The following is a 60251-nucleotide window of genomic DNA, read 5'->3' as shown; positions in this document are numbered from 1 at the left end:
ATTTTCATTTACGGATCAGTCTGACCCGATCCATTTATAATGGACCAAAAATAGATCGCGTCAAAACGGGCCCGTGGCCAGTCCTACAAAGAACAACAATAAGCCTCATGAAATAATATAATGATAGGAGGCAATTTCTTATTGCCCCTCCGTATGTTTTCTTCCCCCTTCATATAAAAAACTTTACATTTTATCTTTTTTGAATTGTATAATTAGAAGTCAGAAATAGTTTCTAAAAATTGAAAGCTATTTTTAACTTATGGATTATATAATTCAAAAGGGTAAAATGGGAATTTTCTTAAGGAGATGTCTTTTTGCACCAGGTATTTTCCTTGTACACTGCACCAGGTATTTTCCTTGTACACTCCATAAATATATAATTTTTCACTTTGTTCTTAGAACAGATAACTTTTGATTTTACAATTCCGAAGATATTTTTTTAAAATATTTTCTTTTTCTAAGTTAGATAATTCAAAAAAAATTATTATTCAATGTTTCTACGTACTTTTGACTTCTAGACTTTATAATCTAAAAATTAACTTTTTGTATGAAAAAAACTTATGGATTATAAAATCTAGAAGTTTTTTTATGAAGAATAATAATTTTGGATTGTATTGTTCAAAAATAAATTTTTATAGCAAAAAAACTTTCAAATTATGTAATTTGAAATTGTATTCTATATTTTGCACAATTTAAAAATCATTATTTTACTTCTTAATCAAGAATCCAAAAGTGTCTTGCATATTACACAATATACAAGTTTTTTTTTATGTAAAAAAATAATTTTTGAATTATACACTTCAACATGTTTTCTTCCTTAAGTTCATCCAAAACATAACACACAAATAAATAAGGCTGACGTGACAGTGACGATAAAGGAAGAATAATTAAAAGTGGGTGGTGAAGGCAAGGGAGCGATAATGACAGTGGTTCGAAGTTTGGTCTCTTAACCATTCTCACGAGATGCACATGAAACTATGGGGTGCAGAAAGAAATGGCTCCGACTCAACTATCTTATTGGGTTAAAAATATGGGCTTAACTGAGTTTTGAGAGCTGGGTATAAAAATATTCAAGTCCATAACTAATACTAAGTCGGAGTTGCTTTTTGCACCCTCAAATTTTCTTTTTCCTTCAGTTTGTTTTTTTTTTATCATTCATATTGGCCATTCCGAAGTAGAATTTTAATGGAACAAATAAATTCCAAAGATAACAAATTCTTCATTAACGTGAGGAGAATTTTATTAAATATAAAAGACAACTACCTACTACATGTCAATTTAAAAAAATAAAAAAACATTTGATTGTGATCGTATTTTTCCAATACAATAACTAAGTTATCCATAAAAGTAACACTGTATCATAATCTCTTTTTACAAACTACTTATTAGGGTTTTCAAAGATACATGGTGGAACAGGACTTCCAATGCAAATTTATTCTAACTTTTATCCTTTTGCATTATCACGTTAAATAGTTATGAACATCACTTAATAATGCTGCATGCGAAGTTTAGTAATACTAGAGGAGATGAGTGAAATAAACAGAGCATAGAAAACCAATAGAAAAGCGTGACTAGAGTTTAGATTTTGTGGATGAATGGAATGAGAAAGAGGAGAAAAAAAATTCAAATAAAATCATGTTATATATTGTTATGAAGTTTGACATCTTAATTATCGTGTCATTATAAAATTCATCGATTACTTGTCATCATGTAAAAAATTATTAATAAAAAATAATAATATAATATAAAATATGAGATATCACATCAAATTCATAATAAGAATTATATTTCTCAAAACATAAATAAATTATACATATTATAAAAAAAGTCAATTAAAAAAATCAGTTCCTCATTTATTTATTAAAAGGGAGACGAAAAAAATAAATGAAATGTAAAAAGGGAAAATGTTATTTTTATAAGACAAAAAATCCTTTACGTGTACATTGATTTCATACTTAGTTATAGTTTTCTTTAATGCTATTTTATATTGATTTTTTTCCTTTGACTTTATTTCAAAATCAAACATAAAGAAAAAAAACTTTTTTATTTTTTTATTTCCTTTCTTATCAAACAGTTTACAGAATTATATATCATTTTCTAACTTCTTTTTTATTTTTTTTCTTTTCACTTACATTTATTTATTTATTTTTAAATACCATTCAGATTTTAGACATTAATCTTGTAAAACAAAAAAATATATGAAGGGACAAATTGTATATTATTGTTTGTCTAGAAAATGTTACAAAAGATGTGTTATAACACACAAATCTTGAAGTCACAAGTAAATGAACCTAAAATATGAATCTATGCTAACACCTCTCAAACTAACAATGTTACAATTAGATGCATTGAGAATTTGTCAAGTAAAAAAATGAAAACTTGAAATGGAGTGCAGCTTATATGCAATGGCGAACCATTGTTGTGACAGAGGGAGTCGTGGCTCTCCCAAAAAAAATTTTTTTTTTTATATATGTTATATATATTTTAAAATTATATTATATATTATGATTTTATTTATATTAAATTTAATAAAAACATTTATTATATCACTTATTTTATTTATATATTAATATATATATATATATATATATATTTATTGTTTAAAAAATAAAATAAAAACCAACTTGATGGACATTGGTTAATAAAACTTAGTACGATTTTGTCACAAGATAGGGTTCTTTTACAATAAATCATTAAGAAGTAATGAGAGTAGAAAAAAGGTAAAGAGATAGATTAGGAAACAAAAGATTGAAAAAACACAATATTTCTCATGAATCGAGGTTAGTATCTCATTATGAGTGTGTTTATGATTCTCTTATTACGATGTTTTCTCAAATTAAGTTTTTTCCAATCTAGTATGCCTAATTATGATTGTAGGGATTCTTTTATGAAATTGGCACAAACTCTAATTATATTTTTCCCAAAATTAGTATAACCTAAATTATGAAATTTAGAAATTTTTTATTTTTTCGTTGCATATGGTAAGATTTGTAAAATGTTATGGATGTATCTTGGGTTGCACTACAAATTTTGTTGTATATAATGAATTAATTGAATAACCTTGAATTGGAGTAGAAATTAGAATGCGCAGGTTACATTAATTCAATAAATTAGAAAGAATTTCAAGTCATTTTATTTAATTAGAAAAAATAATTTATATATAAAAATCTAATTTGGCACCCCTAAACTTCTTTTGTCCAAGTTTCGTCACCACATATATGCAATTCGTAGACCCGAAGGAACAAATAGTAACCAATGCAGCCAAATAATCTCATAGGTAGTCAAAGTCATGATGCGATACTAAGTTTTTGTGGACGATCCAAATTTAACATCTTGTTTATTACTCTTACAAGGTACAAGTGAATTACCAAGAAAAAATACACCACCTAGTAGTGGATTTCTGATCATTAGGATCACCATTCCAATATGCATCATAATAGACACGCAAGTCTAAAGACGACGTAAAAGAAAAATAAAAGATTGAAACTAAGTGCCCCAAAGATACCTGAGAATATGAAGATATGAACAACATATGCAATATTTGGACGAATTACACTAAAATAAACTAGACTCCCAACAATAGTTCGATATAAAGTAAAACCAATCAAATGAACATCATCTGATAGGAAATATTGTACACTCATCTCAAGAGAAGTATCAACACTCTTATTATCAATAAGTTAAACACGTTTAAATAGGTCAACAATAGTTGGACTGTAACAAAAGATAATCTTTGACAAAAGAAACAACCTCAACCCCAAAAAATAATGCACTATACCTAAATCTTTCATAACAAAATAATGAAATAATGCAGATTTCAAATATACAATTACATCATATTTTATATATATATATATATATATATATATATATATATATATATATATATATATATATATATATATATATATATATATAAAATGAACACTAAGTTCTTTCGGCCTATTCACAACAAAAATATTTTGTACAAATTTATATAATAAATCATTCTACTGCCATCTACATTAGAAAAATTGTTGTTATCGCCACCTGTCTTCTAACTTTTTTCTAATATTTAAACAAACATGCAACTTACACGTTTTAGTTTCATTTAGTTGTCGTAAAACTGTGATAATAAGATTTCGATTTTCTAATATTAAATAACTCATTCTATTTACATTAAGTTAATTCCTATATTTATACTAAGAATGTATTTCTCTTTTTAGCTTTTCAATTTTTTATTGGTTTATAATAGGGACATATGCGACCAGCTTTGACCTTGGATAATAAGTAATTTTTTCCATGCAAAGAAACAAAGTAAGAAATAGACAAAAGGTCCAATGATCATATAACAATCGAATGAAGGGTTAATCAAGTTATTTAACATACTAAAAATGATGAAGCATGAATCAGGTTATTTAAGTACGCGACATTTTTTGAGATTAGAAATTTGAAAGATGGCAAATTAGATATATAATAACATTGACAATACACATACCCAAAACAACATAACTACCATTATTATGAGTGAAGTCATAATCTTGGTTTGTTTTTTATCTTCTTGTTTTAGTCTTATTCTTTCTTATCATTATTATTTGAATTTTCATATGTAATTTTCAAAAATAGTATAAAAATATTATGCCAATTAAAATTTTAAAATAACATTTAAATACTATTATTTTAAAATTTATGTTCCATCGATTATAAATAAGATGAATTTATCATATACAAGTGAATACAAATATTGTTTTAAAAGTCGAATTTGTAAAGTTGAATTAGACTTAAAACTCACCTCTTGATATGTTATACGACTCATTCCAAGATTATCATAACAATATTTGCCGTTTGTTAGGTCTATCATGTTACTTACTATTGGGCCACTATCATACCACCCTTTAATATTTAGTCTCACGCTCAAGATATATATGTTTCGACACAAGAGAAATGTGTTGAACATTTTAATCGATTATATATAAGAAAAAATTATAATATATAAGTTGGTGCAAACTTTACCTTACAATTGAATTTTGTAAGATTGAGAAAACTTAAAAGTTCATTTCTTAAGAATATATAACATTAATAAAGTTAGTGTAAAAATAGAACTTTAAGAATGAGTGGTATTGTATAATGATTCATACAAGTGTAAGGTTGTATTTCCTTTAGGGAGTTGATTTGAGGGAGATCAACCAAATAGATATGAGGGAGAATAGAGAATAAATTGAAGTTGTTTGTTTTAAGGAATTTAAAAGTGAAAGAGAAGATATTTGAAGAAAACATTTGTGAATAATTTAATTGGTGGGACAAATAAAAAAATGTTTTAATAAATTAAGGGTTAAGACTACATATTTTCTCTTATGCTTAAAACTATTAGAAAATGAAATGTAATTAGTTAAAATTATTTTAAAATAAAACTTGGATGATTTGTTTATATAAAAAAAACTTATAGGTGTAATTACTTTAAAATATAAAATAAAATTTGATTGGTTACAAAGAGTTTTAATTAAATGTTAAATTATAAAATAATAGTATTATTAATTAATTATTTTATCATTATAACTTTTATTAGTATTTTATTTATTTGTTGTATTATTTCTACATTAATATTATTCTTAAATGCTTTATACTTCACTATTATTAAATTATTATTTTTTTTGTTATTATGATTATTATTTATCATATATTTATTATTTTTGTTATTATGATTATTATTTATCATATATAAATGACTGTAAATTTCATAAAAAGTCAATGACTAATTTGGTAATTATATTTTTCATCCATTTGAATCATCTCAATATAGATTTGCCTTAAATACTTTTCCTCATTTACCCATTGCTCGAAAGAAACATACATTAAATTCTTACTCATTATCTCAAAAAGAGTAAATCCATGAAAGGAATACACCTTAAAAGATTAAATATGATTAGATAAAGTTAAGTAATTAATTCAAAATTGTTCTAGCCAAAAGGTAAAAAATTTAATCATTTAAAACATTCAAAGTATGATCTTTCTTTTTGTCATTTTCAAGAGTCTCTTTCATTTTCCTATATTCCGACCCTCTAAATTCTTATCATATCTAGTATTCCAAAAACTCCTCATTTATTACAATAAAATACTTTTATGCTATGTTTTTTTGAGATGAAGGATCGGAGGGAGAGGAAGAAATTGGAAGGATTATAGGTGAAGTTGGTGTTGTTTCTTTTAAGGGATTCAGAGATATTTTAGAGAGTAAAGTTTGTGTATGAATTGACTTATGTGACATATTAAAAAAAAATTAATAAAAAAAGTAGATTATCAAAATGTACCTATTGTTATACATAATATAAAATTATATATAAATAATTTGAAATTATTTTATAAATTTTATTGAGTGATTGAAAATATAAAAAAAATATTTATAAAAAAATGAATAATATAATATATTTTGTATGAAAATAAATTTAATATATAAGGTGAAAAATAAATTATGTACATGGAAACTTTTTTTTCTTTTTAATAGTAATTTTGAATTAATAAATTTTTATTATAACCATAATAAATTATTGTTACAGTTAACATAGAATTAAAAAAGTGGATTGAAACCACCTATATTGATTTTAACAACTAAACCACATGCATCAAAAATTAAATAATGAAGGGGTAATTTGGTAAATCCAATTGTATCACCCTCTAATCTCACTATGGATAGTGGGATTGAATTTTCAGTGAATCTCCCTAATCATCTTGTCCCATCACCTTGTATTAGCTCTAAAAGAATATGCTACTCACTCCCTAGTCATTGTTTCCCATTTCTTGTGAATAGTAAATTCACCCAAAAGAACAATATTAATGTATCTCTTCTATTATTTAGTCATTTATCTTATATGTATAACCACCCTACTGATTATAATCTAATCGACATTTTACTTATCATTGACCCAATCTAGGTTTATTGACCCAATCGACATTAGACATAACACCACACAATCTCCTTAGCCAACCCCCTTAGCCTTAGCATCGTAAACTAAAATTTTTTAGGTGAATTACCCAAGAGCCATATTGGATCAACTAGAACAAGAACAATTTGTTCATCAAGCGAATTAAGGCCACCAACTAAAATGTTTGGCTCATCATTAGATTGAATTATTGCATTTATATGCTTCATTCTCCAATTCTTAGTAAGATGATCAATGTGGTGTAGTAGAAGTGTAGTTCGTCTTCTTCCTAATGATATTTTATCATCTTTTTTTTTTTCTGATTAGATGGATCTTTCCGCTTTAGGATGATATTTGGTCATCTTGTTGTTGATCACATGATTTTTAATCACCATTTAGAATGATACTTAATCATTTTTCTCCTTTAGGTTGATACTCAATAATCTTTTTACTAATATGATGTTACTTGTTCATCTTTGTTTTTATCGGACAATTCATAATCGACTTTTGTAGTTTGTAAGTTGAAACTCTTGTAGCTTGTAAGTTGATGTTGTAATTTCCCATTTGTACATGTCTCATTGAAATCCTTTCACAAAAACTTTGTAAGTAAAATAATACATACATGGATATAAACAAAATATTATCAAATATACTAAAATAAAAATTGGTAACATTCCATATTAAAGGTTCTTGGGATGCCTCTTTCATTAGTATCTCTAATTGATAAGTCTCCCTTCCAAAACTTTGCGTTCTCAATAAAAGTTTCTATATTGATGATAACTAGTTGAATCATGAGTCCCTCCAATTTCTATTTGAACTTATTGACTCAATCGACATTATATCCAATATCAAAAAATAAAAATAAAACTAATGCGATTATGATTTAATGTTTGAGCCGCAAATAGTAATTTATTTATCCTATGATTCGTTGACCATGTTGTGTGTACATAAGGAAGGCAACATGTGAAGAAGGAGAGAGGTGTTGATGAATGATTATGACATGATGCTGAATTCAAATGATCCCTACAAATGCTCCTTTGGAATCATTAAAAGGGTAGGTCGGAGTCCATGGACCCAATTAAACTTGCGTATGCAAAAGGGTTTACTTTCTTCTTCATTTAAATATTATTTATTAGTAATTGATTTGGCAAAAGTTGAACCATGCATGACGATGACAGGGATGGTGGGATTCTAGTGGAACAAACAACACACTTCTCTTTGACCAAATCAATAACTCATCTAATATTCCTTGCAATTGGAAGCTAACCTACCAATCAATACCTAAGACTCTTCACTTTATCTCATCATCCTCTAATACCAAATCAAATTTCAATTTCTTTACTTTACATAAAATAATATTAATACATGCTCATACACTCAATAAAAGTTTTAGTTCCCAAAAACCAAAAAAATAATTAAAATTTATAAGAAAGTTAAAATTTAATTGTCTAATATAAAATTTTAAAAAGTCTAAAGTCAACCATCCTGCTTCAGTGAGCAACTTGTTTCCACCTCCCCGTTGATTCCACAACTTGTTTTAACTTTCGCACACTGAATGGCTTCGATGCTGACATGGCCAAATCATAATCTCAGTTTTGGATTCACTAACAAACTTGCTTTTAATAATTAACATTTTCATTTTGTTTTTAGATGTCAATTATATACTGTAAATAAGTATTTTAAGAATCATGTCCGATGATTATAGTAAGAAATTATGCTCTATTTCTTTTTTTCAATTTTCATTTGGTTTCTAAACTTTTTAATTTGGTATACGTTACATAGACATAATAGAAGGTGTCAAAAATTTAAGTGTGAGTCTAAATTTTATATTGGCTAAAAATGAGAAAGTAGAGTATTATACAAAGATAAAGATCCATAAACTCATTATCTTAAGATTTTGGGTTGAGAATGATGTTAATGCCTTATGTGATTAAATTCAGGTATCATTGATATTATATCTCTAAAATAAAATCCCCTAAAGCTGACATAAGCTCACCTAAAAAAAAGAGACCGAAATTTTTATCTTTATAAAGAGTAAATAAAGTTACTAATGAAAGACAAGAAAATATTAGCTTACACAATGAGATGCACTTTCAATAATTTTCTTTCTTTTCTGTATTTCACTTACTAGCCTATCATCAATTCATACTTTCATAAAATATTTTGTTGTTTACTCAATTTTTTGCTATAACTTACTTTTATACTTGAAAACACTATATTTTTTGTATATTAAAATAATACATAAAAAATTTAAAAATAATATGTATAAAAACTAAAAAATGTTTTCGAATTGAAAAAAAAAAACTTTTTGCGGTTATAGTGATCAAATGACTAATAATGTTTTTTTTATATATATGTTTTGAAATTGGATTAATTGTCCTATTTTATAAAAACTTAAGAAAATAGGTTTGACTAATTCACAGCGTAAAAGTAAAAGTGAACAAACAGAAACAAAAACCTGTAAACTTAAATGATACCACCACTACCAACCCTATTTAACTATATATTAATTTTAAATTAACGTAAATTTAAACAAATTAAACGGGGTCGATTTAATCTATCTAAATATTTAAATTAATTGTAAGTAACTTCCGATAAAAATATAAATATATCAAACGTGTGCATATATCTATCTATCTATCTATATATATATATATATATATATATATATATATATATATATATATATATATATATATATATATATATATATAGTAATGATGAAATTAAGTAAAATAGATACATGAGATGAGATGACATTGTAATCAGGTTATAGTTACGATATTTAGTAAATTAATTCATTAAGAAAAAAATATATCTTAATTATAGTGTTGAAAATCGAATAATTCAAAAAATAACTAAAATCATTCCAAAGTATAAACAAATCAGTCAAAATTGATTTTTAGCTTTTCTAGATCAAATAAATAGTTTGAATAAAAATGGAAAACAGAAATAAATAAATAATTTATTACATTTAAATATAATGTTATATATTCAATGTTAATTAACAACTAATTATATATATATATATATATATATATATATATATATATATATATATATATATATATGTATGTATAATATGTATTTGATATTATTTTACAATTTTCTCTTATTTTATTTAAAATATATTTATATTTGTAAAATGATAAATCTGTATCACAATATTTAATTGTATATTATATGATGTATTTATACATGCGATAAAATTAAAACTATTTATATAATAATATCAATCATATAAAAAGATTCATAACATATTTTATTCTACTTGACAAATTTTAATCATAAAATGTTTAATAATTTCTATTAAAAAAAGTTTACAAATTCTTGAAAATGTTTAATAAACGCGAATCATTTTTCTTTATATTTTCTAAAAATGACTATTAAAATAATAATATCAAACTGGGTTGCAAACATATGTAATTGTTCAAATAAAGAAAACTATAAAACTTGCTAACATGACAGTCTTATCTTTAAAATACCATAACAATTTAATTATTGATTAATTCAAAGTAATTTATTATTTACTTTTCAAAGAAAGGTAACTAATTAGTGTTGGTTAAAAAAACTAATTAATTATTCATTAACTAAAAAAATTCATCAATAAAAAAAATTAAAACTAACTCAAAAGTCCAAACATTTATTCCTTTAAAAAAAGTCCAAATATTTATCAATTTGTTCTTAAATACGTCTTCAAATTCATTTCTTGTTTACCCAAAACAAACCACATTTGGTAATAAGAAACCTACATATGTCATTGTCATGTAATTAGCAGACGAAATCCTAAGAATGGCGTGCATTGTGCATCATGCAGTATTTTAAAATATATCTACAAAAAAAAATTGAGATCATTATTCATCAAACAAATCAATAAAGTATTTACATTTTTATTTTTTATTTTTTATAACATTAATTACCATTTCTCGAACATCTAATATATCTTTTCATTCAAAACCTGAAAAAAAAATCTAAAAACCTGATGGATAAGATAGTGCATATATTTGTTTATTTATTTATTCTTACGATATAAAAAAAAAAGTTAAGAAAAAGAATAGTGTTTAACAAAATCCCCTGAGTAATAGTAATTTAATAGGAATAAGAAAAGAGAGAGCGAGTCAACTCAAACAATGATGGACTCTCTCGTGGTTCGAATTCCACTTGCACTCAGACACCTATATATAACACAACCAATCCTCACTCAAACAATGAGTGTAAGAGAAACAAAAACGCCATGGTTGAGGAAGCTGCTACCTCGAACTCGCCGAAGCGCCAAAACCACGGCTTCATCGTAGCCATCTCAGCGATCCTAGCGCTGTTGACGAAGCGCGGCGGCCGCAAGCCCAAGCAGAACAAGGACGATGATTGGAAAATGGATCCAAAGTCGCAGAAATCGAAGCCTAAGAAGCTTCTCAGCAACATAAGCAACAAAGCGCTTTTTCACAACCACAAGAAGTGTAACAACAAGCAAAGCAGCATGGAGGAAGAGAACGACGGAGGGTGGGGAAACGGCGGCGTTTGGCAGAAGGAGATTCTCATGGGTGGCAAGTGCGAGCCGTTAGATTTCTCCGGCGTTATTTACTACGACGGAAACGGGAAACAGCTCAGCGAAATCCCGCTCAGGTCGCCACGCGCCAGCCCCTTGCCCGGTTACCTCACGCGCCTCACCCCGCAACGTACCCGCTGAATTTTCCTTCATCGCCACCACGCGGCGCGTCGCTCTTATTTTAGATTTTTAATTTTCACATCACTGTTTGTTTTGCTAGCGTTGTAGTCGTAGGTGGTTGCTTTGTTTTGGTTGGTGAAAACATTTGTACAGGGTTTTTGCACGCAGCCTCCTTCTGCTTAATCGTGTGAGATATGAAATTACAACTTCTTAGGTTTCATTTTACCATCAAGCTTCACTTAGTACTCAACAGATTTTATTTAAAATTGAAAATATTTCTAAATTTAAAAAGAATTAGTCTCTGCCTATCTTTTTTACAAAATATCTGTTTACTTTGTGCCTAAAGTTCGTATATTTAAAAAAAAAAACAAGTTAAATTATAGTATATATATTCATCTCCTCTGAATTTTATCCTCGATTTTAGTCCTCTAATTTTAGAGAATGATCAAATTCTCAATGTTATATATAGTCATTGTTGATTAAAAAATAGTTTAATTAACAAAGGGAGCGAAAAATACAATTTGGAGAAACGGCGCAGCTTATGAGATGATGATGGGTAAAAAACAAACAGAGAATTTTTGTATGAACTTTATATTTGACAAGGATGGAAGAGGAATTACAAACAATTATTAAGTGTTTATTTGAAAAATAAAATAGAGATAATATAATGAAACATAAGTTTAAGAAAATGAATGGATCAGAGAAGACGGTTTTATTTAATTATAGATTTGGTGATTCCCTTGCGAGTAAGATATGCATAAAAAAAATGCAACAGTGTATTTGATTAAGTCTAATCCGAATTTGGTTTGATCACAGTGACAATGGCATGAAGTGATATTTAAAGATTCAGTAAGAGAAATGGAAGATTTGTCAAATTGGTGTTTGGTCGGGTACAAGTACTACCCATTATGTCATTCAATAATGTCCTTATATGGAAACAAAATAAAGATAGCTAACAAAGTAATAGTATACAATTTATATGGATTAAAAACATTATATTGTATAATTTATTAGTTTTATGTTTTCATTAATTGTTAATAATTGTTATGCCTTTATTCTTTTTTTATTTATTCATATTATGTATCTATTCAACTGTTCTAATTAATATATCCATTCCATATTTGAATCTTCTAAATTGTTAGTTTTCTTTTATTCTGTGAAATCTCTGTTTTTAATTAATTCATTTATTTTCTTAGACCAATAGTTATTACTCCATTCAATTGTTACATAAATGTATGATTTAATATTAATTGACTAATTTTCTATTTTATTAATTGTATCATCCCTGATTAATGAATTTCACCTTTTTATATGTGTCTAAAAGCAACTAATTGTTATAGTTTTGTCGATTGGTCTGTACAGATTTTTAGCTAGTGTTTTCATTGTTGCAAAAGAAAACTATTTTTATTCATTAATTCAGAGTAATATCTATTGTTCTGTTCATTTTTTTTCTCGTATGAAATATTTAAAAGAGTCATTTGATTATAATTATGTTTATTGAATGTAGTAACAGATTTGACTGATAATCTTAAAGATACAAGTCCGCAGATATAATAAGGTATAAAAAAATGATAAACAACATAGAAGAAAAATGTAGTTAACAAATTACGTATATGACAAATGGCATATAAATTTGTGAACGTGATCTACAATCATAAAATAAAAGCATGTAAAGATAAACATTAATAAATATGAATATGAAAAACGATAGTTGACTTCAAATCATGTCTGACCCATTCAGCGATAATACATAAGTCAAATGTTCAAAACTTTGACACTACTGTATGTGTTGTGAATATCGCTTTTAGATTCGGTGAATAATAATAATAATAATAATAATAATAAATAATAATAATAATAATAATAATAATAATAATAATAATAATAATAATAATGATGATAATAATAATAATAATAATAATAATAATATATAACAATATATAAAGAGGACGTCTTTTTTGTGTCTTTTGTCTCTACATTTCAAAATATCAATTTTACCCTTTAAAATATAATTATTTATTGAAATTTTAAAAATTGACCGTTATTTTTAATTTTTTTTTTTTGTTTATCAATAATTATTCTTTTATCTTTTCTTATATATTTCACTTTATTTTTAATAAATATAATTTTATTTTATATATTAACTTAATAATATTATATTATCATCACTTATTAATATAATATCATACATATTTAAAAGATGCGTACACACATGCACAGTGTGTACGAAGTCATATCAGAGTTGAGAGAATTGATCCATCGATAAGAAATTGCAAGGAAAAAATTTACCTTTCACAAGCTAAGCCTTTGTATTATTTTTGAAAAATAGAAAGACATCATCACATTTACAATCAAAGAAATTATGGTAGAAACGTGAGTTTGATCCCATGACTACTACTACTAATAATAATAATAATAATAATAATAATAATAATAATAATAATGTTATTCTTATGACTACGGCTATAAAAAAATAAACATTATCACTTTTAAATATGAAAATAACTGTATCACATTATGTTAATAGGTATTATTATTATTATTCATCTCAAATTGAATAGTTGAATATTTTGATAAAAATTTGATAATTTTTATGTGTTCAAATTTTACTTAATCAACTCATTTAATCCGGTAAGTTTTACGTTATTTTTATACATAAAATATCAATAAAGATACATGATATTTAGATTATTTATAAATAAAATATATTTTTTTACTATTCTTTTAAATAGAATAAATTATTTTTTCATTTAGATAAATTAATTAATTTTCTTTTTAAGATAGAATTTCATTTTTAAAATATGTATTTTAAAATTATAATTTACAAAAATATTATTCAAATAATATTCAATAATTTTTTAATATTTATGTGAGTATAACATATAAAGAAAGAGTGATTAATCGTGAAATATAATTTTTTTAATAGATTCCAAATTTTATTTAAATTAACTCATTTAAAACACACAACCCATCTAATTAAATGTTCATGTCTCATGGGAGTAAATGGTCTCAACACCTTTAAAGCTTATAACTTTAATAAATTAAGTTGACCTGTTTCCACACCGCATTCAAGTTAATAGGACAATGGATCCCGTACTAAAAGGAAAAAAAAAATTATACTTTTTTTTTTATACATTTTTTTTTATTTTCATCTTTTAGATAACTACTTTTAAAATTAAAATAATTATTTTATTCAGTTAAAATAACCGTTTTCTAAAATTTATTCACTTTTTATTTCACTGTTTTAAATTTAAAACAACTATCGATAGTACAACTCTAAAAAATATTTATATTTATTTTTATAATGATAAAAAAAATTTATTGTTTTTATCAACACACATACACAATGGATGTGTTTTCACTATAATTAATATATATATATATATATATATATATATATATATATATATATATATATATATATATATATTCGTTTATATTTTTTAATTTAAAATTTTGTTTTAAAATTTTATTTTTTAGTTTTAATTTTTTTAATACATTATATTAAAAATACTTAAGAAATAAATTAAATTAAAAATACTTAAACTTTATATTAAAAAAATATTAATTCTGTTTTAACTATTTTTAATTTTATTTAAAGTTTATGTTTTCTAAATTTTAAATGTTTTTTTTAGTTTATTTATTTTTTATGTTTTTATATTTTTTAATATATGTTTGAAAAATAAAATAAAATATCAATATCTATATATAAAATTTTATTTTTATTTAATGTATTGAAAAAATAAATATAAATATAAAAATAAATAAAACAAAAATATTATTAAACTTTAAATAAAAAAAATGAAAAATAATTTTTTTTAATTTAATTTTGAGTTGTGGAAGTCAACATATATATTAAATTTTGGAAGTCGATTTCGGGTAATATATATTGAATTTCGGAAGTCAACTTTCGGTAATATGTTTTGACTCTCGAAAGTTGACTTTCAGTAATATATTTTGACTTTCCGAGAGTTAATTTTCGGTTATATATTTTAACTTTCAGAAGTAATTTTCATCCCAAGTCGACATTCAAAAGTAAATTTAGGGTGTGATGTTCGTGACTTAAATGATTAAAATGTATTTTTGTGATTGAAACTTTTGTTTTAAAGGAGTAGAAGATGCGTTGGAGGTGCAGAAAGAAAGAACCCATATTTATTTAGTCAGACCGAATGTTAAGTTAAGGAATGATTTGAATCCCGTTTTTTGTTTCCACCACCCCACAGTATCAGGACAAAAACTTCAACAACCTTCATCATTATCCCCAGAAGGATATTTTAAAATACTTGTTTGGAAAGATATTATATTAAATACACTTAAAAAAAAAGTTAATTTTTGAAATTATATTCTGAAAAATCTTATATCAGAATACAAAAGTATTCTGAATGTTCTGTTCCGAAAATCTCGTTTTAGAAATCTTATTTTAAAAATTTAGAAAAATTTATTTTAGAAAGTTCCCACAACATGTAATTGGAAAGTTACTTTCGTAGAAGATAAAATGGTTATTTTGAAAACTTAGGTGGTGCACGGAGAAATTGTGGGGATATGGAGGTGCGTGAAGTAAAAAAACCTTTCTTAAAAGAATGTACTTTTAAAACTTAAATTATATCAATGATTTTGTTAAAATTTTAAATATAATGATTTTATACATAAATTATAATACATACGTATGATCTAATAAAATATTTTTATAACCAGAAATCAGCTAATCTTATGTTAAAATATCAAATAAAAATAATTTTATTCAATATAAATTATAAGAGTTTTCATCTAACTTAAAACTGTTTTACGAATTATTTTAGTTAATAGACAAACATTTTGACAGTTGTGGTAATTATTGCGATAACTATTTATATTTACGTAATATAATATCTATCAGTGAGAATGAACCACATCAAATATAACCTGACTCATTTAAAGTCTTAATTTTCTTATTTAATAAAAAAGTTCTAGGCTTAGACTATATAAAAATACCTGTTTAATTACACTAAGCCTAAACTTAAAAAATACATATGAATCCAGATGGGGTGATTTGTTTATTTATTTATTGAAATTTATATGCATATTACATTTTGTTAACTTTACGCTTTAGAACTATATTAACCTAGATATGTTGTAATCAGAAAAAGATTTGTACATAAACTAATAAGTCGTCAGATTTTTTAAAATGCCAAATCAGAAAGGAAAAAACATTAACTAATTAATCAAATCAGACATTAAATTTTTATACTATATTTATTTATGTTAAGTCTAAGATATTCTCATACTTGAGCATGTGCTCCACTCTGATGTATGTGTTTTGTGTTAGTTAATAATATTATAACAAGTTTTTTTTTTTTCTGACATTCAAGTTTGGAATGAGAAAATTTAGATGCACTTGTTCGACATATCATCTTTTTTAAATAATATTTTTCTGCACTTTCATTATCTTGCTTCCTCTTTCTATTTCTCAAGTTTTTTATTGAATAATAATTAGCTCGAGCTAACTAATTAATTATTATAAATTCATCGAAATACATAGAATAGAAGTGCCGTTTTATGGTAACCATGGGAAAGAAACTTGTCATCATGCACATTTCTTCCATTTCATTTCTGCATTATTTCACTTTTCATGGTTTTCATGAGTAAAAAAAAAAAAAGCAAACCAAGTTTATATAACTGACAACTACATTTTGCATTGAGAAATCTAAAAAAACATAAGGAGAGGGATAACCGACAGAGACAGACGAAGCAGACACACAGACACGTGGCACGTGATTCTGACTCAGACGAAGCTAAAGATACACGTGGAGGGAATAATTAAGCATATCACAAACAGCATCATAATAACAATAACAGGAAGTTAAGATAATGGAGTTACAGAGTTACATCGGGTGGGTGGTTCAGGCGCCGGGCGCTGCATCCTTGACCTTGCTCTGCAAATAGCCACCGTATTCTCTGGCGTAGTCTTTGACGTGGCTGGCGGTGTCGTATATGCGGCTGCGGGCATAGTCGACCCGGTCGGAACCGGGTGGGTGGAGGCCTCTGAAGTAGCGGTACATCCAGGACAAGGCGGCGACGAGGGAAACCGCGAATCCACAGACGGAGAAGAAGCCCGCGGTGACGACGAACAAGATGATGGTGGCTGGGACCCAGACGGGGCTTGAGACGATGATGAGAGGCGTGAAAAAGATGAGGCCGAGAATGGCGCCTGTGAGGGTGAGGCCCGCGAGGAGGAGAAAGACGGAGGCGGTTACGAGAAGGGTGAGGATGCCGCCGAGGTGGGCAGAGTTGGGGGCCCGGTCTTGGAGCTTTTGGAGGAACGCCGCGGAGAGGGAGGGTGTCTGGGCCTGGGCTTGGGCCGGGGTTGGATATTGGTCCGCCATGGGTGAAGGTTTGAACGTGTTGTGTTGTGTTGTGTGTGTGGATGCGTGAGAGAGAGAGAAGGAAGAGTGATTGAGGGAAAAGAGAGGTAATGAAGGAGAGTTGTGGTGTGAGATTGAGAGGGTTATTATGGTGACATGCAAGAGGATACGTGTTGGATCACTGCATTACATTCAGACTTTTTCTTTTCTACTTTTTCTCCTACATCCATCTTCGCTTCCTCCCTCTTCCCTCTTTCTAATACTACTATATTCATTTTTAGATGACATGACAAACAATTTTAAATTCCTACACATTACAAGGAATTAATTCCCAACTTATATATGCTCTAATTAATTCCTACTCATATGTACTAATTAATTCCTACATATGGATATGCAACTAATTAATTTTTTTTATTCAACCACTTCAGACATAGTTAAGGTAACATCCCTCAAAATAGTACATATGCATGTAATATTCGTACTAATATATATGTTCAAGATTTTTTTTCCCTCTGCTGACTTTATTTGTTTTCATATCATATGCTCGTATTATATAAATTACTATAAAATGTAATTTATCTCCTGAACTAAATGTATAAAATATACCATTGTATATCAAATATACAATTAAGTATATATATATACATATATATATATATATATATATATATATATATATATATATATATATATATATTGTTGTAAATTTTATATTAATTGAATAGGTAAATTTTCAATATATAAATAGGGTAATTTTTATCTTAAAAAATGTATTCTAAAGAGTTCATTTGTAAGGTTCAATTCAATTTAAATTCATACCAATTATGCTTACTATAAGACTTAGGGATGGCAACGGGTCGGGTCAGGCACAGATAGTATGATACCCGTACCCGACCCGCTAAAAAAAAATCCGCCTGTTACCCGTCCGTTTATCCGTCGGGTATCCGTTTAAAAAATACTCGCGGATATTTTTAAAACCCGCGGGTACCCGTGGATATCCGATACCCGCAAATATTTAAAAAAATATGAATTTTATAAATTTTTTAATATAAAATTATAAAAATAAAATATAAATTAAATTAAATTATAATTATAATTATAATTATAATTAAATTTGACATAATAAAATATACTGTTACTTCTAATTTTAATTAAATTTAACTTAATAAAATATAAATTAAATATTAATTTTAATTTTTTGCGTGTAACGGGTATCCGCGGGTACAGATAGTATGATACCCGTACCCAACCCGTTTATAACCGGGTATTAAAATACCCGTTACCCGCTACCCGTGGGTAATAAATACCCGCGGGTAGTAACTATCCGTCGCGGATTTTATCCGCGGATATCTGCGGACACGGGTATTTTTGCCATCCCTAATAAGACTTAAACTTATTTTGATTTCTAATAATTTCTTTTCAAATCTCACATATTCTTTACAATTATAATAGAAAATTATACTTAAATATGAGACTTAAAATTATAATTGAATTTTTAACAAGCAAAAAGACAAATATTTCCCTTCAAACAAAAATACTTTTAATCAAAACTTTTGATACATGGACCATCGACTCCAATATTATCGATAAGTCTTTTCTAATGGAAGAATCATGATGAAAATTACAAATGAGACACAAATCAAATTCATACATGAAATTGACAATATTTTCAATTCAATTCTTAAGTAATTCCTAAGTATAATGAATCTGTAAATTCTTTTGCATATTACTCAATTTTATCATTTGTATTTTTAATGTGAAACTTATACTTATTCAAATTTTTGGATTATATATATATATATATATATATATATATATATATATATATATATATATATATATATATATATTCAGTGTGTTATTAATCCTGTTGTGACATATGGTACGAGTGAACCAGGACAACGAAACCATTAGTATTTTATTCTACTTACTATAAAGCTTATGCTCAAGACTCACATATCTTAGGTTTTTTTATAGAAGATATTTTGTAGAATCATTATATATATTTTTTTAACATTTATCATCAACTCCAGCTCTAAGAAGCTTAATATGTTTTATTTCTTATTTTCATTTTTATTTTAGTTTGGTGTATTAATGATTAGAATTTGCAACCAACTTTGTTATGTATCTTTCTTTAAACTATTATAATTTATAATATTTAAATATTTGAAAGAATATTATTTGGTTGGTTTGTATTTTTAAAACTTATCTTCCCATTTTAGGTGAGAAAGAGTTGAATATACAATACTAAGAGAGCAAAACATAAAGAAACATTTGGTATGGAATATTGCCTTTTTTGTGTAATTTGTCAACAGTAGATGTGTTTGGCAAAATTGGCTGAAAACAGAGACCTAGTCATTTTGGGAATTCAATCAAATAATGAAATAGATTGAAAAATTTAATGAAAACAAATACTTAAGACCTTCTCTGATTGAGAAATTTATGGAAACAGATACTTAGTACTTTTTGACAGTTTATAATGGTAAAGAAATGATATATTTTGATGTGATTTTTATTGTCTGTAATATATTTTGTGATAGTTTTTAATTATTAAAATATAATATATTTTGTGATGATCTTTATTTGTTAAAATATAATAAAATATTATTAAATTAAAGTATATTCTGTAACAGTTTTTTATTGTTATTATATATTTTTTCTGACGATGATTAAAATATTTTTGTCAAACATTTTTTATATGTGTAATTATGATCGTTATTTTAATAGTAGAAAATTTTATTAATGATCGCTAAATTTATAATTTTAACTTTCATAAATATAAATATTATTTTAAATAATTTATTTCTCTTTAATATTATAATAATATTATTATTATTATTATTATAAGAAATTAATAATGTAATTAGAAACATGTAATGTAAGACCCACTTTAATTTTGTCCTAAAATTTAAGGACCTCTCTTAGTCAGTTGGGCCTAAGGTTGGCCCATAAGGCATCCCAAAACCCCTAAACCAGCCTAACCCTCTCATGTTCTGCCCATTTTGCAAAAATCAGTCATTTTACTCCTCTTTTCCCCTCAAACAGTGCTCTGCTAGGGCTCGAAGCTCATTCAGATTCAAGTAAGCTCAATCTCATTCTCTGATCCACCTCTTGAGTATGCTCCTAAAGCTGTTGGGTTCGTTGTCGTAGGTGCCTGTGCTTTCCACTAGCATCTATCCAGGTGAGGGAAGCTAGGATTTTTCATGCTTTTATAAATAATGTGTCTTTTTGTTTCTGTTGGGTGCTCTTGATAATTTGATGTACTTTTGATAGTGTGAAAATAATTTGTGTATTGTTTCTGGATGGATTTTTGGCTTTGCATGCGTGAGAGCAGGTGAGATCTGTTATGCTCGCCTAAGCGAGTTGTTTCTCGCCCAAACGGGAAGCTCTCGCCTAAGCGAGGAGCTCTTACCTAAGCGAGAATGACAGTAACTCGCACCCTTTTATTTTCGAGTGCTCGCCTGAGCGAAGGCCTCTCGCTTGAGCGAGATGAGCTAGCTTGAGCGAGAACTCGAAGTACTCTTTGTTTTCAATCTCGCTCAAGCGAAACTCGCTTGAGCGAGAGACCTTGTATGCTCCCATAATTGATTTGTTTACTCTTTTAAAGCATGAAATATGATGCCAACGTTTTATACAGCGTGATTGTGTTTTCTTAAATTTTTTTTATGTTTGGGATTTTGTGTTTTTACATGTTGAAATCATTAAAAAGCTGTCAGTTTAGCTTAAGCGAGGAATTTTAGCTTAAGCGAGAATTTCTAGCTTAAGCGAGATCAGTCTAGCTTAAGCGAGAATTTCTAGCTTAAGCGAGACCAGTCTAGCTTAAGCGAGACCAGTCTAGCTTAAGCGAGAATTGCTGCAGAATTTTAATTCCTTACTTGAACTTGTGGATTGATTCAATTACTTTTAAAAGCATGAATTGGGCGAATGGGTATGAGTAGAATGGTTTAAGGTCTGTGATTGATAAGTTTAACATGACCTTGGCATGTGACTTGTATGAGATGGTTGGTAATCAAAGTGGCATAGTGTCGGTATGAATTACATTTCTATATTCATGAATTGGGAAGGATGATTTGGAATGGATTCAACATGGAGCATGTATAAGGATGGATTATAAAGGTTGGCATGAGATTTATAAGCATGATAAATATTACTGTTTGTTTGAATATGTATAGTTTGTGGTCAGTACGTAATTCCTTGGAATTTCTAGGTGAGATTTCAGGGTTGTGTTTCAGTGGTCGGGACGTAATTCCATGGCCCCTGTTAGTGGGTGTCCATGGTGGTGCCCCATCTATATAATTTGGTAAGGATTCAAGGTAAGGATTGCATCCTGAGACTCTAAAGAGTCAGTTAGTCTCACTTAGAGCGGACTGACTCTTGTGGTGAGAGTAGCAGGATGCCTGAAACTCATTAAGGGCTAACCTTGTGTGTGGGGGATTGATTCATTGTAACACTTGTAACACATAGCTCGGGGGTGAGCAGAGGTATCCACCACAAGTGCAAGCATCCGTTGAATCCGACCAGGTTATATGTATCCGGATGAGTCAAGTCGAGTCTTAGTGTATTGATTGGAAGGTCATAACATGCTTGGATGATTGTATGCATATTGGACTGTGAAAGTATATCTGATTGCATGATAAAATCTTTTTGGCTCTAGCTTACCCTTGCTTGTTTGATTGCCTTGTATGTTGTTCTTCTACCTTTGCGATGATCATCAATGTATTGATGAGAGCAGATGCGAGAGGTACTCGAGGTCAACAGGAAGGGATGATTCTGCTACACAGTCTACCTGGGCTGGACTTCATGTTTTATTTGGACTTTTCTTTAGGGCTAAGGTCCGTGTATTGTATTACCCCCAAGGCTTTATTTCGAATATCGACTATCTCTTACTCCTTTTGGGTTGTAGGCTTTGTAATGAGCTTTAATATTTCCTTTTAAGTACCTTGGGATGTTACATGTAACATGTTGATATTTTTTATATAAATATTTAATAATAAATATAAGTAGTTTTCATTTCTATATTTATATTAGAAGTGTAAATGTCTCGATGATATTGGATAACACAAAAACAAAATTAGAAAGAGATGTTATATTTTGGTAAAGCAAATATGAATTTTAATTAAGTTGGGAGGTAAGGTTAACAAAACAAAATACTAATATATTTAAAAATAAAAAAGCATCTAAACAAAAACAACAAAGAATTGATATTTCATAATTCATAATTTGAAACTAAAAAATAAATTATTTATTATATAAACTACACTGTCAAATAATAATATTTTTAGAATACTTTTAAAATTATTATATTATAAAGTAACTTTTTTATAAATGATATTTTATTGACATAATTTTTTTATTAAACTGATATAGAATGCACTTTAATTAAATTTAAATTTATTCCATTTTAAAATAATAATATATTTGCTTTATATTTTTTATCTAATTATAAATTATCATGTGCAATTATTCTATTAATTTCAAATGACATCATGTTAATCATAATTATCAACTTTGTCATCATATCTATACTAATACTTCAAAACTCGTCCATCATTTAACATCACAAACAATTTTATTAAAATAAATAAAAATAAAAGAATATAAGTCATGAAAAAATTATATTAAATTCATAATAAAATTTGCACCTCACAATATTATTAAAAAAAATCTATTAATTCATATAATGATTACCTTAAAAATGTACTTGAAAAATTCCTCATTAATTTATACTTTAAAACTATTAAATTCATATTTTATTTTAGTAATTTTGTCCTTCTTGATTTTATGATTGTAGGAAAATGATCTTATTTCAAGAATAAGATAAAAATTATTATATTTCTTATGTCTTGTCTGATAAATTATAATAATAATAATAATAATAATAATTAATAAGTTAAGTAGTTAATATGTAAAATTTGGATTCCCGCCTCTAGGGCAATGGAATAACGGCCAGAAACAGAACGTAATGACAACGCAACTCTAGTGGGAAAAAATCCTTCAATCTCAAATGAACAACACAAACCCTAATTTTCCTTTTCTGTAACAAACTTCAAATCTTCAGTTAACTGAAACACACGTTGCCTCTTTCATCCTCACATGGATTCAACTCGTGTCTCTCATAGTCTTGGGGATCCCAAAATTCGTCAAGTTGGTTTCTTTGTTCCTGAATCCTCCACTACCGATTCCCACAAGATTCTGTCGCCAAGTCATCTTTCTGTTCCGGAGATGCAGAATTCTTCCGTCCATGGCCAAGTGACATCTCGGAGCTACGATTATTCGGAGAATCGAAACCTTGAAACTGACATTGGTACACACGGAATTCTCATTTATTGTTTTATTGTTCAATGTCACTGTTGTTATGCATATATGATTAATGAATTATATCTATTTTTTCTTTCATGTATTAGAAAAGAAGGGAGAGGAAGAGAAAGAGGCTATAAAATCAAGGTCAAAGCCACTGAAAGAAAAAACTACCAAAGCGGAGAGACGAGCCTTGCAAGAAGCACAGAGAGCTGCTAAAGGTTTATTAGGGTTTTTTGTGTTAATTACAATTTGTTTTCTCCCTTGTACTTTGATCATGACTAAATTTGTGACTATAATTGATTAAATCATCGTCTGTAGTTTGAAGTTCAGATGGTATTTGTTGATTGATTACTTATCTGCATACAATTTTTTCTAAACTATACATTTAACGTGTTAGATTGGATTATTCTTGTTTTCTTACTGGAATTTTAGAGTGATGTTGGATTATGAATCCTTTGTTACAATGAAACTCATGTAATTTTAGTTCGTGCCAGAGTGGTTTCTAATTTTGGTTGCACATATTTGAGGTTGTCACCTTTTTTTTTTTTTTTTTTTTATCTCTTTTACTTTGTTTTCTGAAAGTATTTGATGAAATTCTATAAATTTATATTAAGTTTGCATTATGTCCTTTGTTTGGCCTTGGCCATGGAAGAGAGATGGAATTCTGCGTTATATAGTGCAGTTGCAGTACTCAAGAAGAACTTTAATTACTTTGCATCCTTTTATATAGTTTGTGTACTTGTGCTTATGCTTTTGGTCATTTTTCTTACAGCTGAGGGAAGTAAGGCTGTTGCTGGAACTGGTAGGGCTGCCATGGGTAAAAGTACAAAGCAGTCTTCACAAAAGAAAACTGGTCCTTCTTCTCCGGTGGCTGCTGATAAAAACCCAGGAGATCGTCCATTGGATAAAGACAGGAAAAAGGATGCTCCTCATCCACGAAAGCAAGTTGATGATGAAACCCGAATGGAAAAGGCTAGAAGACGTGCAGTAGGCAATCCAACTGAATCTAGAACCAGAGTTGAATTATTTCAGCATTTGCCTCAATATGAACATAGGACTAAGCTTTCTAATCTTGAATCAAAGTTTTTCCACCTTGGTTTAGTGCACCCTTCTGTATTTGAGGTACTCTTTTGGAATTAATTCACATGAGGTCTACTTGTAGACCAGGACAGTTACAATTGTGATCTAAAAAATAAATTCTGACCACTGTTTATTCATTGATAGTTCATTATTTATGGTTGCATATATTTGCTCTGTTGTCCACTTGTCTCTTAATTATTCTCATTTCATATTGAATCTTACTACTTTTAATGCATTGTGGTTTATTTTTAAGACCTTGATGCTATCGAGTGTTTAACTCAAACTGTATGTCCTTTGTTTGCATGCTTCAAATATGTATGTTAACCAATGTAAATATACACGGTGTGCTGGGCATTCACCCTTCTTTCTTTGGATGAAAATTCTCACCAAAATGCTCATTCAAACCATTTAATTTAAATTAATTTATTTTTTGAGTTTCTGTAGCCAGTGGTTTGTATACTATCATGACTTGTTAGTATGTATGAGTCAGATTTGACGTGAAATTGTTTTTGGAGCTTTGAACAGCATAGGTAGTTCTTCAATTTAAATGAGCTTTTTGTACGTATGAAAGTAAAGTCAAAACATAAATAGCAATTCAGGCACGGTGGTCATTTTTGTCTTATTTAATTTTCAGGCAGGACTTCGTTATTCGACAGGAGAAATATCAGGGGGTAATGCTCGTTGTATAGCAATGCTGAGAGCCCTTCAAGATGCCATTAGAGATTACTGCACAGATCATGAAAAGGCCCTTGTTAGGGATTTAACTGCAAAAATCAACAGTTATGTTTCATTCTTTGCTGAATGCAGACCACTTTCAATGAGCATGGGAAATGCAATTAGGTTTGTAAAGAGTCGTATTGTCAAGCTGTCTTTAAATTATTCTGAGTTTGAGGCAAAAACAACCCTGTGTTCAGATATTGACCGGTTTATAAATGAAAAAATAATTCTTGCTGATAAGGTGATTGTGCGACATGCTTTTACAAAGATTAAGGATGGGGATGTGCTTCTCACATATGGATTGTCATGTGTTGTTGAGATGATTCTTTTATATGCCCATGAACTGGGTAAAAAGTTTCGTGTTGTCGTGGTAGATTCCCAGCCAAGGTTAGAAGGTCAGGCCTTGCTTCGTAGGCTAGTGGCCAAGGGTCTGAGATGCACATATACTCATATAAATGCTGTTTCTTATATCATGCATGAGGTCACACGAGTTCTTCTGGGAGCTTCTGCAGTTTTGTCTAATGGAACTGTATATTCAAGGGTTGGGACTTCTTGTGTTGCAATGGTGGCTCATGAACTTCGTGTTCCTGTATTGATCTGTTGTGAAGCATATAAATTTCATGAAAGGGTGCTACTGGATTCAATATGTTCTAACGAACTAGGTATATTTTGTGGTACCAGCTTGTAATATATGTTGCATTTTGACTTTGGTATAAACTGTCTTTATGTTTCAAGAAGGGGGATTAGGATGGACTTTTTCTTTTGCAGCAAGTATTGTTAATGCAAAAAAACAAAAATGGGTAAAGGAGTTGGAAGTTGTCTGTTGATAAACTTCAATTGCTTGCAGGTGATCCAGATGCTATTGCCAGGGTTCCTGGACGAATGGATGTCAATTATCTGGATAATTGGGCCAGTGAAGACAATTTGAGGCTTTTGAATTTGATGTAAGCTTAAGATATTTTCTTTGTATGAACACCCAATCCCCCAAGAAAAGAACGAAAGATTACCACTGATTTATTTTTCCTGACAGGTATGATGCTACTCCTTCAGATTATGTGTCGGTTATTGTAACAGATTATGGCATGGTAAGTTAATTGTTGATGCTAGTGTTGGGTGAGACTGGGTCCATCAGTCGTCACTTGGTACATTATATTTAGCTTTCCAAATCTATTTGCATATTTTGTTAACTGCTTCATACACATATTTTTAAATCAATCAATTTTTAGAATTCTGAGTACTTGTTGGCAAAACTTTAAGAATTATGTTTACTTTTTTATGGATCTTTGGTTTCTATACTTTGTGAACTTAAATTCTGTTATCTTTTCCGTTTGCAAGAACGGGTTGAAAGAGGAATAGAGCCATGCTGGTGTTTTTGAAAAAAAATTAGTTTTCTTCTCCTACATACACTTCAAGACACCTGTATTATGCTTCTTTTCACATGAATAAACTCTTACATCATAAATTTGAGTTCTCATTTTTAAAATGAATTGTCATGCTCACCCTTTTCTTTTCTTTTCACGATGGCTTCGCTATTATATTTATTACTTTTTTATATTTTTAAAAATCCTCAAGTTATTAATTTCTTGCTACGAAAAAGTTAATTGATTTCAATTTTTTCCTTCTAATTTTAGAATTCTCTATTTTTTTCCTCTTAAATTATGCATTAAAGTTTTTTCCTTTTTTGTTTCAATCTCAACCACATGTTGTATCGGATATGAATTTTTTTACCTAAATTAGTTGCTTATACTTTATTTATTTGAATTAATTATACATAATTTTTTATAATTTCAAATATTTTAGAATATTCAGACGATGATACACATGATACTCTTCTTGTTTCTGTTACAGCTTCCTCCTACAAGCGTGCCTGTAATAGTACGTGAATATCGAGAGCATTTACTGATGTAGATATAGAAAAGTCAGAAAGTGGTGTTAACAGCATTCGATTCCGATTAATGGAAATTTTTTATATATAATTTTAGTAAATTGTTAGACTTTCAATTCCTAGCATCAGCAATTTCGGAGATGCATTTATTTTCAATTATATAATTATTTATACTCTGCGTTGTAATCATAATGATGTTCCAAAGAATAACAGGATCTTAGTTAAGGCCATTGTGCATCATCTTGTGCTATTGCGTCATATTTGTACAACCCATTAGTTAGTTTCCTATGTTTTTATAAGCACTTGGCAACATGCCGAAGCTGAGATAATGTATCACAATGTCAAGTCTGAAGACGGACATATGACTCGTGGGATAACTGTTCATTATTATAATAATAAAATATCACTTTCTTACATAAATTTTGTTTTTCTTACTAATTTTACTGTCATTTTCACCGTGTAAAATATATAGTCTTTTCAGTCATGGTTCTGGATCCAAACAAACAACAGAATTGTTTAAGGGTCCCTATTTTTAATTTTTTTTTTGGTGATGTTTAATGATGTTTTCTGTGTGAAGTCAGAACACAAAAGTTGGCAGAAAGCGGTGAGTCGATCTACTTGATGCATATTTGATTTTTCTCTGCGTTAAGTAATTTCCAGAACTGTACATCATAATTATATATTAATATGATTATATGATACATCGAGAAGTACTTTATGAACAAAACACCCACCACTTACTTACCCCTTCTAAGTTGAAGTGGCAACGGGCCAAAGTCAACATATACTCTAACAGTGATGAAGCCCGATTAATTAATCAATTAATCTGTAGCGTTTCCATCTTCTATCACTATTTTGGCTTCTTATCAGAACTTGCAGGACTATTATCTGTTGCAGCGGCTGCAGCTGCCAATTCCATCAACCGCTCATAATCTATCTCAGTTGATTTAAACTTAAACTTGACGCCAACCTGAATCCATGACTTGATACAAAGAATGGCCTGTGTGCTGTCATGTGGCATACAGATTCGTTGTTTGTCAATTTCATCACCCTTGCCACAGAAAAGTTCTTCAGGCACAACTGAAGTTGCCTGCACAGCCAGGAAATCTCTAGCCATAACAGATAGTCGAGGGTAGCGTGTACTGTTGACCTTCCACCACTCTAGAACATCTGTTGGTATTGGAGCTGGAGCCTCTGATAGGTACTGTGTAAGCTCATCAGTAGCAGAGCTCATGGTTGTCCTTCGCTTCTTCCGTGCAATTTCCTCTGCAAAGGAAACACTTCCTCCTTCTTCAATCTCTTGAGCATTGTATCCAGAACTCATGGATGAGAAATGGCTGGTAGAATAATTTCTTATAAAATGGGATCTCGCTTCGTCCAAAAAGGTTTCCGAGTTTAAACTATCAGGGATCAGCTCTCCCTTTATTCGAGGATCTAGAATTGCTGTCATGTAAGTAAATATGTTGCAAACCTGATGGATGTAGTTTCTGGCCTTTTTAGCCATTTCTTCTGCAGCATTTTTTAGCCATTCTGGGCTGTGACGCGATTCTCTGCAGGAATTAATGGTTTCTGATATGTGATCCATGAAGAAAAGCACAAGCCCAACCGTTGGCACCTTACTTGTGCAGATGTTGTTTGTGGTTTTGTAGAATGGTTCAAGATATTGATGCATGATGCTAACCACACTTTTGTCAGAAGATCCCAGCAGCATCCTACTGCCTAGCATTTCTTCGTATTTTCGAATAACAGCATCCACTGATTTACCTGCCTGCACCATAAAATATACACCTTATTTTACTTTTGTTCCATTGTTCTGATTTCGATGGAAATCGCATGCATGAGATACATCACAAGACATCTTAATTCCTATGATTCAATTTACACGAGTGACGTGACATGCTACATTGTTGTTGTAAACAAATCGAAAAATATCAACATCAAGACACATGCTGAATTCATCACCAAACATAGAAAAATTCTTACAGTTATTAGACGGGAAAATATAGACACTTAATGCACGAAAAGCCGTTCCAAATCTATGTTTTGTCTTGAAAAACATTGGTACTAAAATGCAAGAATTTTCTTTTCCTTTTGATTCTTATGCGCAGTAACTGAAAACAGCTGAAAATATAATGGTCTACCTTTCGAACAAGATCAAGCATTTGATAGTTTCCACTCCACCTTGCTGAAATATCAAGAGGAAATTTCCAAATGCCTTCTTGATAAGCAGTGGATATTTGAATAAAATCCTCAGAGATCACTGGTGAGGCATTTAACTCTATTACAAACTCCCGTATCTTAGAAATTACTTGTTTTGCAGATCTCAATCCATCATCTATTATCACATTCAAAGTTCGAGCAGCACAGGGAATATAACAAAAAGGCCCTATTTTCTGGCCATCTAAGTCCTCTTTCAAAGTATGGCAAGCATGCATGGCACTTGTACTATTATCGTGGGTACAGGACAGAATTCTGGTTTCAATATTGTAAAATTTGAGAACTTTTACGAGGGAACGATATATCTCTGTACTCCCACATGGATAGGGTATTCGACAGATATCAAGAAGCAACTTCTGGAAGCACCAGTTTTCGTCGATCCATTGACATGTCACACTCATATAGTAAATCTGTTCAAAGGAGGTCCAGAAATCAAGTGTAATGGACAACTTCGAAGAAACCTGTTCCAACAATGCCCTTACATCTTCCCTCATGCTTCTGAAGACTTCATCAAGTACAGTTCTATACTTGTCACTTGGCCAGAGATGTATGGAAGGATTCAAAAACTTGTAGGAATTCACAAGCCACTTCTCTTCTAGAATTGAAGGAGGGAGAGCAGCTAGAACAAGCCACCTAACGAGCAACCAATTTAGATGATCATAATCCACCTGGTTTGCTTTTCCTTGAGGCTGTGACTTCTTCACCACAGTGATAGTCCTTGCAGCTGAATTGCTGACAGCGTCCCCCGACTTGTCGTAACCTGGATGGCGATTAGCAAGATGCCTTCCCAAATTGCCTTCATGAACAAAGGAACATTAGTGCATATACAAGTAAGAATCGTTTGAAAAAGTTATAGACTAGAAAAATAAAATTCATCACCAATGTTCCAATCTCGAGTTTGTTGCTGTCATTAAGGTCATTGCATTCTGAGAAACTGGTCATTTTGATGCTCAATGGTTCTGTTAAAGTTGGTTTTAAAAAGATGTCCTAGTAAACTAAGGAGAGAGTTTTCATAAATTACTCTTTGACTTCAACTCTCACTGAAACAAGCTCCCAAGCTCTTAGCATGAGTGTGAACGAACTTCAAACTTGGCCTTTTAATCATTTTAGACTTGAACTGGGCTCTAGGTTCAAACTTTACCTTAGTTGTTTTAGGCTCATACTTAGCTTTTGAATTGTTTCAGGCTTGTACTCAACATTTGAATTTCCAATCAACATAATTCTTCTGAATTCAATAAACATGCTTTAATATGTGAAAATTGTCTTCAAATGTTTGCAAAATTCTAAAGATGTGTTTTTGAACCTTTCATGCATATAAAATAACTATACAACCTTATACATTAAATGATGATCAAAATTATAAATTTACGTGTTAGTTATTGCCTAACACACCATATCACAATAAACGATAGAAGAAGTCTTTTTTTTTTGTTTAACTCAGCATATGTTTTGGGTGCTAAAATTTAGATTTGACCGAACTTGAAACACTGAAATAAGAAAAATAAAAGAGAGAAGACGGAACTGTTACCCTCATGAGTTGACAAAATCTTATGTTAATCTTTACATAACAAAGTTCCATTGGTATGCATTATTGTTTAAGGTTTCGTGCCAAATTAACAATAGGTTAGGCTTGATTATTATATGTAAACCTAACCTAACTGATGAAAAGAGATACATGATCCTATTACAAAAGAAAGACACAAAGTAAAATAATGAGTAATGAAAGATAATGCAGAAAGTAACCTGTGGCAGTTGCAATGGAATAGCTCTGTCCACAAAACTTGCATCTGCGAGTCTTGCCATCAACAGCTGTCTCAAAGAACTTCAAATACACTGATGTCATTGTTTTCTTTCTGGGCTTCAGGGAAGTAACGGGACCTGGCTTATCTGAACAAGCCAGCCCAATATTTACAGGATCCATGTTTGAAATGAGTGCCACATCCATCACGGACTTTTGGTCATCCGCTAAAAAACAGAAACACAACTAAGCCACATATGGAATGCTGAAAACCAGGTCTATTTCTTTCAACTTTAATTTTATACCATCATTTAATGAAAAAACAGTTTATATACAGTATAACAAAATCCAATAAATTTATCATCCATAAACGTTAACAGTTGAACGAACAAAGATCCTTCACACTGTTTACTCATTTCTTTGATCACACATTAAGTTCGAAATATAGTTTACAAGTATCACTCGATTGATTCCTTAGTAAAACAAGCACACAATGAAGCAGTACACCAGAACCCCAAACACAGTTAGTCATTTTCAACAATAATATTACATGAACAAGTTCAAATTTTTTTGACAACCCAGTTGGTTATAGGCAGGAAACAGTTGAAATACCTTTGTAAGCAGTTCTGTAGTGGTTGTTAACGCCAGTCCAGTCCATGTAATTAGCATCACCAACCGTCACCTGTCTGATCAGCAAGAAACACAGCATAAGCATGTGATATATAATATTTATTGCTGTGAAAGTGTTAAGAGAGTAGTATCGTGGTGGCGTTAAAATGAAAATAGGGAATTGGGCATACCCGTGTGGGAGAGTTCATGAGACTCATAATTGAATTTTGGCGGAGAATTGAATTGCAATTGAAATCAGAGAGCGATGATTGAAGCTGATGAAGATCGGCGTGGAGTGGATCGGAGCCGAAGAGAGAGAAAGAGAGAGCGGCGTGGCTGAGGGTTCATGAGATCTGCATTTGTTAGCTTTAACACGGCTTCGCTGAAGCCTAAAACTATTTTCGGCAATTATTTATTCATTTATTTATTGTTACCAGAAAAATGAAAGAAAGAGAAAAAAAACACACACATAGCAATAGGAATAGTTATGAACGGAGTTTTGGAGTCGAGTTGGCTTTTTTAGCCATCAGCCAGCTTTCACATAAGCCCAAAGTCACTCGCATTAGTCACTCGGCTTCTTTTTTTGTTTTTTTTTTTAAATTTGGATTTGGACCCTCTTTTTACTTCCTAAGTCGATTTTCTAAATGCACCCCTCAAATTTTAAATTTTGGAAATAACCGCTTTGAAGTTTAGTATTTTTATTTTATTGCATTCTCTTGAAGTCTTTTATATATTGGATAATTTGAAATACTAACTTTGGATTTTATGTTATACGGAATACACTTTTTTAGGAGACAGATGTGTCCTTCTACAAAATGTAATTTGAAGTTATAATGAAAGTATTCCAAAATGCATTTTCTAGAAATAACACGCAATTAAAGTATTTTGGATAGTTTAATATGTACCATACTTCTAAAAGATAATCAATTCATGAGTTTCATATTACGTAGTTCAAAAATTAGATTGATAAATTATGGTTAGGGTAATTTGTAATGTAATTCTATTAGACCTTTAAAACTTAGAATGTTGTTCTAAGGTGATGTCCTCTCCCAAGTTATAAGTAATTATAAGGATTTTAATTTATGAATGTAATTACCATCGTCTTTCCTAAAATTGTAATCATTTATATTGGTTTCAGATTAAAAAAATTGTTATAGCAAAATGTAAAATATTAATACGTGTATAAAGGTTTGACAACATATGATGAATGCCTAGGGAAGAGCCAGATTTTTTTTGGTGCATTTAAAGAATATGATTAAGGTTTTTGTAATTGTTTGTTCATCAAAATTTATGTGTTTAGAAAATATAATAACTAATAAGTAATGTATGTATTATGGTTAATTTGTATGCTAAAATTATTTCTAATTGTATATTTAATTTGAAGGGTGAAAATTGCTTATTGAAACAGAATAATTTCTTAAATAATTTATATAACTGAATTTTGTAAATTCATTTTAATGTATGTGGTTATTTGAGATGGTAAACAAAGATGAAAAGTAAAACTTTCTAAATTTGATTGAGAAAATTATAAATAAGATTATTTGACTTTTTTTCACATTTATTTATTTATTTTCAAATAAACTGTTATAAATGTGGAATATAGAGTACATAGATGTGCAAAATGAAGGACACATACACAAATATATAAATGTTATGAAATAAAGCGAATAACATAGAGAATGATGACATATAATAGAGAAGAGAAGAAACAAGAGAGAATAGATAATGAGAGAATAGGGAACAACTCATCTGTGTATTATTATTGATAGGAAGAGTCTTATTTATAGATACAACATGTAATCCATAAAGGAAACAAATCAACTCAGTTAATACAAATATTTACATAAAGAGTCATACGAGTATCAATCATATGAGTAAATGTATCAAATCAATGGACAATCATTAATTCATAACACTCCCCCTTGAGTGTCCATTGATAAAAGAATGTGCCTCGTTAAAACCTTACTAGGAAAAACCATTTGGGATAAAAAGCCTAGTGAAGGAAAAAGAGTACAACATTCTGTATTCTTTAATACAATATTATTCATCACATATTCTATTTCCCCCCTCATATAAACTTACATCATTAAGGTGAGAGTCCGAACTTGTGAGTCATTTGCTCAAAAGTTCTTCTTGGCAAAAACTTTACAAATAGACCTGTCATATTTTTAGATGAATGAATTTTTGGATATCTATATCATCCTTTCAATTGAACCAATTGAACAATACACTATTGTCTTCATATATGGTTGTTGATTCCATCTTTATCGGGGATAGTCACAAATTTCTTGCACATGTTGAATTATAGATCTTAACCAAACATATTCACAACTTTTCTCGTAATTTTGTATGATTAGACGATGTTGTTACTATGGTTTGTTTCATATACCATCATGAAACCATTATGCTACCACATGTGAACAAACATCTTGTTGTGATCAACCATTGTGACATTGTGAGAATATGTAAAATAACATGCATATACATAACCCATTAGGTTTGATTCTGAATCATTTGGATGAAATAATCTCATATTCGTAGTACCCTTAAGGTAATGAAACATATGTTTTACTCCAAATCATTTTCTTCTTATAGTTGAAGAAATATATCTTGCTTAACAAATTTACAGCAAATGCAATATCATATCAAGTATAATTAGCAAGATACATTAGTGTTTCTATGACACTAAGATATGGTGCTTCTGGACCAAGAAGATCTTCATCATTTTCTTGAGGTCTAAGAAGAGCATTTATCAACATCTAACGACCTCACAACTATTAGAGTGCATAATGAATGTGACTTGTCCATTTAGAACATTTTACACACCTTAATTATACAAGCCTCTTTATGTATAAAAACATCTTTGTTTAAATACTTAATTTGTAATCTCAAAAAAAAAAATTCTTTTTCAATATCCTTCATCTCAAATCCTTTCTTTAAGCAATCAATTGCCTTTGTAAGCTCATTAGGAGTTTCAACGATGTTTATGTCATTTACATAAACAATAATTATGGAAAATTCATTCTCGAATTTTTTCATATAAATACAAGGAGAAATAGGGTCATTTTTATACCCTTCCTTTAACAAGTACTCACTAAGATGATTATACCACATACGTCTTAATTGTTTCAATCCATAAAGGGACTTATTCAATTTTACTGAATAATCCTCTTTAAAATTTGCATTGTTAGGCACATAAAATCCTTCAGGGATTTTCATATAAATATGATTCTCAAAAGAACCGTACGAATAGGTTGTAACATAATCCATTAGATGTAAATGCAAACCTTGTTGTGCAACTAAGATAATCGAATATTGCAATGTTGTTGCATCCAATACTAGTGAATATGTTTTTTCATAAATCAATACAAGGTTTTGTGAACAACCTTGAGCAACCAATTGTGCTTTGTATCTAACAATTTTATCATTCTTAATTTGATTTTTGCGCAAAAATCCATATGTACCCAACGGGTTTCGCAACTTTAGGTGTGCGAACTATACGTCCAAAAACCTTTCATTTAGTAAGCAAATACAATTATGCTTCCTTGCATATTTTCATTTTGGCCAATCTTTTCTTCGCCAACAATCTTCAATGATCATTGCTTATTGATCTTCATTGTCATTCGTAGCATTCATCGCTATGTTATAAGTAAAAGTTTCGTTAATGTTAACTTCATTTTGGTTCCATATTATATGATTGATGACATAATTTATTAAGATCTCATCATTTTCAACCATTTCAGGTACTTGAGGTTCTTCTGGAACCGAACCATTAATTATGTCAAATGAATCTTTTTGGGATTTCAACCTTTTCGATTAGGTCATTTTGCATATTAGCTCCCTTTCTCATTCAAGATTTTTTATCTTTGGAACCAATAGGTCTACCACACTTCAAACGTGTCCACATGAGTTTTTCAACCTTTTTTTTTTTCGCATCATAATAACTGATCATGTCAAACAAGGCAATCATTTTGATTTGTAAACTTCTAGTTTACCATGACATGCATTTCAATTGTACTAATAAACTTGTAGTACAAACTATAAGAGAATGTTGATAATTTCTCCAATACACTTTCTTTTTCAACTCAATCATAGAGATATAAAGATATTTCATATCTTTTTCATTGTTTGTCTCAATTTAATATCCATTTAAACAAATATCATTGAAACTTAATAAGTTTCTATTCAACTTCTTAGTAGAAGTATAATAGCTCTTCTAGAGTCTTCAAATATATTTGTAGTACTATCAATAATACTAACATCGATGTCTCATATTATCAAACAAGAGAAAAATTTATTAGGTTAAAATACTCTCTTGGTTCATGTTTTTGTTGAAAAATCTTAAATAGGTCCTAAGATTTTTTTTAGTCTCAATTAGGTCCATATTTTTGAAAATGTGTAACAATTAGGCTCATTCCGTTAGTATAGCGTTAACAGTGTTAAGGATATGCCACGTGTCAGCTCCACATTTTTTTGAATTTTTTTGAATTTTTTTTAAAATTTTTTAATTTTAATTTTTTTTTTAATTTTTTGAATTATTTTTTTGAAAATTATTCATGTCACGTGTCATGTCAGTATTGTGCCACGTGTCAAGTCAGTAAGGTGACACGTGTCAAATCATTATCTGAATCTCAATTTGGTCCATATATTTGTTATTTTTATTACATTTCAGTCCATTTTTAAAAAAAAAAATTTTAAATATATTTATTTTAACTTTTTACAAAATTATTTTAAAATTTTATATTTAAATTTATAAAATTGTTAATTTTAAACCAACTCTAACATTTGTATATAAATTATTTAAAACAATTTTGTAACAAGTTAAAATAAATATTTTAAAATTTTAAAACAAAATATAAAATAAACTTAATATTATTAAAATGTTTAATAAAAATATCATTATAAAATTTATAGAAAAGTTAAATTTGATCTCAATTTGGAAAGGATGAAATTGAAAATTAAAAAAAAATGGACTGAAATATAATTAAAATAACAAATATATGGACCAAATTGAGATTCAAACAATGACTTGACACGTGTCACCTTACTGACTTGACATGTGACACAATATTGATGTGACACGTGGCATGAATAATTTTCAAAAATAAATTTAAAAAATTCAAAAAAAAATTCAAAAAATTCAAAAAAAAATTCAAAAAAAATTCAAAAAATTCAAAAATTAAAAAAAAAATGAGAAGCTGACATGTGGCATATCCTTAACACCGTTAACTCTATACTAACGGAATGGGCCTAATTGTTACACATTTTCAAAAACATGACCTAATTGAGACTAAAAAAAATCTTAGGACCTATTTGAGATTTTTCAACAAAAACATTGACCAAGGGAGTATTTTAACCAATTTATTACTCTCGAGAATTGTACAAGTTGTTGCACTATCAATAAGACACATATCTTTTGGTACTAGTGCAAACATTCGTAAATATCAATATGAGATTTTTTTTAACACTCTCATAATCAATTAGGTGATCAATGCTTTCATTTGCTTTAGCAAAGAAAATAACAATATCAAAATGAGTAGCATCCATATGGCCATAATCAGAATCACCATCTTCATAAGCAAATTGTGTTTTTATGTTCTTCTCATTATTTGTAGGATGCTTTGGTGTACAATAAGTACAACTCAAATGGCCTTTACCACCGTAATGATAATATATACTTTTATCTTTTTGTTAATATTTTCACATTTTCCTTTTCCTTTTTTTTCACATTATTATGCCACTTATGGTGACAAAACGTGTCTTTGAAATTTTCTTTATAACCATGTCCATAATCAAGATCACGATCACGATCATGAAAATATAAATAAAACGTTGCTGCATTCACTTCTGGGAATGGAGCAGAACCAATTTGGACAGGTTTCATGATTTTCTATCAAAAGCTCATTGTTTTTTTCAGCCATACAAAGTCATGAAATAAATTCATAATATTGATTGTTGCATTCACTTTTGGGAATGAAGCAGATTAGGCGGATCTCATAATTTTTCATCAACCATACATAAGCATGAAATAAATTCATAATATTTGTGAATCCTTTTTCTCAATATTTTTGTCGCATGAGCAAATTAGTTGCTTAGATGCTTATTTTTTTATTTAATGGTATCCAATTATCCATTGCATCTAAATGTATTTCAACATTTAAAATCCAATATAAGGAATTCTTCCTTGCAATATCAAGGGTCACAAATCCAAAATTTGCAACGTTTCGTGTGTTTAGAAGTAACACATAAAATAATAATAATATTAAAAATAATAATCATCATCAAAATAATAATATTAATAATAATCATCGTCATAATAAAAATAAATAATAAGACGGAGATGAAATTGATAAGGTCAAACAATTCTTATCACAAGAGGAAGAATATAAGGTAAAATTATAAATTGAGAAAAAATTAGAAAGAGTCTGGATTGAGAAACGCATAGCACTGTCCTTGGAAAGAAAAAACTTCCACTAGTCCTCAATTGGAGCATCGTGCTGATAACGTATAACGTGTTATGAAATAAAGCGAATAACATAGAGAATGACGACAGATAATAGAGAAGAGAAGAAACAAGAGAGAATAGAGAATGAGAGAATAGGGAGCAACTCATTTGTGTATTATTATTGATAGGAAGAGTCCTATTTATAGATACAACATGTAATCTATAAAAAAAACAAATCAACTTAGTTAGTACAAATATTTACATAAAGAGTAATGAATCATACAAATATCAATCATATGAGTAAATATATCAAATCAATGGACAATCATTAATTCATAACAATAAAAGTTTTTTACTTTAAACAACACAAGGCAGTAGTTGTCCCATATGTAAACATGACAGTAGTTATCTTTAGTTTCTTCTTTCACAAAGAATATTTTATGAAATGGTAATATTTTTTTAAAATTAGAAAATTGATGGTTTAGTATTTTTGAAATAAAATAAAGTGGAATAGAGTTTCGAAAATTTAATTCTATCTAGCTCTTAATTTTACTTATTATTTACAAATATGATTTTATTTTATTTTACATGGACATATTCAGATAAAATTCAAAGCAAACATTTTTAGAAGAAAAGGTTAAATAAATTTATCTGTATAAGTTAACTTGTAAAGAAAAATATATATGGTTTTCTAAATCCGTATAAATATTTAATAAGAAAAAAACTAATCCTAATGGACATTGGAGAATGATGGGTCATCATGGGTCACTTCTTTGGGTTTTTTATCAGTTTTATCTTATATAAATTTCTCAAATTTATTTACATTCCTTTTAGTAGTAATCTTAACTTATCTATACTCCATTTCAATGTCTATTTTGCCCACAAGTTTTCCTCATGGCAGATCAACTGTTTGTAGAATGTTCTATGACAGGTACACAAGCTTGGACTATTGCTTCTTTAATGTCACAGGTTGAGAATTCAAATGATACTATAGTCTCCCTTAGCATTACTTTGCCATTATTTTTTTTGTGGTTTTGTTATTCCAATCAATAAGATGAACATGAAATGGATTAATCAATTCGAATTTGCATTCATTGTCATGTTATGATAGGTTTGCTGAGTCCAAGACAATGTCACATTTTAATTTAACCTTAGACACACAACACTTGTAGTCTCATTATCCTTCTTCTTGCTATACTTCCATTTCACGATAAACTTTCTTCAATATATTACACACAAACTACACAAAAACAAAGCCGTCTAATTATCAAATAAGAAAACTGCACACAAAAGATGCAGTTCAATATGACAACAGCTTCTTGATTCCTGCTTTTTGTTCTGTTGTCAACTTTGCCGGAAATTTGATGTTGAATTTGATTCTAAGATTACCCTTCTTTGAAGGATCTTTTGAAATTGGCATCCCTTCCCTGGGGACAACCTCTTCATAGTTTGGATGAATCACATTGTTAATGGTAATGTTTAAGGCCCTACCATCCAGCGTTGTAAGATGAACAGTGTAACCCGTAAGAGCTTCAACAAGTGACACTTTTTGTGTCACCACCAAATCGTTACCATATCTAGTAAACACTGGGTGAGGTTTCTCATCAATAACAAACACAAGATCCGAAGCAATCATATTTGGCACCTCGTTTCCTTTCTCTGTGAATGTGATCTTTGTCCCCTTCTTCCACCCTGCTTTAATTTCCAAGGTCAATATTTCCTCCACAGGTAAAGTTTTCCTGCAAACAAGAAAAATGTAAAATGTTGGATGCATAACATGATGTTTTGGTTTGATTTCTCTTATTTTTAACTGATCTTGTGGTTAGATTATGATGATCATTACCTTGACTAGCCTTGAGAAGAACACACCCCACACAAATCCCATAACACATTTATCCATTAACTTTTTTAACATATACCAGACAAAATGAATCATATCAGAGATTCGTCACTAATTATTACTGCATTTGCAAATTGGAACAATACGTAAAGAAGAAGATTTACTTACCCACTTGCATCAGCAATCTCCCTTGAGATCTTCATTTTTTTGGTAGTGCCCTTATAGAGCTCTTCAAGGGTGCAAGGCAACCTCTTCTCTATAGGAGGTGCCTTGCGTGGACCCTGATTCATTGCCCTTCCTTCTGCAAATGGACCAAATATACCATCGCCAAAAACTCCACTGAAGGACCCACCCCTCACACCTCCACCACCAAATGGGTTTGGGCTTGGGCTTGAAAACCCGAAAAACTCAGAAAAAATGTCATTTGCATTTCTAGGATTGAACCTGAATGCTGTTGGACCATCCCCAGTTTGGAAGAACGTTGCCCCACCAGCATCTGGAGGTGGCACTTGCCCTTTAAGCCCTTCTTCTCCGTACTCATCATAAATTGCTCTCTTCTGGGGATCACTCAAAACCTTCACCAAACCAATACACCAACTTAGATTCTATATCAGAGAAAACCATTTTGCTGATATAAATATGAAAAGTGCAACTATATCAGACTGTGTTAGCTTATCCCTTAAAAAAAATCAATCCAAGACTGTGGATTTTCATAAACTAAGTTTAAGAATTCTTTTATGAAAGACAAAAATCACATCTAATCTAACACGTTTCAATGAACAATAGGGTAAGAAAAAGATACCTACTTTACAGTACAGAATATTTTTTAACCTAAATAAACAAATTAATCCACAATCCCTGTTTGAATAGGACAGACATCCATGTTCAAAAATTGAACAGAGGAAGTTTAAGGAAGGAAAATATAAGCAACCTCGTAGGCTTCAGATATCTGCTTGAACTTAGTCTCAGCTTCTTTCTTATTGGTTGCATTCTTGTCGGGGTGCCATTTCATGGCAAGCTTTCTGTAAGCTTTCTTCAAATCTTCATCCGTGGCATTCTTGTCCACCTGCAAAATCTTATAGTAGTCCACACCCATATTCCTTCACTCTGGAATTAATGGGGTTTAGGGAATGACCCTCAAGGTTCAAGCTTCTTAACTATCTTGTTAATGGAATCTGTTATAGGTATACTGTGCCAAATTTGGTTACATTGAATACAGTATATGAAGAAGATGAGAATGAAAAAGATTATTCTAGAAAGCACCAACAATACCAGATGAGTGTAGAATCTTCGAGCTTATAATCACGTGCCACCTGTAGTTTATTTTTTATGGGCCTACACCTATACTTGCTTATTTTAGTGGTATTAGCCCACTTTAATATGAATTTAATATCATTTCATAACAATATTTCGTAGTATTAATTAAATCAATAAATCCTATTATTAGTTAAATTTTAAGATTTAAAATAATATGTGATAAGGGATTGGGTTAAAATTAAATCGTCTACACATTACTCCAACTTGTTAAAACATCAAAGATCCAATTTTCTCCAATTCATGAAGTTTAGTTTTAGATCATATTAGTAAAATTGGATGTTTAAATAATATTATTATTAAACTTAAACAATGGTATTAAAGTACAAAACTTTACTTTGTTAATTCTTAATATAATTTTATTCTTAATACTGAGTAGATATTATTATCAGGGATTTAGGTGAATAGGAAGAACATAGTGGATGAATTATTGTAGTTTATATATATATATTCTATTTGTACCTTTAATATTACTTTTTCTTAAATGAATCTATTAAAACTTTATGCAATATATGTTTGAGTTATTTTTGTTTTCAAAATATTGAAGTAAATGTTTTAGGGCCTGTTCGTTTGCAGGGATATTACTGTTAAAATGAATTAGGGAGCGCGGATCGTAAAATATATCGTGTTCCATTGAACGAATTGAAGCTGATTTGAGAGCGACGATTTAAGGGATTTGTGGATTTTTCCATCCACGCTTTGAGGAGAAGATTAGCGAATAAAGATGGTGCTTTACCCATTTTACCCTTCATTTTTCAGTCGCTTTTCGCATGCGCGCATGGCAATATTCGTTTTGCAGAAATGATTCCTAAACCTGAAAAGATTCCTGAAGTTGTTGTTCCTAAAATATTCTTCTCCCAGCACGATTTAAACTGGTGCACACAGCGAAGTCATGGAAGGATGTTTGGTTTGGCTGTTTGGTTTTGTGAAGAAGAGGTTCTGTGAAGCTCAGACAGGTGAGTTATTTGGGGTGTGGTGGTCGCGGGAGGGTGGTCAGCGGGGTGGTGGAGTGAGTGGTGTTGGAGGTGGAGTGAGTGGTGATAATGGAAGACGGTGGTGAGGGAGGCACCGGTGCCCTCGTAGGTTGGAGTTTCTGAATGCACCGGTGTCGGCAGTGTTGGAGCAGCCTTGGGGTGGTGAGTGGATGGCACAGGTGAGGGTGGTGATTGAGGTTTTCTGTGGCGGTGCGGTTTGGTGGTGAGGTGTTCTGGTGTGGGGGTGGCACCGGTGGCACCGGTGTGGTGCTGTGTGCATGGGGTGATGGCACCGGTTACGTAACCGGTGCCTTGTTTCTTAAAGGGCGACACCGGTTACGACACCGGTGTCGAGGGGCATATATAATATTTTTTTTCATGTTTTGTGTTTTGTGCAGGTGGACGTGGTGGTGTTTGAAGTCGCCGGAGGCCGCGCCTGGCGGAGGAGCTGTCAGTGTGGAGGTGAAGGTGGGCGGTCGGACGTCCGTCGAGTTTGTTTGAAGGTGGAGGCGTCGGGAGTTGCGAGTTGCAGTGTGATAGAGGTGTTGGCCGGAGGTGAGGAGGCGCTGCGGGGAGTTCGCGTTCGCCAGTCAGTTTGTTGGTGATACAGTGTTGTTGGCCAGGAGTTGAGACACTGTTGGCCGGAGGTGAGGTGATAATTGTTGGCTGGAAAAATGACATATGATAGGGATTTATAGGGATGTGAAAATATAAGTAATTTTTTAGCCGAAAAAATTACATATTATAGGGATGTGAAAATATAAGTTATTTTTTATTGGTGATGGTTGATTTATATATAATGTTTTATTTGTATAATGTTTCACAGGCTTGGTATTGACTTGTTATTCAGTTACTTGCTCTGAATTGCGGTGTGGTCCTCTTCATTTTCATTGTGTTACCACTTGAGGTTTTGTTGAGGTAATTGTTTTACAATAATGTCAAATATTATCAGCATAGTATTGATAGTATTGATGTTTTAGTTAGTAACATTGATAAGGAAGTAGTATTGATGTTTTACGAAAATTAGTTTAGCTAATTTTTTTTAGTTACGATGGTAGTAATTTAAATTTATTTTTATAATTGGGTAATTTAGATGGATGAAGAATTAGATATGAGTTACTTGGACAGTGAAGATATTGTGGATGATGTAATGGGTGTGGACTTTAATGTAGTTACACATTTACGTCGTCAATTACAACTGCGTTCCGCCTTAGCTGCATTAACAATGCTATGCATTGTTGCACATGCATTGTATATACTAAATATGGCCATAGAAACAAGTAGTATTCATGAGTGCTTGTTAAACAAAGATCGTCGTAGAGAGCAGCTAATGTCATACTTAGTGCATACTAATCGCTGTCGTGACATTATCCGCATGGGACCCGAGGCATTTATTAACTTATGTAATCGTCTAAGATCAACCGGGTTAGTGAACGATGCGGTTAGGTCAACTGTGGAGGAACAAGTTGCCAAATTTCTCCACATTATCGGACATAATGTGAAGAATTGAAGTGTGGGATTCTTTTTCCATCGTTCTGGCTCGACAGTAAGCAGGCATTTTCACAATGTGTTGGATGCAATACTATCTTTGGAGTCTGAATTGTTAATTCAACCAAGTGGCGCTGAGGTTCATCCCCATGTTCAAGGCAGTAGTCGATTTTATCCATACTTTAAGGTAAATCTCTTCAAAGACGCATTCAATTCCAGCAATGAATCCATATTTAAACAATGTCTTAATATTTTGAATTTGTCAAATATTAGGATTGTTTAGGCGCAATTGACGGAACTCATGTTCGAGTCCGAGTCCCAAGAGCTGATGCTCCAAGGTTTCGAGGAAGAAAAGACTGGCCAACACAAAATGTCTTCGCGGCATGTGACTTTGATATGAAGTTCACGTATGTATTGGCTGGCTGGGAAGGAACAGCATCCGATTCAAGGATATTGAAAGATGCTCTCTCTAGAAATGATTCTTTAGTCATACCTGAAGGTTAGTCAATAATTTGTTTATTTTGACATGCAACATATTCAAGTCATAACCTATGTGTGCAAAATAATGTAGGAAAATATTACCTTGGGGATGCTGGGTTTATGGTTAAAAGATCAATTTTGACCCCCTACAGAGGTGTCAGATATCATCTTAAAGAGTATAGTCGGAGAGGACCACAAAATCCCCGAGAATTGTTCAATCATCGTCACTCGTCACTCAGAAATGTTATAGAAAGAACCTTTGGGTTGTTAAAAAAACGTTTCCCAATTATAGCCAGTGGAACCGAACCACATTACTCTCTTGAAATAATGACACATATTGTGTTGGCATGCTGCATCCTACACAACTTTCTGCGATCTGTCGATCATGATGCAAGCTTGCTTGATGAGGTAGATAGAGAGTTGGCTGAAGAACATCAAGATGGTGGCACCACACATCAAAGTGAGGATGATTATCGACTTGGATGTAATTTAAGGGATGAAATAGCTCATCGAATGTGGAATGATTATGACAACAATTAAGTTGATGTACTAATGTATGGTACTGCAATGCAAATATGAATGACTAATGTCTGTTATATAGTAATGGTTAGGTAATCTGTGAACTTAATTTTATGGATTAAATGTTATGTTTTAGTTTCCTTTGCTTGCAATAGGTACTAAATGAACAGGGGTAAAGGACTTGCTGTCTTTGTGGGCCGACGTGAATTCACTAAATGGACAGAGGACATGGACAACCGACTCCTGAATGCCATGTTAGATGAAGCTCGACTCGGTAACAGGGTGGATGGTAGTTGGACAACCCAAGCATACAATAACATGCTAAGCAATCTACATGAAGCAGGGTTTGTGAACCTTAACAAAAACAACGTTAAGAATAGACAAAAAGTGTTGAAGGAAAAGTGGCGTGAGGTGCATGACTTATTTTGTTCACTAAGTGGATTTGCGTGGAACAACATATCAAAGGTCTTTGAGGCTGAAGATGAAGTGTGGGCAGAGTTGTTGCAGGTAATGTGAAACGCTAAAAATATAATGTATGAATATCATGTTAACCGTGTAATGTATGAATATGTTTACATTTTCAGTCAAAGCCGCACGCAGCGAAGTGGCAAAGTACCCCTATAAGGCATTACGACCTGATGGAGGAATTATGTTCATCAGATCGTGCAACTGGTGAGGGGGTGAGAACTGCTTCACAAGCTAGTCGGATTCGCCAACAAAGGCGTTTAGAAGTTGATTTGAATGATGAAATGGAGTACACACCTGAGCCTCCAGGCTATGAACCACGCGAGAATGCTTACCCATCCTCACCACCATCCATGGATGAGTATAGCCCAGGCCCTACCCAAAGTGTTCCTTCTGTACCATCTGGTGGAACCTCATCATCTCGGGGATCTAAAAGAAAAGCACCCATGATTGACATTGTTGATTCTCAATTCGACAAGCTCACAACCAAGCTGGATGGATTCATGGAGGTTATGGGTGCCGGAAACTCACACTTTGAGAAGATGTCAAACATTGTCGAGAGACAAGTCATTGCCATTGAGAAACGTAACGACATTCTAAACGAGCAAGTTGGGATGATGAAGCGGAGCTCGACTTTCCAATATACAGAAAGTGATATTTGGGAAATGCTTGCAGGGATGAATATCCAAGAGGAAAGCCTTATGGAACAGTGCTATGATTACCTCTGCTCAAATCCGACTCATACGAAGCGACTAATGGGAATGCCACAACATCTAAGATTGAATAAGTTATATAGTATGATGGTTGGTCGTAGTGGATAGGGTTTGTACACAATGTGCTTTATGTGTGTATGTTTTATATGACTTGTTACTTTGTTGATTTGCGTGGTTTTAATTATCATGTTTTTGTAATGTTAAGATGTTATGTTCCCTGTATTATAAAGTGTTGTATGAACTGAACCTCTCACTTCCATAAGGCTTAGGCTGACGCACATATTTATGTTGACCATTAGTAATTTGGGAATGCCATTTCTGTGCCTAATGATTTTCATTTTTTTGATACAAGTCTGCTTTCTAATGGCTTCATCATCATCAAAGTATAGACCTAAAGTTCGTAAGGATAAATCAACAGCGATGGAAGATGAAGCACCCCTACAAAAAAGGCCAACCGTGGAAGACGTACTAGATCAAAAACGATACTTCAGCACTGTCAAACAAATGGAAAATTATGGGAATCACTTTTACCATAGACGAATAATAGAGCCAAAGATTATGAACTTGGAGTCATTTATGGATTCTGGGCTTTACTTCCATCAACATCTTTTGTTCCAAGGCCTTTCAAATTACGTCACATTATCGTATTCGTACTTTCCGGAACTAATTAAGGTGTTCTATGCAAATCTACAGATCTCCGGTAATGGTTATTTGATGAGTGAGGTCAACAAGAAGAAAATTAAACTGAAACCATCTGACTGGTTTCAAATATGTGGTCTGAAATATCAAGGTCGAAAGTTATCATTACCAGAGGTGCCACCTAACCTGAACTATAACCGGGACATGGCTTTAGCCTCCATGGTAAGATCAGGTGCCCGTTTTAAAGCAGTGAAGACGGTTGGTGTCCTACAGATAAATGATAGACTATTACAGTATGTTATAGTGTACTTTTTGACACCGAGGATGACTAATATCTCACATGTTTTACAAGACGACATTTTCATGATATGGGCTTTAAAGAATGACATCTTAATTAATTGGCCACATGTCATCATGCAAAACATGCTTAAGTGCAAGAGTACTGAGACAGGTCTTCCATATGGAATTTTGATAACTGCAATCATGCAATATGCTGGAGTGGATCTTTCGGTTGATACAACGACGACTGTATCTTTAAGACACCGCTTTTCAGTGCAGAATTTGAGGAAGATGAATATTGTTCATGTAAACGGTGAATGGCAACAACTTCGTGGCCGTTCTGATGATGCACCACAACGAAGAGAAGAAAGTCCCATGGATGAAGACAGTGATGACGGAGATAACGACCGTGAAGAAAATATGTTGGAACCTCCAACCCCAACAACAGAACAACTATTAACTCAAATATGGGGAGGAGTACAATCCATAGAAGCCAGGTTACAAACATTGACCATTGATGTTGACAGACGTTTCAATGAAGTCAATTCCACTGTCAACCAGATTTATGACCTTCTTAACGGGGATGAAGACTCAGATGAGTGACTTGTATTCTCCTATTCTTTCATGGAATTAAATTAATTCATTTATTTACTATTTAATATTTTATACAATAATTGTTATTCTTCACTGCTAACTCCAATTCATTATTGTGTGCTTAAGTAGATGGAACAGAGAATAATGGACCTCCTAGAGGAATCAAGTCAGCTTAATAGAAGAATGAATGTTGCAATAGATCGTCAAAGAGTTGCACTTCAAGCAAGAAACAACCTCATAACGGAATATAATCGTCTTACTCGTTGTCAGCCTGAATTTAAAGAAGACATATTTCAGATGTTATCAGCTATGAACATTGAAGATGTCAACCTATTCACACGGTGCTATGAATACCTTTGTTCCCACCCATTACATACAAGATGTATTATGGGCATGCCCATACATTTTCGGATGAATAGGTTACTTCGTTATATGAATGAAGGGGTTTGAACATAATGTTTATTCTGTGATGTATTTTCTTGTTATGTATGAACTTCATTACATGTGACACTTTTTTCATGTAACTTTATTTCGATGTCATTTGCCATGGACTAAATCGAATTTCCGTTATCACAATTTCTACTTTTTTACCGAATTTGGAAATTGATTTCGTAACTTCAATGCTTTACGGTATTTGGTATTGTCAATATCAAATTAATTTATTTAAAAAAATAAATCTAACAAATAATTTCAATTTTGTTGTACTATTTTTTGACATAAATCAAAATTCTTTTTTTCTAAGCTTTAAAAAAATTGATTTATTTATTATGACAAAAGATAACTCATTTCAAAATTTATTCAACAACATCATTTCAAAAATTAATCTTTTTTTACAAAAGGGTATTATGGTAAAGTAATAAATATATCAATTTTAACATATAATTTTATCTATCACATCAATCAAATCTTTCACTAACTTTCATAAAAATTATCTCCAAATCCACTCACTTTACCCTCCAAATCCACTCAAAAAAACACAAATATCCATCTTCTTAAATCTACACAAATCCATCTTCACACTCTCCCCACATTCATCCATAAAAAGAAACACACCCTTAGGAGGCTATGAGTATGATGAATATTGCATGGCTATAAAAGAATAATTTATTAAAGCAACTTCAACTTATTGCTGATTTCATGGCGAGATCAACTCAAGTGGAGCCCACATGCGCCGAGGTTTGACCAAACTCCGAAGCTCATTGTCAACATCATGCTCATTTCAGGTCCCACAAGTCGCATGTTGCAGAGTGATTCCAGCAAGAATAAAATGACTATAATTCCAGAACTAGAATCCTTTTCCACGTGATAACTGAACAAGTTGTTGAAGACCGAAATCACCGATACATATCAGGTAGAAGATTATGACCTTTGATCACAACATTCAACTACACCAAGCTGAATTTAATGACAGATATATCCAACTTCAATGACAGATATTCAATTTTCTAAGCTTTAGTATCAGAACTATACGAGATCATACTAGTTTAAATGATCTTATCCAATTTGCAGATGGACAACAAAGAAGTAAATATTTGCATTCTTACATCATTACTATTGCAATCGTTTACTAGATTTTAGATTCAGAACGTTCAAGTTCACATTCATTGCCATAGGTTAGCAATGCGACACAAATATGCAGATACAAGGTGCCTTAAGCATCGGTCCAGGAAGATAGAAATTGGAAAAAAAAAAATATATTCAGAAATCAAATATGAGAAGTAAAGATGTATATCAAAATTTTCAAAATCATTTTTGTTTTCATCTCAACCAAGCTGATCAACGTAACTTCAAGAAACTGGACGTGAACTATACTAATGACAAACTCATTTAAACTAAATAAAAAAAATGAGCAAGGACATCGATAACTATCAATGACAGGTGAATCAAGGAAATCGATTTCATTTAGTGTACACAACAGCACTACAAAAAATGGCACTGCATTATTTTTCTTCAGAGCCCTTAGGCAACATACGCCTCTCTGTTACATTGTGGAGATTTTCTTCATGTTTAAATACTTGCTGTCGGTAGAAACCATGCATACGATCAAAAAGCCGCTTCTTCAATGACTCAAAGGCCAGATCGAATCTTTCTAGTTGCTCCATGGCATTTGCATTATACAAGAACAATCCATAGTACAGATCAAAACTATCTCCAGCAGTATTTTCCACCAAACTCAACAATGTCTCGTAACCCTTTGTGTCAATCGGCGTTGCCTCCAACTTTAGTTTTTCTAAAAATCTTCCAGTAGTATGAGTGATAAATTGTGATCCAGCAGCATGCCAATCATGTTCTGCACATGACATTTCAACCATTCGGCACCCTTCACCAGAAAAAATGTCCAGAAACCGATCACATCGTGAAGTTCTTGATTCATCTGTTCCTATTCTAACCTTATCATAAACAAAAGCAAGACCGTTCCACCCGTTTTTTCCACTCTCTGGCCCAAACATAGGATGCGTGCAGAGAATATCAAAATCATGTGACAAATGTTGAAGAAACAAATTTCTAGGAAATTCTTTGACAGAAAGCACATCCACAAATAAAGTATTTCTCTTCAATCTCTGCACAGGTAATGACTTAAGAACTTTCTCCGTGGAAAGGATTGAAGTGCAAAGTAAAATCACTTCTGGATGTTGTTCAAAAAGATCATCAACACTATTAAAATATGAAGCCCCCATTTCCTCAGCCACATGAGAGTAGTCCGATCTGGAGTATGCCAAAACTTGATGACCATGACGCACAATAGCTTTTGCAAGAAACTGACCAAAATTGCCGAAACCAATAATTGCAATCTTGAGCTTGGTGCTGCCTTCAGATTGGCTTGAAATATTTGGCTTGAATTTGCTGAGTTCGGTAACATCACCGGATCTGATGATGGCATAAAACATACATATAAATTAGACTTGATAGACTAACCCCAAATAAAACAAAATAGTGACAACTTCAATCTTTCCAACAAATGGTCATTATTTATTATCAATTGCTTTGCAAAAACATTCTTTAACCCTGTTCCATCACGTAAACATTAAGCCAATTCATAACCAAAAAGAACAAAAAGCAAAGAAAGCAAAATTCCACTTACATCCCCAAAAATACAATTACAAAATCCAAATTAAAGTCCCCTTAATGTCCTAAACAATATCGAGATTTGGGTAAAATAGTTTATGCACTGTGTCATATGATCACACTACCATTCAATAAAAAATGATCATATATAGTATGTTTGTTAGCTTTTTTTCGAACCATCATAAAAGCCAACCATGATTTTTACTGGTAGACAACACAAAACATTTTAGCCTAGCAATGCATAAACATTAAAAACGAGGTTACAATAAACCTTTAAACAAATACACACCTAAGTTCTTTGGTGAATCGTGATAGTACAGGTGCAAATCCATTTAGAGCAATCATGAGCTTTGAGTTGTCTGCAGACTGACTTGAATCATTTGTCTGGTATTTGTCAAGTTTAGCAACATCATCGGATCTGAAGATTTGCATAGGATTTAGTTATAAATTAGACTTGATCGGAAAGACCAAATATAGCAACACTCTCAATCCTCCCTACAAATGGTCATTATTTATTATCAATTTCAAAACAAAAAAAAATAGCAGAAATCATAACAACAAAGCTAACCTGCCCTTAGATTCCCCCTAAAAAAGAACCAACTCATATCCCAATAATGTACTAAACAACACCATGATTCAATCACACATTATCATATTTGTTAACTTTTAAACTTTTAGCATAACCATCTTAAAAGTCAAGTCATATATATCATGATCATCTTAAACTTAGCATGATCTGTTATTGCAAAGCATTACAAACTAACGAGGCAAATAAATTATTGTATATATTTGAAAAACAAACGAACACCTGTGTTCTTTGGAGGGGAGTGACAGCACAGGTGCCGATCCATTTTGACCCTTCTTGAGCAGTTTATACCCATAGTCATCTGGTAAACTCTGCCCCTTTCCAATCCCAGCATTATGAAACAGCTGCTCCCTCACAACACCATGCAACCGGCCCATGAGCTGTTTCCGCAAATCCTCGAACGCGAAATCTAACCGCTCCAACATCTCCAGCGAATTCTTATTGAACATAAACAACCCGTAGTAGAGATCAAAACTATCCCCATAAGTGTTCTCCACCAAATTGATCAAAGACTCGTAACCTTTGGTGTTAATCGGAGTGGACTCCAGCATCAGCATCTCCAAAACCCTCCCAACGGTGTGCGTGATGAACTGCGACCCCGCGGCGAACATATCGTGATCGGCGCAACACATTTCCACCATTCGGCACCCTTCCCTCTCGAAGATGTTGAGGAACTTCTCGCACCGCTCGATTCGGCGGTCGTCGTCGCCGATTCGAACCTTCTCGAAGACGAAGGGGAGACTGGTCCACGCGCGAGGCGCGCTTTGTGGACCGAACATCGGGTGCGTGCATAGGATATCGAAATCGGAAGGGAGCGCGTGAAGCAATAGGTTTTTGGGGAACTCCTTGACGGAGAGAACATCGACGAATAGTGTACTGCGTTTGAGGCTGTGGAGAGGGAGAGTTTGGAGCACGTGCTGGGTTGAGATGATGGAGGAGCATAGGATGATGACTTCGGGGTGCTCCTCGCAGAGGTCGTGGGGGTTGTGGAAAAACGTGACGCCGAGTTTGCGGGCCTCGTCGGTGTAATCGGAGCGGGAATGGGCCAGGACGGTGTGGCCCTGTCGGACGAGGGTTTGGGCCAGGAACTGGCCGAAGTTGCCGAAGCCCACGATGGCGATCTTCAGCCTCTGGGCGTCGTGGAACTGTTGGGCCACTCTGGACTCGTAGTCAAAGGGCTGGGCCGCATCGATGGCGCGAATGCGGAGGGGCCTGTAGGCGTGAACGCGTGCAGAGAACGCATTGGAAGAGGAGAATGGAAGAGCGTTAGGTTTGATATTTCGGCGAGTGGTTGTTGAAGGCAATGAAGTTGACGGCTTCAGTGATGTCGGCGCCAGAAAGGTTGAAAAAGCCACCATTGCTGATGGCATCGAATTCACGGGAAGAGACACTAACCTTAAAATTTAGCGGCGACGATGTTTGAAGTTAAGTGGCTCTCAGCCACCTTAAAATTTTATTATTGTTTAATGTTATGCACATGGTGCACTTTTATTGGCTTATGAGAAGCAAACTTTTATTGTGTGCAAAATCTTGAAAGAACGTATCTAGTCTAATTAAAATGTATAATTATGTTAAATATTTATGTGAAGAGACACTTCTACAACTATTTTTCCTTAATATGACCTTAATGGAAAAAAATGTTTCAATTTTTACTTCTTAATTGAAAGATTTCTCATCTTTTAAATTCTTAATAAATACTCATTTTTTTCTTGTAATTTTGATAAAGCGCATTTAACTTTCTTTACTTTATTTAATAATTACTAGATTGACTTAAATTTTAATAAAATATATTTGTGTATATATAATATTAATGATGTATATTTTAAAAACAAAACCTGAGAAAACTATACAAAATGAGAATCAAAGTTAACTTCTAAAATATTGTACATTAATAGATACTTTAATAATTAAATATCATGTGAATAGTAACATTACATTTTATTATTTAAAAAATAATAATAAATTAATTTACATTAGACTTAGGCTCACTTTGCATGAAGTCTAATAAATAAATAATATATATACAATAATGAATTATATATATATATATAATTATTGATATATATATATATATAGTAAATAATAATAATATATAAATATGTATAATAATAATAATAATTAAAATTTAATATTTTCAACACATTTGAAAAATATTTAATTATTTATTTTTATCAAGGATATTTTAATAAATTTCAAATTTTATCTATTATTTTTTTTTAATCTTTCACGCAACTCAAATCACTCAAATCGCTTACTAATTTTCACATAATTCCTCTTCAAATTTATTTACCTTATCTTCTAAATCCACTACGAAAATACATATACATGTCCACTTAAATTTATCCTCATAAAATTTATCTACAAATCCTAAAATATGTTTCAGTCTTCTCAAAAAAGAGCAACTTGTTCTCATTTCAGAAATTATTCTACTGCTTTATTTTTTTTAAGTTAAGTTATTTTGTTATCTTAATGACATTTATTAAACATTTATGTGTGAAATAATCGGCCATAGAAGTAAAAGTAAGCATGTAATACCTTTGAAAAATATTTAAAACATACAAGTAACTATCACTTAATTTTTAAAATAAAAGTAAAAAATAAAAAATAATGATATTAAATTTGAAGCGACGATTTTTTTTTCTTGAAAACTATACAAATTATGTATGTATATATTCAAAGGATTATAATACTTTGCAATTTAATTTAATATTTGAGAAAGAACTTCAAAAATATTTGAGAAAGTGATATAATTTAAAAAAAAAATATTTATGTATTAATTTTACATATAAAAAATTTGGAAAGGGCAAGGCCTTCTTAACTCCGAAAAGGCCCCAACACTATATAAATCATAATATTTTAATTGAAGTATTAATAAAATATTATGCATATACATTATTTTTCATCTAATATTTTAATAATATATGTCTAAATTCAAAAATATAGGAAAATGATATGTTAAGATTTTAAATCCATGTTAGTCCATCATTCTTAAGTAAAGACGGTTAGATGTAGTGAGTTTAATTTTATTGAACTTTGCAGTTAATATAAACAATAGAAAATTGCAATTTTAATCTTTTAATATACTTATTTATATATAATTAATAGAAAATGATCTTAAAATATTTGTCTTCGTTTTTTTTGTATAACTAATTTTTTTAGCGATTTTATAAAACTTAACTGCTATGCAATAGTCGTAGATATTTATTATTTAATTTTATTTAACTCTTAAATATTATTATAGATATTGTAATAATTATTATCATGTTTATTGTAAAAATTACTTTTTAAATACAAATGTTTTTATTAATTGCTATTTTAATTTTTTGAAAATTTTCATGCAATAGTTGCTATTATTTTTAATTCATAATTATTAATCTCGTCCTCCATTTTCTTTACCTAAAATACAATATTTTTGTAAAAATAATTATTTGTGAACTTTCTTATAACACTGAAATATTATTATTATGATAAAATACATTTTTAAGAATATATTTTCAATTTGAATAAGGAGTTCATTTCTTGTTAAGATTTCATTCCTCTTTTTTGTTCTTTTTCACTAATTTATTTAGGGAAATGTTCTACGAGTAGAATTTGACAAATTAAATTATCAATAAGTTTTATTAGACGTTTTAAAAATTATAAAGAAAAAGTTGCTTACAAGCATGTTACTTCTAGAAGAAGAGTTAATTGTAGCATATAACAATTAGAATGTATGTTTAGACGTGTGGATTATCGATTTTGAAAACAAAAATGTATATTGACATGTATAAAATTAAGAATAATTTTTGTTGAATGACATATATACATAGTATTATAAAAAGGGTGTTGAGTATAATAAATTACATATTTTATAAAAATATAATTGATAATTCATGTATACTTTTCTTAAGTTTGCATCTCGAATAAATATGTATTTGAAAAAATAAAATTTCGAGTGAATAATTTGGTTATTTCTAAAAAATAACTTAAAATCATTTGATTTTATATTCTATTACATATTATATTATATATATATATATATTTTTTTTTTTTAAAAAGTAAATATAGTAATAAAATAAAACATCAAATTTCTCTTATATTATATTATTGATATCTATTGTATATCTTATATCTCTTATATTTTTATACCTTCTACAAATTTTCAACAATAGTAATATTTTATACATGAATTGTATGAGATTTAATATTTTATATTGTAATATGACTCTTAAAATATCATAAGTGTACATTCTAATTAAATCCGCATTAATCATGATTATTTTAAATAATCAGTTTGTGTAATAAATATAAATAAATTGATATTTGACACGGAAACAAATGTTATCTTGCGCAAAAGAATGGAAATTCATGAGAGACAACTTGTATTACTCTATAACTTAAAATTTGAATGTATTCCTTATGAAACTCAAATTCAAGCTTCCATTACCGTATTTGAGTTGTATCGCTCTTTATTATATAAACTAAATTTCTAAAGTCAAGGAAGTAGTGGCCACTACAAATCGTGGACTTTCAAATTCACAAAGGAACGAAAGAAATATAAATAAAAAAAAATAAAGGTAATAAATAAATAAATGAACAAAATAAGTTGTTTTATTAGAAAAAATATAACAAAAATATGTTTTTTAATATTTAATTTATTCATTTATTTGTTGTTATCATGATAAAAAAGCAACAGGTAAAAAGCTACAATAGATTGTTAAAACAATTTAATTATTTATGTTATTACAAATAATTTATTATATTGGAATTTTATATTTTTTTTACTATTCATATTTTCAGTCCAACTTCTCAGGGCGTGTTATTTTTGTTTAGTTTCTCAGTTTTTGTCTTCGAGACACAATTTTTCAGCTTTGTCTTTTCAGTTATGTATTATCGTCTTTAGTTCCGATCAATAATTCTTTTCCTTTTATGCTCAAATTCTACTACTTACCAATTTTATAACTAATTAATTTTTATCTTTATTTTAATCTATTAGCTGAAAGAGCTGTTAACTTTACAACAAAAAAAAAACAATAAATGTCGGCTGAAAGTCCTGTGTTCAAAAAAACATTCTCAAAATAACACCCCATTTAATTTATAATTATAATCAAAGAAAGTGTCACACAGGATAATACAGAAGCGCAGTCATGGAGTTTAAACACTACTACTTACAAGGCACACCCACGATGCAAAAAAGAAACAAGATATGAAGTTTAATAGAATCATATAGGAATGTAAATGACAGACTAGTACATGGGTCATAGTCCTAAAGAAAACCCAAATATAACATGAAGTCTAGTCCAGGTAGACTAAGCAGCGGGATCATCTCTTCCCTGTTCACCTCGATACCTCTCGCATCTGCTCCCATCAATAAATTGATGATCATCGCAAAAAGAGAAAGTCACACACACAGGACATACAACAAACAAGCAAAGGGTAAGCTAGAGTAGAAACATTTTATCAATCAGTCACATGTTATTACACAATCCAAACAGTATTCATCAACCAATCATGTTATGACTTCTCAAGCAATACACTAGACTCAGACTCGACTCATCGGATTACATATAATCTAGTCGGATTCAGCGGATGCTTGCACTTGTGGTGGATTACCCTGCTCACCCCCGAGCTGCTCACCCCTGAGCTCAGTGTTACAATGTTTTAATCCACCACACACAAGTTTAGCCCTTAATGAGTTTCAGGCCTCCTGCTACTCTCACCACAAAAGTTAGTACGCTCTAAGTGAGACTAACTGACTCCTTAGAGTGTCAGGATGCAACCTTACCTTAAATCCTTACCAAATTATATAGATGGGGCACCACCATGAACACCCACTAACATGGGTTATGAAATTACGTCCCGACCATTGAAGCACGACCCTGAAATCTCACCTAGAAATCTCACCTAGAGATTTCAAGGAATTACGTACTGACCACATACCAATCATATTCAAACAACCAAGTAATATATTTATCATGCATATACGTCTCATGTCAACCTTTATAATCAACCTCTTTTATATTTTAGGTCAAACCCATACCAACTCCTCATACTCCATCCATGAATATAGACTTTCAACTCATCTCATTACCATGCCAATTTCATAACCAACCATTTCATGTTCATTACATGCCAAGAATTATCCAAGTTCGTCATCCATAACTCATACACCCTCCCATTCATGCATATTCATCCCCCTGCATTATATAACAATCCAAACAAATACATGCCAAACATCCAAGAACAGGGAAAACACCAAACCAGAACACACTCTCGCCTAGCTCTTCGCTCAGGGTAAAGGGTCTCGCTCAGGCGAGAGGGACTCTCGCTCAGGCGAGCTCCTCCCTTCGCCTAGATGAGAGCTCGACAAGCTGGAATAGTGGCCATTCGCACTATCTCGCTTAGGTGAGATCTCCTCACTTGAGCGAGGCATTCTCTCGCCCAAAACCAGGAAGGCCCGCCTGAGCGACAGCTCGCGCAGAAGGCCTAGGCGAGCCTCTGTCAGCCTCGCTTAGGCGAGACTAGCTTGCTTGGGCGAAACTATCAGTTCTCACCCCTGTCCTCACATGCAGCAGTCCCATTTTCGCACCAAGCAACAAACCCAAGTACTTCACATGTTCACAATAACATATAACCCATACAACACCAAGCAGAACCAAGAATAGGCCAAACAAATAATTTAAAACACAAAGCCCTAACTTCCCTTACCTGGAAAGGAGCTAATATCGGGTTTCGACTCTTAAACCAACGGAACCAGCAGCTCTAATAGCAGATCTAAGAACTGGAACAGCGGCACAGAAAGGGACGAGGTTACTAAAGTGGACTTCTAGCGGAAAAATACAAAAAAGAACTTTGAAAAGAACCAGTAGGGGCTGAGGTTTAACTTACGTGAAGACGAGCTGAGCTTAGAGCTAGCTTGACCAAGAGCCGTGAGTAACCCTAGCAGAGCATTCTGAAAGGAAGAGTGAGTGTATGAGAGGGAACAATTTGCAAATGAGAGTTGAATGGAGACTCTTGGTTGCTTTAGGGTCTTGGCACTCTATGGGCTAGCCCTTAGCCCAGCAAATTTAGGACATCCCTTTTAATTAAAGGCAAAAAATGAAGTGAACCTTACACTCAACCTAATATTCATATTCGTAAGTCAATCAAATAATTATCAAAATAAGAAAAAACATAGAAATTTAAATCAAAAAAATTTAAATGACTATCAAGATTAAATTAAAACAAAAAATTGGAGAAACTTAAGCAACATGAAATAAATAAACAAATAAGTAAATGGTGTTCAATAAACAATAAATATAAATCATAATAATTAATAGAAATAAAAAGTAAAATAACAATTTTAAAAAGGTAAAGAAAACATCAACACGGTTCATAACAACGTCAACAAATGTTAAAAAAATAATGAGAATGAAAGTAATTGGATGATTCATAAAAACTAAGTAATTTTATTGAGGTTAATGAAATAAAGCCGTACAGAAATTAAAATAATATAAACGATAAAATGGTCCTTAATTCAAATATTAAGCCATGCAACACAATATCGGATATAAAAAATAGGATTAAGACAATAAATAAACATTATTCAAAAGCAAAAACTATAAGAAAAACAAGTAACTTTAATTAAAACTCAACATAAAATAAAAAGAAGAATTGAAAGAAATCTCGTATAAATCTATTCAGAGTATAAAAAATAGTTATTGACTTCACTTCCCTTTACCTTAATGAAAAAACATGGTGGGAATAGTGGCGAAGTTTTCGGAGAAGGAAATGAAATTTTTAGAATTAAGTTTTTAGAATCTAATTAGAATTATTCTAACTTAATATTTTTCTAATGGTGAATTTCTAAGTTAAAAAAAATAAAAATAGCAAGATAGGGTTTGGACCAGCTATGAGCAGAGGGTTGGAGTGATTGAATAAAAACATTAATGTATTAGGGGGAGATGCGTACTTATATGAAGAAAAATATTTTTTTGTTAAATTGTTTTTGTCCCAATCAAAATAAAATATTTATTGTGGACTTTTAAATTCTACACGTGCCAGTTTCTGTTATAATGCTCTTCTAACCATAAAATAATTTAATTTGAATTTTTATAATTATTCAATAATAAAAATTATTTTCAAATTGTAAGATCTCTAATAAATTTCAATGAGTGAAGAGTAGAAAATCTATCAATAAATGGCAACTTTTTATTTGATTATAATTTTATTTTTTTAGCACTTCAATTTTATTAAATTCTCTCTAAAATCTAAATAAAATCTTTAATATATTCTTATCAGATTATATTTATGACGAGAAAGTGACGATCAATGACTCATTGAATTCTTAATATAAGTAAAAAAATGCTCTCTCTAGTAAGGGTAGTATCTCTTCTTTAGTGTTTTATTAAGGTAAAATGATGTTAGGATTAGGTTTAATAT

The 60251-nt window shown here is 30.9% G+C and overlaps 8 protein-coding genes across 9 annotated transcripts; 4 read left to right on the top strand and 4 right to left on the bottom strand.

The window, feature by feature from the left end:
• Positions 1-11091: 11091 nt before the first annotated feature.
• On the top strand, positions 11092-11784 carry LOC114179024 (uncharacterized). Its single transcript, XM_028065211.2, has one exon. It carries the CDS (start codon positions 11128-11130, stop codon positions 11578-11580), a length of 453 nt encoding a protein of 150 aa, XP_027921012.1. The 5' UTR covers positions 11092-11127; the 3' UTR covers positions 11581-11784.
• Positions 11785-17181: 5397 nt separating this feature from the next.
• Positions 17182-18150, bottom strand: LOC114177114 (Oleosin family protein). Its single transcript, XM_028062363.2, has one exon. The coding sequence runs from the start codon at positions 17919-17921 to the stop codon at positions 17439-17441; it is 483 nt and encodes a 160-aa protein (XP_027918164.1). The 5' UTR covers positions 17922-18150; the 3' UTR covers positions 17182-17438.
• A 5688-nt stretch (positions 18151-23838) lies between these two features.
• Positions 23839-28305, top strand: LOC114176624 (uncharacterized). The gene is made up of 7 exons (XM_028061720.2): positions 23839-24207; positions 24308-24421; positions 24976-25325; positions 25918-26662; positions 26848-26944; positions 27031-27085; positions 27849-28305. The coding sequence occupies exons 1-7, from the start codon at positions 23997-23999 to the stop codon at positions 27906-27908; spliced, it is 1632 nt and encodes a 543-aa protein (XP_027917521.1). The 5' UTR covers positions 23839-23996; the 3' UTR covers positions 27909-28305.
• A 198-nt stretch (positions 28306-28503) lies between these two features.
• LOC114178423 (BED zinc finger and hAT dimerization domain-containing protein) lies at positions 28504-32899 on the bottom strand. 2 transcript variants are annotated; one of them, XM_028064315.1, is made up of 5 exons: positions 32641-32899; positions 32453-32526; positions 31846-32067; positions 30027-30898; positions 28504-29653 (listed from the first exon to the last, which is right to left on the bottom strand). In XM_028064315.1, the coding sequence occupies exons 2-5, from the start codon at positions 32496-32498 to the stop codon at positions 28736-28738; spliced, it is 2058 nt and encodes a 685-aa protein (XP_027920116.1). In that variant the 5' UTR covers positions 32499-32526; positions 32641-32899; the 3' UTR covers positions 28504-28735. The 2 variants fall into 2 exon arrangements, with proteins under 2 accessions (XP_027920116.1, XP_027920115.1); XM_028064314.2 differs by having other exon boundaries at positions 32453-32522; positions 32641-32873.
• A 7061-nt stretch (positions 32900-39960) lies between these two features.
• On the bottom strand, positions 39961-41979 carry LOC114176716 (uncharacterized). Its single transcript, XM_028061843.2, has 3 exons — positions 41666-41979; positions 40903-41309; positions 39961-40633 (listed from the first exon to the last, which is right to left on the bottom strand). Exons 1-3 carry the CDS (start codon positions 41828-41830, stop codon positions 40195-40197), a joined length of 1011 nt encoding a protein of 336 aa, XP_027917644.1. The 5' UTR covers positions 41831-41979; the 3' UTR covers positions 39961-40194.
• A 4140-nt stretch (positions 41980-46119) lies between these two features.
• On the top strand, positions 46120-46853 carry LOC146887985 (uncharacterized). Its single transcript, XM_085670567.1, has one exon. It carries the CDS (start codon positions 46148-46150, stop codon positions 46793-46795), a length of 648 nt encoding a protein of 215 aa, XP_085526693.1. The 5' UTR covers positions 46120-46147; the 3' UTR covers positions 46796-46853.
• A 212-nt stretch (positions 46854-47065) lies between these two features.
• On the top strand, positions 47066-48209 carry LOC146887984 (uncharacterized). Its single transcript, XM_085670613.1, has one exon. It carries the CDS (start codon positions 47108-47110, stop codon positions 48206-48208), a length of 1101 nt encoding a protein of 366 aa, XP_085526739.1. The 5' UTR covers positions 47066-47107; the 3' UTR covers position 48209.
• Positions 48210-50071: 1862 nt separating this feature from the next.
• LOC114179044 (arogenate dehydrogenase) lies at positions 50072-53301 on the bottom strand. Its single transcript, XM_028065240.2, has 3 exons — positions 52074-53301; positions 51555-51683; positions 50072-51067 (listed from the first exon to the last, which is right to left on the bottom strand). The coding sequence occupies exons 1-3, from the start codon at positions 53219-53221 to the stop codon at positions 50140-50142; spliced, it is 2205 nt and encodes a 734-aa protein (XP_027921041.1). The 5' UTR covers positions 53222-53301; the 3' UTR covers positions 50072-50139.
• Between the last annotated feature and the right edge of the window lie 6950 nt (positions 53302-60251).

This window comes from Vigna unguiculata, chromosome 3 (genome assembly GCF_037176805.1).
Source record: "Vigna unguiculata cultivar grain cowpea cultivar isolate G323 ecotype 2 chromosome 3, ASM3717680v1, whole genome shotgun sequence".
NCBI classification, from domain to species: Eukaryota; Viridiplantae; Streptophyta; class Magnoliopsida; order Fabales; family Fabaceae; genus Vigna; species Vigna unguiculata.
The sequence above is the reverse complement of the archived record's forward strand: the minus strand, read 5'-3'. Positions and strand labels throughout refer to the sequence as shown.

Coding starts and splice junctions, on each gene's coding strand:
- LOC114176716 (XM_028061843.2), bottom strand. CDS start 41,830: ATGGGTGTGGACTACTATAAGATTTTGCAGGTGGACAAGAATGCCACG. Junction 41,310..41,665: donor AGATATCTGAAGCCTACGAG/GTTGCTTATATT, acceptor GGTTTGGTGAAG/GTTTTGAGTGATCCCCAGAA. Junction 40,634..40,902: donor GAGATTGCTGATGCAAGTGG/GTAAGTAAATCT, acceptor TCTTGTTTGCAG/GAAAACTTTACCTGTGGAGG.
- LOC146887985 (XM_085670567.1), top strand. CDS start 46,148: ATGGAGGAATTATGTTCATCAGATCGTGCAACTGGTGAGGGGGTGAGA.
- LOC114178423 (XM_028064314.2), bottom strand. CDS start 32,667: ATGAGTCTCATGAACTCTCCCACACGG. Junction 32,523..32,640: donor TCATGAACTCTCCCACACGG/GTATGCCCAATT, acceptor CTGATCAGACAG/GTGACGGTTGGTGATGCTAA. Junction 32,068..32,452: donor CTACAGAACTGCTTACAAAG/GTATTTCAACTG, acceptor TCTGTTTTTTAG/CGGATGACCAAAAGTCCGTG.
- LOC114179024 (XM_028065211.2), top strand. CDS start 11,128: ATGGTTGAGGAAGCTGCTACCTCGAACTCGCCGAAGCGCCAAAACCAC.
- LOC114177114 (XM_028062363.2), bottom strand. CDS start 17,921: ATGGCGGACCAATATCCAACCCCGGCCCAAGCCCAGGCCCAGACACCC.
- LOC146887984 (XM_085670613.1), top strand. CDS start 47,108: ATGGAAGATGAAGCACCCCTACAAAAAAGGCCAACCGTGGAAGACGTA.
- LOC114176624 (XM_028061720.2), top strand. CDS start 23,997: ATGGATTCAACTCGTGTCTCTCATAGTCTTGGGGATCCCAAAATTCGT. Junction 24,208..24,307: donor AAACCTTGAAACTGACATTG/GTACACACGGAA, acceptor TTCATGTATTAG/AAAAGAAGGGAGAGGAAGAG. Junction 24,422..24,975: donor AGCACAGAGAGCTGCTAAAG/GTTTATTAGGGT, acceptor TTTTTCTTACAG/CTGAGGGAAGTAAGGCTGTT.
- LOC114179044 (XM_028065240.2), bottom strand. CDS start 53,221: ATGCCATCAGCAATGGTGGCTTTTTCAACCTTTCTGGCGCCGACATCA. Junction 51,684..52,073: donor CTCCCCTCCAAAGAACACAG/GTGTTCGTTTGT, acceptor GCAAATCTTCAG/ATCCGATGATGTTGCTAAAC. Junction 51,068..51,554: donor CGATTCACCAAAGAACTTAG/GTGTGTATTTGT, acceptor TGCCATCATCAG/ATCCGGTGATGTTACCGAAC.